At 33.7% G+C, this 60,948-nt stretch overlaps 3 protein-coding genes across 11 annotated transcripts; all 3 read left to right on the top strand.

Moving 5' to 3' along the window:
• The first annotated feature begins 900 nt into the window (after positions 1–900).
• Positions 901–16,895, top strand: LOC130951867 (uncharacterized). Of its 9 annotated transcripts, XR_009074130.1 has the most exons (17): positions 901–1,422; positions 1,499–1,621; positions 1,725–1,866; positions 1,941–2,209; positions 2,515–2,573; positions 2,706–2,800; positions 3,117–3,219; positions 3,319–3,413; positions 3,491–3,553; positions 3,841–3,916; positions 3,986–4,094; positions 4,353–4,465; positions 4,552–4,610; positions 5,091–5,202; positions 6,768–6,913; positions 7,294–7,570; positions 7,694–8,291. XR_009074130.1 is itself a non-coding variant. In XM_057880616.1 (16 exons), exons 1-15 carry the CDS (start codon positions 1,032–1,034, stop codon positions 6,900–6,902), a joined length of 1,944 nt encoding a protein of 647 aa, XP_057736599.1. In that variant the 5' UTR covers positions 901–1,031; the 3' UTR covers positions 6,903–6,913; positions 16,820–16,895. The 9 variants fall into 9 exon arrangements, 8 of the variants coding, with proteins under 8 accessions (XP_057736599.1, XP_057736600.1, XP_057736601.1 ...); XM_057880616.1 differs by lacking the exons at positions 7,294–7,570; positions 7,694–8,291 and adding an exon at positions 16,820–16,895; XM_057880617.1 differs by lacking the exons at positions 7,294–7,570; positions 7,694–8,291 and adding an exon at positions 11,472–12,015.
• An 8,471-nt stretch (positions 16,896–25,366) lies between these two features.
• On the top strand, positions 25,367–35,151 carry LOC130951071 (uncharacterized). Its single transcript, XM_057879683.1, has 23 exons — positions 25,367–25,569; positions 25,668–25,820; positions 25,934–26,093; positions 26,199–26,517; positions 26,697–26,834; positions 26,910–27,099; positions 27,218–27,348; positions 27,880–28,092; positions 28,505–28,671; positions 29,087–29,165; positions 29,509–30,033; positions 30,117–30,487; positions 30,660–30,737; positions 30,822–30,926; positions 31,202–31,369; positions 31,527–31,595; positions 31,694–31,921; positions 32,182–32,292; positions 32,578–32,688; positions 32,974–33,084; positions 33,296–33,406; positions 33,961–34,077; positions 34,679–35,151. The coding sequence occupies exons 1-23, from the start codon at positions 25,467–25,469 to the stop codon at positions 34,839–34,841; spliced, it is 3,921 nt and encodes a 1,306-aa protein (XP_057735666.1). The 5' UTR covers positions 25,367–25,466; the 3' UTR covers positions 34,842–35,151.
• Positions 35,152–45,847: 10,696 nt separating this feature from the next.
• On the top strand, positions 45,848–50,328 carry LOC130951072 (plastidial pyruvate kinase 2-like). The gene is made up of 12 exons (XM_057879684.1): positions 45,848–46,336; positions 46,546–46,833; positions 46,941–47,106; positions 47,725–47,859; positions 48,075–48,185; positions 48,292–48,380; positions 48,566–48,628; positions 48,746–48,921; positions 49,033–49,135; positions 49,254–49,402; positions 49,742–49,850; positions 50,157–50,328. The coding sequence occupies exons 1-12, from the start codon at positions 46,097–46,099 to the stop codon at positions 50,262–50,264; spliced, it is 1,737 nt and encodes a 578-aa protein (XP_057735667.1). The 5' UTR covers positions 45,848–46,096; the 3' UTR covers positions 50,265–50,328.
• Positions 50,329–60,948: the final 10,620 nt, after the last annotated feature.

Genomic DNA, 60,948 nt, shown 5'->3' with positions numbered 1-60,948 from the left:
CATCCAACTCATTCACTTCTCAAATCCATAACATTCCTACCAAACAGTTATTTTTTTTTATTGCAACCCATATAATTAATCCCTAAGTTAAAAAAGAAAAAGAACTTTCATAAGCAAAAAAGGGTGTTCAAATTAGGGTTGAAGCAAATCTTGACAACTATCAAGAAAGAGAGAAAAAAATCAAGACTTGAAGTCAAAAAGCAAAATCAAATCTAATTTGATTCAGAGGCAAATTAGAGAAGCCAAGTTTTCATCTTTATACTTCCATTCTAATTTATTGAAGCTACATTCCTCCTACATGCACCATTTGGATAATATTAAAAAAAAAAGAAGTTGTGTATCTCTATTGTGAATCAAATGTCACAATTAAAATTTGGAATCAAAAAATGGATCAATGATTTAGATTATTGAAGTAACTAGATAAAAATTTAAGCCAACTTTAATTATTGATGTTGTCCAATCTCTTTTATGCACTTTAGTTCTAAATTTTGCAAAAGAAAAATAACTCAAAGGTGTTCAACTAAAATGTTATTTTTTTGGTGTCCTATTAAAAATGTTATTTAAGATTGACAAAGAAAATGTATATATATTTAGAATTAGAAGCAAGAATATACATAATTTTAAGTAGAAGAAAAAAATATTTATAATGACAAAAATTATTTATAAGAGTGTAACTTTAATATAGAAATGTTAATTATAATTTAATAATTATACCTTTAATTTTTTTAGTTTAATTTTTTAATTTAATAATTTAATAATATATTTTATTTTATATTTTTAAACATTAATAATTAATTTAATAACAAAAAATAATAAATTGGGAAGATTTTCCAGCATTCTCCGTTTTGATATTTTGATTATTTTCAATGGAATGGTCATCTAACTTTTATTTGAATCCGACTCGCGACATATCCCCGGCGAGGGAGTAGCGACCACCGCGAAGCCGAAAATCAGTAAAGTGGGAAACAGCCAACAAACGCTCCAAAAGAGCGCCGCATTCTGCCAGTCCCCAAGCCACGCTCTCTCTGCTAATGGAGAACATGCAGTACGCGGAGGAGCTGGTTCGGGAGTTCCTCGTCTTCCGAGGCTTCACCAACACTCTCCAATCCTACGACTCTGAGCTCCGAACCGATCTTGGAAAGGGCTTCCACGTCGATAAGATCCTCGACCTCATCTTCTCCCTCTACGTTCCCAAATTCCAAGCCGATAGGCTTGTTGCCCTCCTCTCCTTCTTTAAGCACTACCTCTCCTCTTCTTCCGAAACCGCACTCCTTTCTACGCTCTCCAAAATCCAAACTTCTCTTCTCCGCTTCTACGTCGTTCACGCCTTGCAAGCCAATCGCAGGGACAGAGTCATCGACTTCTTCGCTGTCCATGGCAGTGACCTCTTGCAACGCTCACAGGATTGGACTCGCTGGTTCGGTGCGTTTTGCTGTCGACGTTGTTTTTCTCTAATCAGTTGTGAGTGTAATTGTGATTTTGAATTGCAATGATGCAGCGATTCCTTATGTTAAGAATCCGAACCAGGATCCTGAATTTCGGGTTTATTTCTCCAAGGAGTGGTATGAGGCCTTGCATCTTTCTGTCAGAAACTTCTTTAGCGAGATATTCAATGGAACTCATATCCTTCACAATTACTCCTCTAAGTATTATAAATAACTCTGATTTTTATGTTTTCGATGTAATTTTTAATGTAGTTAATAGTTATCCTTAATAAAAATCACGGCTACCTGCACTGCTGAAGATCAGTTCAGAGATGAATGCCACCAACGTACTCAAAAGAGATATCCTAAATCTGAATATTAAATTGGCGGAGCTTCAGGCTTTGCTTGATGAGAAAGAGGCGAAGTTATCACACTATAGGAGGTAAGCATGTTCAATTCTCTCGAGACTCTAATGAGATATAAATATTTGGTTTTTCTAATTAGTTGTGATTGAAGTATGGAAGGAAGCATTAGTTCATTGAGCAATTTGCGGGAGGAAAGTTCTCAGATGTCAAGAGGTTTTCCAGAGGTTTCCCCAACTGCTGTTCCACGAGCAGTTCAAACAGAAATTAACCAAGATTCAGTTGTGAATGGAGCTGCAAATATTCAGTCTGAGTATGTCAATTCCAAGTCAGGTGATAATTCAACTGGGGTATTGAATGATCGTGTTGGAAATGGTGGATCAGGCGATACCATGCAAACAGTTCATGAAAGTCCAAGTATAGGTATATGCTCTTCAAGACTGCTTCCATATTGTTAAGTGATGTTGATTATTCACTTGATCTAAGCTCTTTAATTTAGTTGATTACTAATTTCTACTGATACACTTTTTTTGAATTAACATGATACTGAGACTAAAATAGCAATTATCAGGCTAAGAAACTAGCCAAACAGAAAAGAGAAGAAATAAAAAAGCACTTGGTCTTTAGGCTAAGATAGCAATTATTAAATGATTGAGTAACCGTTGATTGTTTATTTCAAATTAAAAATAATAAAGAATAAAAAAAATTAACAGTTACTTCTGTGGCAGAAATTAGTGGAGAAGTTTGTGGTGAAGAAGATTTTCCTGATGTCAAAGTAGAGCACCAGGTAAATTTGCAAATAATTCTCTATTTATGTCTTCTCCCCTCCCCTTTCCTGCTCCTCCTCTTTTATCCATTTCGCATATGCAATTTCAATTCCATTATCATTGTAAATATTTAATTGCTGTGGTGTTTTTAGGAGACGTTCTTGGGGCATACTAGTCCAATCAGCCGATGTTGCTTCTCTGCTTCCGGGAACAATATCGCTAGTGCTTCACTAGATGGAACTGTTAGGTAAGCTTGACTGGTAATGAAGACAAACATATCAAGATTATTACTTGGAAAAATGGAGCAGTCTTAATGTAATTTTCAGTTTTGATTGTATCCATTTGCCATTGTGTATTTTGAACAGTAGCATCACCAATATCAAATATAGCAAAAAGAAACAATGCCATGATATGACCCACCCGCAATAGATTTTTGTTTCCAAATAGCACTTTATTATGTTTTCCTTCACCAATATTTTTCCTTAACCATATCTGCTACTCAATATTTATGATAACTCTCTCAAGCAACTTGGCCTTTGTTTGTTTCACATGTTTTAATAAAGAATATGGACATATGATTCATCAACTCCGGTGTCTAGAAATGCAACCATATATTGTGGCACGGAAATTTTGTCTCTTGACTGGGAATGTAAATCTGACCGCTTGGTATGTGAATTGACTTCTCATTGTGATGGAAATTATTCTATTGTATTGATCATATGAGATTTCAAATCAAAATAATTAAGTTGTTTCTCTTGAAAAAAGCTGTTAATAGGTACATCAGATGGGTGTATTAAGGCATGGAATGTAGATGCAAAGAGAGTTGTTTGTGATCTCAATACAACTCAAGCATTTCCAAGGTATTTACTGAAAATAAAATTTTATGGTATCTGTGCATTGCTTTTACGCTCTCTCTGACACATATGTGGTTTTGCAGTGTCTTGGACATAAAGTGCAGTCCCGTGGAACCTATTTTTGTATCTGCAGCAGCATCTGGAGGGTATTTATCAAATTTTATATCATTTTTTTGTTGATACATTGATTTTTTTGTTTGGTCATTTGATTTTCTGTTTTAACAGTATTTTACTCCAATTTAGTTTTGATATGTACATTTACTTTCTGATTTTTGGACATAAGCATGAAAGTATAGTTATATACCATTGGGTGAGCTATCCTGCCTTTCATCATATTTTCAATGCCCATCTTTTATGTAGTTTATTTTTTCTTATTATTACAATGTTGCATACTTTTTAGCATGGGAGTTTGAGTATCATAATGTCTGTGTAGTGCTGGTTCCAATTATTTTGACAACCTGGGTTTTGCTTCTCTCACTGTGTGGAACATGAAGACGTGGAAACCCATGGTATGTGCTTCTCTGTGTAGAATATTTGTGTAAATTTTTTGGCAATGATTAATTTTGGATCTCATAAAGACAGTCCTTCCTCTTGGAGAAGATCCACCAGCTATTACTTCTCTATGCTTTAATCACAATGGAAAGATTTTAGCTGCTTCTGCTGTTGATGGAATGATCCACATGTTTGGTATCCTTTATTTAGTCATCTGGCTACTTTGCAGCGTTGATGTATTTTTGTGCTTTGTATATGAAATGAAATATTTTTGTATTTGTTGCATCTAGAAAGTTATTATATTTATCCTTGATAGAGTTGCCAATACAGTAAAGTTCATTTGTCTGGTAAAAAAAATGCTGCCAATATTTGTCCTTTTTTAAAAGGTGAGAATTATACTTTATGTATTAACTGGGGTCCCATGGGTGCCACTTCATCCTTAATTAGCCAAAGACATGTCTGCTGGCCTACAAATTACTGGCTGGCCTGCACATGATTCTTCTATCAGTTCTATTCTTTTTGGACCGGATGAGACTAGCATTTTTAGCCTGGGCTCTGACAGGAAGGCAAGTACTATAATGTAACATTTTGCCATGTATGCAGCTTCTGACATGGATTTTACACTTCGTACTAATTGGTGCTTTGTTTTCAGATTTTTGAGTGGAGTTTGCAAAATCAAGGTCAAATTCTATGGTCAAGAGACTGCAGTAGGTATGTTTCTTTTTTGACACCTGATGCTTGGCTGCAGGTGTGAAATCCCATTGTCAAGTGCACTTGGTTGCTCTTTATAGCTTATGAAATCAAATATACAGTTTATCAGAGTTATCGTTAGTATTTTTTTATTTGAGGCAATTTCAAGTGTTGTTCTTGAAGGAATTTGTAAGAACTATTACCCATTACCTAAAGCTGACTTTATGCCTTTATGGAGTAAATTTTCTAAATAGTATCAATGTAAAAACATTTTGCCTAGGTTAATAGTATGAAATTATCTGTAGCTCAATCCAAATTTTGAGGGGTGTGTTGTGGCACTGCTGTAGTTTTGTTACTTCCTTTTTCTATTTTGGATATTTTAGTTCATTTATGCCATGCCATGCCATGTGAGGGATTTTCTTGTATCTCCATTGCTTCTGTCTTCGCATATGGATATGTTCAAAGAATTGATTTGCAGCATTTTATGTTTTTATTTAACAGGTTCTCTTACCCTCTGAAAGGTCCACAATATTGCAGACATGAGATGGCATTAGATGCAAGTGGGAGAAGACTCTTGGTAACGTCTAGTTCAGTTAGAGCCCCCATATACCAGGTTTACGTTTCCTGAATTCTTCTCATACTCTGATTAGAGATTCAGTTTGAAGGGACTACTATTTACTTGTGGCCTCATATTTCTGATTATCTTAGTTATCTAACATGTTAGGATGTGTTTGGCAAACGCGTCTCTTGAAAGTTTCACTTTTATGTTTGGCAACTTTTATGCTTCTGAACACAGAAGTGATTCTGCCTTTAAAGCGCACGTTCAGGAGAAGCTAAAATTTGTGGAAAATTTATTTCTTTTTTACTAATACTATCCTTCATTTTCTCCTATAAACAAGATACTAGTAACTATTACCTTCACAGTAGTTCCTTGTAGTTCTTCCTACTTCTTCATGGTTCTTAGTTTTAATTTTTTTTCATCAAAATGGTTCAAATTTATTTCAATCACTAGCAAAGTAAATATTTTAATTTTTTTTTATTTTTAGTACTCACTTTCGTATTTTAATTTTTATATTTTTTATTGTATTTTGTATTTATAAAAAATATTTTTATATTATTTATATAGTGTTCTAATTTCTCATGTTATGTTTTATATGAATTTTTTTTATCATTTACTATACTATTTTTTATATGTATATTTTTTATGAAATCTTTTTTTATTTTTGTTTGGCTTTGTTCATATAATTTTTTATTTATTTTATTGTATTTCTTTTATTCATATGACAAATGTTGTTTTTTTATAGTGCTCTGATTTTTAAATATTTTATTAATTTTTAAGATATTTTTATTATTTTTTGTTCATATAAATTCTTTTTTTTTATCCTTTATTGCATTGTATTTACGTTGTGTATGAAATTTTTTATTTTTTTATTTGATTTTATTCCTATGAATTTTATTTACCTTTTATTGTATTTTTTTGTTCATATGATATATGTTGTTGGTTGTATGAAATTTTTATTATTTTTTATCTGTATCATTTTTTTTATTCTTTAATGTACTCTATTTTTGTTTTGTATTAATTTTTTTTATTTTTTATTCTGATTTTGTAAAATTTGTAATTGTAATTATTATATACTACATTTATTATCAAAATTTTATAATATAAATTATGATCCTATAAAAAAATAAATAAATAAAAAACTAATTATAAATAACAATAGAGTCATAGATAATGAAAAATAGTTGATACAACAAAGAAAATGGATTATAGTCCAAAATAATACTAAATTTTATAGAATATTTTCTTTTTGTTTGATATTATAAAATTTATAGTACTCTTTTTCATATTTTTATTTTTTATTGTATTTATTTTATTTATATGATAAATAATTTTATATTATTTTTGTTAGCGTTTTGATTTTGCATGTATATAAAAAAATTTATTTAAATTGATGTCTCTTTTGGTAATTTTTCATCTAAAAGTGATTTTGAATAGTATAATCCAAACAATATTTATTTTACTATAATCAATTTTGATATAAAGATTGCCAAACATAAATTACATTAACACATACTTACTTTCATTAAAATGAATTTTTTCAAAATTAATTTTACCCAAACGCCCGGTTGCAAACTGTAATCTAAACACACACTTAATGTCTCATCCTCTCATGTCAGGTTCAAGGTCATTTAAATGGTTGGAGAACACTTCCTCATGGTGCTCCTATTACTGCTGTGGATTGGCATCCTACCTCGCCCATTTTCCTGACTGGATCAGCTGATAACTCTGTCCGAGTGACATCTTTATCATAGCGTCACACGTTGTAAGTCGATTTTTTTCATCTTTCTCTGGGCAACATTTAAGTTGGAATGATTGGATTTTTATGTTGTAATCTGTCTGTTATTTTATATTTTTCCATTTAACGAATTAAAGATGATTTGTTGGCATTTGTATGCAATTTACTTTTGTGTATATTTATACTTTTGTTTTTTTCTCCATCCTTTTTACTTTTTACCATGTGTATGTATTATATTTTAACTTTTAAGTATTAGAATCTTCAGTTTAATTTTCATATCTTTTTATTTTATTTTATTTATTTAGTAAATTGAGCTTTATATTAGTGTGTTTACTATTTAGGATTTTTATCTTTAACCTAATGCAAGAGATATAAATATCTCCTAAATTATTGTAGCCATCTTACAGAGATGTTAGAGGACTGAAAAATTTTTTTAGTTTCGTGATAAAATCATGATGTGGACAAAAGAGGTTGGGTGAACCCTTCTCGCTTCTCTGACAAAGGAATTGAAAGAGGTTTGGTGTTATTGATGATGCTGGTTGTAATTGCTTGAGCGATGGTGGTTGATTGTTGATTACATGGACTGATTTGGCTAAGGAAAGTGAAAAAGAAGAGAGCTAAAGAAAACTGAAAGAAGCGCAATGTGCAATATGTAATGGGTATTGTTTGTTGTGTATATTTAAGGTACTAGTATTTATATTGCAAGCTAAGTAAGGAAACTGCTAGTATTTATGGAGTTTGAATGAACTTAGTTTTATAGAATTGATTTTGGGTAAAAGTAAATTTGTGTCAACATGATTTTGTTAGGTAATTGTTTTGGCCCGGTCCAATATGTATCAGAGGTTCACCAAGCGGACCCACAACCCGACTATATGATGAGACGCCCATCACATGATACGATCTCCTATGCGACGATCTAGACAACTGGTAGAAGTTTCTAAGGGGATGGGCCTAAGTGAGAGGGTCCACCCGATGAATGGGGATAAAGAATCCTCTGATACGTCACTATAACCCCAATCCTGCCGCCTTATCATACAAACGCTTACTTTGACATCGGAGTGTCCTTGCAAGTGGCCCACCGACGACTACTGGCAACATACCTCACCTCAATTCTCGCGCTCGGGTTTCGATCCTCACCTCCACCGATCCAACGAACTACCGAACAATGGCGCTGTTTATGGGGACCTAACGCGAGTTGATGATGGAGGCTTTTCGCCCAGTGGACGAGCTAGAAGAAAGGGGGTGGGGGACTGCCAGAGGCGTCGCCTCATGAGTAGGATGAGCACGGGAACCTCTCGGAGTCGCCGACCACCCTTTTTGACAATTACTGCTCCCACGAGCAATTCATCTCGAAACAGTGGATGACGGCCCAACTGTTCGGGTTAAGTTGCGAAAGTGCAACCTCACATCTGTTCTAAAGGGCAATGATAAAGGGGGAGAAGGGGGAGAAGGAAGCCGAACACCTAAGGTGGTGAACATGTGTTTATACACCCACATCTAGTCCAGGACACAAGGAGCGTCAAGATTAAGTTGGCAAATGCGTTTTCGGGGGCCCGGCACTAGGAGCTCGTAATTCGCCTCCTTGGCGCCACCGCCACACAATGCTACTGAATTGCAAAGCTATTGTAATTCCTCCGCGGTTACCCTGGAGGATGTGCTCGTGACGTCGGTAGTGCACCACACGTAGCGATTCACAGGAGGTCGTTGCGCCATACCTATAGTGGGGGGCACCATTTAAGTTAATTCGTGAGGTTGGAAGCAACTTCTAAGCCAAAACTAAGTTGTTTTATGATAAGCAATTGTTATTCTATACTACACCGTTCTAACCTAAACCATGAAAAGACACCTATGGCACCTCCCTAAAAGCTATCTAGCAAGCACCAATTCGATCTAAAAAGCAACAACACAAAGGAAACTAAGACAACAATGGCAAAGAGTAAGCAAAATGGCACAGATAAATGGTCACTTACCAACAATTGCGACGTAGAAAGGTGCTGAAAGTTGGAAATTGCATGACTCTCGTGACAGTAGCAAGAAATCAACAAGCAATGAGGGTAATGGCAGTTGCAGAAGGGAGGAAAAATGGGTGAGTACTGGTAAGCAGTTATGAAAAAAGAAGAGAGAAGGAAAATGATAATAGAAAACGAGGGTGGAAAACATAACTAAAGAATAAGCACGAAAGGCCAGGGATAGACTAAACCTTTCCATGTGCTTTCAAATCACATTTAAACACATTTAATGCCCCGGGCACGATAATTGAAGTGATGTCCTTGAATAGTGCTTGGTGGCAACCCCCACACGCGAGGAAAGCACTAGAGGCCTGAGCTCTTGCCGACAAAGCCATGTTAGGCAAAAACCACCTCTCACGAGGACACGGGTAGTTGAATGTGTCAGTCATGAGGCTCACGACTTGACGCATTGGAGACACTGTTCTGGCCTAATCCGATAAGTATCGGAGGTCCATCAAGCGGACCCACAATTCGGTCGTACGACGATATGTCCATCACGTGACACAATCTCCTGTGGGAGGATCTAGATAGCTGGCAGAAGCTTCTATGAGGCTGGGCCCAAATGATAGAGTCCACTCGACGAATAGGGATAAAAGAGAGGGACCTACCCCATCCGCTGACCCACCGACAACTACTGACAACACACCTCACCTCAATTCTCGCGTTCGGGTTCTGATTCTCACCTCCACTGATCCAACAAACTACCAAACAATAACTATATACAAAATTGATTTTGATAGAATGAATATTGTTTGAATAAGGTTAGTTAAAATCACTTTTAAATAGATAATTATTAAAAAGGACATGACATTGAATTATAGTATTATCTTTTTAAATATGTTTAAACTTTTTGATATTTTTTTTAGTATATTTTTTATATAGTATTTTTTCTAATATTCTTAATACTCTTTTCTAGTATTCTATAATTTTTCACTATTATTTTTTATGGTTAATTTTTTGTTTAATTTGCTCTACTTAATAAAAACAACAATTCATATTATAAAAAATAACAATAATGGACACAATATACAAGGACATCAATTATAAAATGGGTAAAGGACAAATAGGTCCCCGCACTTTTAAATCGTGGACTTTTAACTCTCTCAGGATTGGAAAATACAAAACGACCATTAACCAATCAAAATGCCGTACAAACGGGTCCTTCCGTTCAATTTGGTCCCCAACACGTAACGGATTCTGTTTACTTAGCGCTTATGTAGCGTGGAAATGTGCACGTCTCTTCAGGATGGTGTGAACGGGGCTGACGTGGTCATGTGGAGAAAGTAATGGGACATTGTAGTCCTTGGGCACTCGGACGACGTCGTTTCTGTTGTGTGCCCTATGTCTTCAAATGGAACCCTGTCGCCATAGCCGTTGTGATTTCTGTGAAAGGTTGGGGGGAGGGTGGTACTGCGTAGTGTTAAATGGCCAGCAATGGAGCTTCATCCAGCGCAAGACGCGTTCCACTACCGTCGACCGTGAAATGCGTGGAAGCTACAGAGGAGAAAGACGACATTGCTCCGATGTGTAAATGTGGAGTGTACGTCATATTGTACAAATCGAGGACGACGACGAATCCCAATAAATTGTTCTTTGGATGTCCATTTTTTAAGGTAAGTTGGTGGTTTTATTTGATTGATTTTGATTATACGGGCGTGAGAAGAACTTATTTTGATTATAAGTTGGTGATTTTTTGTTTTGCCATGATGAACATGCAGCTGAAAAATCTCAGTCACTACAAGTTCTTCTTATGGCTGGATGACCATGTTTCAACAGTAAGAGTTCTGGACAAGTTTATGACTGAGAACGAGGTTGATGATTTGAAAGTGTATCTTGTGAAGAAGGTAGTGGAACAGAGACTCACTGATTTGGATAAGAAGCTGTTGCATCTAGAGAGGAAGAAAAATGTTAATTTGTATTTGCTTATTGTTGTTGTGGTTAGTGTAATTTTGGGTTCTTTTGTTGCCAAACTTGGCTGAAAAGTGGAAAAACAGTTTAAATTATGCTTTTGGAACACAAGTGTTGTATTAAATTATCCTTTGATGAATGATGATGTGTTGTTGCGGTAACATCTTGTAGTTGGGTGGATATATGTAATATCATGTTGATGGGATTAGAATGAAAAAGACATTAAATAGTATAGATCATTTAACATTGAACCAAAGTATAAGTTCGAAGGATTATAATCCTAACAAAACATGATATGCAGTCTCATAACAGCTTACAACCTTAGCATTATAGTTTTGCCAAAAAAGATACTACAATGCATAACAAATGAAAACAATTTTGATCCAAATTTTACATCAGATTCATGAAATATCAACATCATTTTTTGGAATTGTTGACTCCTGGGGTAGGGATGAAGTGAAACATCTTTTTAGTTCCACTGCTTGCTGCAGCCAGAGTCTCATCAGATGGTCCTTCAACTGCTTCCATACTTGGCTGTTGTAATTTCTGAATCTGTTGTTTGCCATCACCCTTCCTTCTAATTGGTTGTTTCGGTCTGAATGTTTTATTAGATAACCTTGCTGAAACTGTGGCTGGAGGTTTGAATGGAACTTGACCTTGTCTTGCAGGGACTGTAGTAGTGGTCACAGATGCAACTTGTGGAGCTGGGCCACATCTAAAGTTGTGAAAGTGGTAGAATGGTTCTGGTTGGTTGAAGTAGATGAGTTATGCTCCTCACCCTGACATAAAGAAAGACAATAAAGCCATGAGACAAATTTTAAAAATACAAATAGGTCCTGTAACACTTTTAAAATGGACAACTAAATTCTTAAACATTTTATCGGGGGGACATAAAGATCCTTCGTCTAATCAAGTACCTCTGCCTCAGGTGCTGATTGTGACAGTGGTATAACCACAAGAGAAATGTTGTCTTGGGCCTTCTTCTTTGCTTTTCTGGTCTTAGGTTTCTAATTTGGGTTGTGTGGCGCACCCTTGCAAGTCTTATAATTGTGTCCTGTTTGACCACACTTGCTGCAAGTCACATAGAAACTTCTCCTCAGTTTTTCACCTTCGATAACAGTTTCTGCTGGGTCTTTCTGCCTGTTATGTACCTTAGGTGTAGCAGGCCTAGTCTGATCAGAGCGTATCCAGAACTCTTCACTAGTAACAGGTTGTATAAAGTGCTCGTAAGTCTTCTTCAGTGATTCCATGCATAACCATGGATGCACATAATCTTCTATGTTGTCATGCCTTTTTCCGATTGCTGCAACTGCATAAGTGCACGACATCCCTTTCCCAGAAAATCCAATAAGTTAAGGATAACAATTAGACATATACAACTTAGACATATACAAATTAAGGATAACAATTGGACATATGCAAGTAAGGAAACAGCAGTAGCAGGCAGACAAATCCAACAAGAAACAACTAGCAAAATATAATTACAGCAGCAGGCAAGCAAATTCAACAAGAGACATGTAGAGACATATAATTACACACTGACAGTTAATTGCCATCAGTTACATGTACATGTATGTTTAATCAGGTCCACATCCAACTTAGATCCCTTGTATATGACCTCAAATCGCTTACGCTCGTTATCACCAATCCACTCCGCAGTCCATTTGTTACTTGGCTTAACAAGCCGCTTCAACCTTTTCTCCTGAACCGGTGCAAGCTTTTCGTGATGGTAATCTATCAGTCTCTTGTGCTGAACCATACGTCTCATGAGGTAGCAGCGCACTTCTTCGCACATTGTGAGTATAGGCTTGCACCTGTACTTGGTGATATTGGAGTTGAAAGACTCGCACATATTGTTAGTCAGGTTGTCCACTTTTGGACCATGACTGAAGTAGGCCCTTACCCATGTTTCCGGTTCAAATTTCATCAGGTATGACCAGGCATCCTGATTAACTTTCTTCATCCTCTCCATTGTTGTCTTGAACTCAACCACAGTTATGCATTTTGCACAATCCCACACAATTTCTCTGATATATAAGTCCTTAAAGTGGTTGATGAAATTCTTCCACATGTGCATGACACAATTGCGCACATGTGCATTCGGCATTATCTCTTTCAATGCATGCATCAGTCCCTAAAACAGAATGGTTCAATAAGGACTTTCATCATTTTGCATGATATGTACTTAAATTAGGTAGAGAAATTGACTTACTAACTTTTTGCTGGTCGGACATAAAATTCCAACCATGTTGTTGCACATCTCTAATGTCCTATTGTAATAGGGTCAGAAACCACTTCCATGACTCTTTCGATTCAGACCTTGCCATAACAAATGCAATCACATAAAATTGGTTATTAGCATCCTGTGCCACAGCAGACAGCAATTGGCCCCCGTGATAGGTCTTGAGGAATGCTCCATCCAAGTGAATCAACGGCCTGCATCCACTCTTAAATCCCCTCTTGCAGGCATCGAAACATATATACATTTTGTCGAATGTTGGGGGTGCTTGTGGCTGGGGAATAACGTCCAATAAGGCAGTAGACATTGAATTACTTATATGTATCTCCATTAGATAGTCTCTAAGCTTCCCGTACTGTTCTATCTCGTTTCCCATGATCCTGTTTTTGGCTTCCCTCACAGATCTGTAAACTATTTTAGGGTGTAGTACTAGATCAAACTCTTCTTTTAAAAAATCAATGGCCTCATGTGTGTTCATATGGGGATGGGTGGTCATCCTTTTCTCCACTTTTTTACTGATCCAGTGTTGGTCAGCCGCATTGCTTCCCAGATCTCTTGTGCATGTATGTTCACTCCTATAGGTTTTCACTTGGAAACACTGCAGCTGTTTATTGTATGATAGATGAGCAATCTAGGGACAATCCTCATCCTTGCAGCCAACTCTAACCCTTTCCTTATCATTTTTAATCCAGACCAACTCCCTCCCCTCAGCAATAAATGAATCCTTCACAACTTTCTTGAACCTCTCTATTGTAGCAAATCTTGTGCCTAGCTCAAACCTGCCTTCTCCAAAGCCATAGTGTTCATCAAACTCAGGCCAGTGTGGTTTCTTCCCTTCATCCTCTGATGAGACAGGGGTATACAGCTCTTCAAACTCGTACTCAAACACGATGTCTTCATCATCAATGTCTACATCACTAACATAATCTGCAACGGCTGGCCTCATGCTGGGCTCCCTAGCAGGCCTAGATCTGTTGGGCTGTTTAGCAGGTTCAGTAGACCTTGAGGAACCTTCACCAGCTAGGCCCACCCTTCTTGCTTTAAATCCCTGCCTTTTAAACTCATGTGTTGCTTATTTTTTTGGCTTCTCATTGGGATAAACCCTTTCCTCGACGATGGAGACACTTGTTTCCTCTTTCCTTTGGCAGCTCTAACCCTTCTGCCCTCATCATCTTCACCAATATCATTTTCACTTTCATAACCAGCTGGTGGTGGTTTATATGGCTCATCTTCATCACTATCAGTGCTATCATCGTCGGTAGACGAGCCATCCAAATTCTCCAAGTCATTCAGATCGACTTCTTCCTCAAACTCATCATTTTTCTCAAAATCATCATCTGCGATCTCAGGTTGGTCAACAGGATGGTAAAAAAAATAAAAAACTCTTTAGTATCTTTGTTTCTCAACTTAGCCTGTCGCATTTGGTTGATCCCTACATCCCTCCTCAGTACATGCAACCCTGACTCCATATCTTTGCCTTTTGGATCATACCAGTAAGCTTCCTTATAGGATTGATATCTCAGTCCTTTGAACATCATGACCAAATCGCCGAAATTGACAAAACCCAAGTTCATCGGAGAAAACTTCTCAACTTGACCATGCAGATACACTAACTCACCGGTAGGTGTCCATGAAAAGTTACCCCTATGATGGAACACGGGAACACCAAATACATCAATCATATGCAAAATTTTTCAATCCACAACAAAACACGAAACCACCCCTTATTATCTAAATCTCCAAAATCTCTCTAAACAACACATGGCAAATGATTAATCCCACAACTAATTACCTATGACAATCACTTACAATCCCTATTAGTCCCATCCTACAACATTGATAGCAAATAACGTACATAAGCAGAATGATTTTGAACATCAATGTACTTACCACTATCTACGGCAGACGCAGGTATGACCACGGAGCTTCAATATGGAACTCCTTCACGGAACAGCAACGACGACGAGACGGAGACGAAGCGTTGTATTTTTTGGAGGGAAAAGGTTAGTAGTGCTAGGGCTTCTTGTAATTGTTTGTCACTGATATGGGCAGCATTGGCATATCTCATAAGTCACAGTCACCACTGCAAAATATTAACCAGAAACGACGTCGTCCGAGTGCCCAAGGACTACAATGTCCCATTACTTTCCCACATGACCACGTCAACCCCGTTCACACCATCCTGAAAACACGTGCACATTTTCACGCCACATAGGCGCTAGGTAAACAGAATTCATTACGTGTTGGGGACCAAATTGAATGGAAGGACCCGTTTGTACGGCGTTTTGATTGATCAGGGGTCGTTTTATATTTTCCAATCCTGAGAAAGTTAAAAGTCCACGATTTAAAAGTTTAGAGACTTATTTGTCCTTTATCTTTATAAAATTATACACCCAGCTCAAGATCTCTTCATCCTTATGCTATGGAATCTTAACAAAAAGGATATGGAAGTTTTTTGAAATTTATGGCGTCATTTGATTGGGTTCATATAGAAGTGATCAAATGACTAGATTTTATAAAAATTACAATAATATTACAAAGCAAAACAAAAAAATCATAATTTTTTTTATAATACTCTCATTATTCTTTTAATTAATATTATTTAGTATTATAATTTTTTATTACTTATAAAAAAGAAAAGAGAATAAAAGATAGAATTAATAAAAAAGAAATAAAATTTTCTCAACTAATAGTCTAAGGAGCTAACGCAACGCATAAGTTAAAATTTTTAGATTGAAACGTTAAAGAAACTTGGCTCAGGATTCGGTGGTCCAGGAACCTTTGGACCATTTAGTGGTCCAAGTAGAAAACATGTTTTTAGAGTTTTTTTATCAATTGTTATGTAGTTCTTGAACTAATTTTAATTACAAATTAACTTCATATATTTTATTTAATTATAAAAATAGTTTTTTATTTTATAAATTATTATTTTATCAATTATCTATTATATTTATTAACAATCAAATACAAAAATAACAACCAATTATATCCTCCATTCATCCTAATAATTTCAATTGATTAAAAAATTAACCTTGATCTCGTTATGTTCGTCCATGGCTTCCAAATCGTGTTTCCTTGAAATTCAATCGATTGGTTTTTCAAAACAATCGATTGAATGATAACTCAATCGATTGGTTTACACTATATCACAAAACAATCGATTGAAAGTTGTAAGGTAGAATGGTAAAAAGCTTAAACCAATCGATTGTTTATACTTTCCAATCGAATGAATGCCTCAAAACAATCGATTGTTGTTGTTACTCAATCGATTGAGTTCACGAAAACAACATGGATTTGCCAAATACAATCGATTGGAAAGTGATGACATTGAAGTTTTAGCCAAATTCAATCGATTGGTAATGTAATCCAATCGATTGGAAGGTGATGAAGTTGAATGTTTTGCCAATTTCAATCGATTGGTAATGGTACCCAATCGATTGAAATGTGATCTGCGGCTATTTCAATCTTGTTATCTTTTTAGAAATTATCTTATTATTCATCTATCTTATCTTTAAAATTCTATCTTCAATTTTTTCTGTTTTATTTTTATGTAGATAAACTAATCTTATCTTTTCCTTAATATTAACACTATAAATTGGTGAATAATCCATCACTAATTATTCAATCCCACCATTGAAATCGTGTATCATTTTCTTTGATTATAAAAAATTTAATTGTTTTTCTTTGGAACATCCATCTACTCAATATCCAATTTTTTTTAATTTTCATCCGTCTATTTAATATTCATTATTTCTTCATCGTTAATCACCGTTGCAGCAATCAGCAAAGGTCCAATCAAGTTTTTCATTGTAGTGTTCAAAAAATAAACCATCGTTTTGATTACAACATCGAGGTCAGTGAATAGAATCTCTAATTTTGCAATTATTCTGTTCGATACTTTATTCGTGAAATTGATTGTGTAAGAAAAAAAATTTAAAAATATCTTTTATTAATGCATAGAAATTGAGAAATACTAAAAAGTAAATAGATGTTATTATTTTTTATTATTAATTAATTAGCTAGCAATCAGCGACGAACCTAGAGGGGGTGAGTAGTGGCCCGGACACCCCAAAATTTTAAGAAACTATACTTATCTATAACAATTTATATTAGGAATACAGAGAGTTAGGTGTCGATTATTTTTTTCCTATTTTACCCCTATTTTATCCCATGACAGAATGATGTAACTGCTCGTTAAGATATTCTTATTGGATGTAAATTATTGTTACAAATATTTTTATTAATATATGTTTTGAAGGAATAAAAATAGAATAGTTCAATAAGGATTAATTTTTTAAAAAAATAAATTTACACTAATAATTTTTCTCTTCAAATTATTAACGTACTTTTCTAATATACTCTAAGTACCTACACAATATATAATATCAATTAGCGTTCAAATTTAGGTTCCAATATTGTTATTAACGAGAGAGGTTTATTAATTTTTTAAAAAAAATACATACAATAAGTTTTGTATCAATATATCATGATTCATTTTAAAAATAATATTTATTCATCTAGGTTATAGAGTGTCTTGAAAAATCATATTTAAATAAGTATTTTATTTTTTAACTATTTTATATTTTTAGATTAAAAACTTTGTATTTTTTTTTATTCAAGTTTTATTTTTAAATTTTATTTTAATTGTCTTATTCAAAACTATTAATATGAAATTTTATTTTGTAGGATAAATAAAAAAATGAGATTTTTTTAATAAATTAAATTATTGACAGACTTACTTATTATAAAAGAAGTTAAGTATATTTCTTGATTATAAGAATACATATAATTCACTTTTGATTGTAATCACAAGAAATATAAATTTATCCAATTTTTTAAAATTTACATTAATTATTAAAATTATAACATAATGAATGTACTCCTATACACATTTTTTCTTATTTTTGTGCTTTATTTTAATTTTGTTAAACAAAAAAGTTTAAATATTATTTACTTTTAATTTTTAACTTTTACCACAAATAGAAATATATGACTTTGTGTGTATTAAATAATTTTTTTCATTGGACATTTTTAAGATGTCATGTATATTTACAGACACTGAGATGAATGAGCAATACCAGGAAGACGATGACTTTAACCAACAAGAAGAGCTAGTAAGTGACAAAGATATGATGGATGAACAGAATGAATTCGAACAAGATTTCAGAGATGAATTTACCGAGGGAGCATTTTTTTCTGAATCTGATATGTCAGATTATATCCTTGAAGCCGCTTATGCGGTTGACTCCGTGCAAGACATTACATCTTTGAAATTTAGTGAGAATGTTGCAGAGGAAATTGGCAAATACCACTTTTCTACTTTGCATCTTGCATTTGATTTTTATATGAAGTACTCAAAGTCGAAGGGCTTTAGTGCAAGGAAGAGCAAGACCTTCAAGAATAGTAGTGGCGAGATTTACAGACAAATGTTTGTATGCCATAGGCAAGGATTCAGGATGGAGAAATATTACACGATGGAAAAAAGGAAGAAAGAGCCTAGATTGGAAACAAGAACTGGATGTGAAGCCCGAATGGATGTCAAATCTTGCATTGTTGGCGAAGGAGGGGGTGGTGGTGGGGGTGTCTGTGTTTGTGCTTGCACCTGGTCTTGTGGTTGTCCTTGAGCCTGAGGTTGTTGGGCATCCGGATCTCTTCCCATCTGTCTTAGAGTGCTGTCACCAATCTTGGCTACATTAGTCAAGACAACACTTTTCTCTTCAGTCAAGTCAATTTCAAGCCATTTGAAAATCTTGGTCCAATGGCAAGCATATCCTAAACCAACACTTGATTTTCCTTTCTTCATGTCAAGCATATGATGAACCATAAAATAAGGCCAGTTTATCTCCTTTCCAGTCACCATAGCCCAAAGCACTAAAATATCTTCGTTAAACAAGATTCCATGATTATGTTTTCTTGGAATCAACATGTATGAAAACAAATACATCAATATACGCTGCTCAATCCCCAACCTACTGCAACTTATATTACCTCTAGCATCCATGTGTGGATTCTCATATTGTAAACTCTGCAAACCAACTAATCTGTTGTATTCTCCCCATTCTTCATCTGCCACAATACCTCCAGTAAATTTTGCCCCATGATAACCTAGACTCCATTGTTCAGCTAGTTCTTGCAAAGTAACTCTATAATGCTGTTTTCCTAAATCAAACTCAATCAGCGGCATTACCTCACCCTCTTCATCAGGTTCAGGAACAACATAATTTAAAGTACTATAAACAGCCCTAACCAAGTGCGGGTAATAATCATCCCTAGTTTGTACAAAATCAATTAAGTGCTGTGTTTGCAATGCATTCAACACCAAATTAAAACGTCTATCCTGAAGGAACTCGGCTGTAATGTACCTGGGAGGAATAATTGCCCTGGACTCGAACTTCTCCACATAGTTGTTCAATGCCCTGCGAGACGGCAACCACCTTGCCATGTAATGGGATGAAGCAATTAGTCTGGCGGGGGCAGAGCTTTCTCCCTCAACCCTGGCTCTTTTGGTGTTCTTAGTTCTGGCCATTATGGGGATACTGGTTTTGTGGATTTTGTAGGGATTTTGATGAGGGTTGGAATTATGTATGTGGTTGGGAGTGGATGTGGGTGAGAATGGAGAAGAAGAAGACACAAGCTTTCTGGATTTTAGAGAGAGGAGAGAGGTGCAGAAATAGGGTTCGAACGTTTAAAAGGGGGAGTGGGTGTGAATACTGAGGGTTATCTGCTTGAATACATAGCACGTTTCAAATTTCAATCGATTGGATTACATTACCAATCGATTGAATTTGGCAAAAAGTTCAATGTCATCACTTTTTAATCGATTGGATTGCATTACCAATCGATTGAATTTGGAAAAAATTCAAAGTCATCACATTTCAATCGATTGGGTACCATTACCAATCGATTGAAATTGGCAAAACATTCAACTTCATCACCTTCCAATCGATTGGATTACATTACCAATCGATTGAATTTGGCTAAAACTTCAATGTCATCACTTTCCAATCGATTGTATTTGGCAAATCCATGTTGTTTTCGTGAACTCAATCGATTGAGTAACAACAACAATCGATTGTTTTGAGGCATTCATTCGATTGGAAAGTATAAACAATCGATTGGTTTAAGCTTTTTACCATTCTACCTTACAACTTTCAATCGATTGTTTTGTGATATAGTGTAAACCAATCGATTGAGTTATCATTCAATCGATTGTTTTGAAAAACCAATTGATTGAATTTCAAGGAAACACGATTTGGAAGCCATGGACGAACATAACGAGATCAAGGTTAATTTTTTAATCAATTGGAATTATTAGGATGAATGGAGGATATAATTGGTTGTTATTTTTGTATTTGATTGTTAATAAATATAATAGATAATTGATAAAATAATAATTTATAAAATAAAAAACTATTTTTATAATTAAATAAAATATATAGGGTTAATTTATAATTAAAATTAGTTCAAGGACTACATAGCAATTGATAAAAAAACTCTAAAAACATGTTTTCTATTTGGACCACTAAGTGGTCCAAAGGTTCCTGGACCACCGAATCCTGTGCCAAAAAACTTGAACATATTTACTATGGTTCAAGTATTCAATGAGAAAATTTTGTTGAGAACACGTAACTTTTTTTTAGTTTGCAGATTTTTTGTTGAATAGTAAAAGTAAAATATCACACTTTTAGTTGTAAAAGTAAAACACAAATTTTGATTGCATAACACATAAATTATTTGAATTGGGAAAGATGTTTTAATTGAATGACACAAGAATAACATATAAGTTTTAGTTGAGAAACACATAAATTCAATAACTTTAAAATAAATAACACATAGATTGTTTTGAATTGTGGGTATTTTTTTAGTTGAATAATAAAAGAATATTTTCAATACTAATTTTAGTTTAATTTTATTTTGGATTTCATTCAATGTTATATAAGTATTTATGGGATCATATATTATAAAAATTGATTTGATATTTCAATTTAACATTACAATGTTCATCTTTAATACTAGTTTTAATTTTAATTTTATTTTGAGTCTTACAAGATGACATATGAACATTTGTAGAATCATATGTCATAAATAGTGATTTGAAATTAAAAATTATTTTTCTCTAACATTTAGTCTTAATTTAGTTAAAATTTTATATTATTTTTAAGAGTATATATCAATTTTGGTCCTCACAGAATTTTGGACCAGACACTTTAGTTCCCGACTAAAATTAATTACTTGATTGGTCCATAACAATTAACTCCGTCAGTCACTTAGGTCCTTTATTCCGTCAACTCTAATGGAGGACAAAATGATCATTGACGGCTTGACAACTCTAAGTCTCTAACAGAAGACAAAATGGTCCATAGCAACCTCTGTGCAAAAACAACACTGTTCTCTCTCAATTTCCATCATATGTCGCATAACCCTAACAGTCTAACATTGCAACTTCAAGCTACATGTGCACATTCTGCAACTTCAATGTTCATAAGAAGAAAAATTCTCAACTTATTTTAAACCAATTCATAGTCAGGAAACTAATGACTATATCTCCCAAGTACTTATCGTCTTCGATGGATCCCATGAATCTAGACAGCAAGTCCGATTTGTTAAGACTCGTCGTTGTCGTCGCCATCTCCCTCCTCTTATGCCTTATTATTTCCATGACCACATTATCCACCACTCCGATCGCTTCCTTTATCTTCTTCTCCAAATTAATGTTTAGTAATCGCTTCAGTTTCCATATGAGCGGTGACGGTGACATTGCTTGCTATACTAATAGTTTGGATGCAAGGTTGAAGCTGTCTACCAGCTTGGACCTGGAGAGAGAATGAATGAAGCACTTGGGGTCCATTCTAAATGAGAATTTACATATGATGTCGAAGGATAATCTTCTCGTGATGCCCTAGTGTCCAACTATCTAGTGTGTGTTTGGATTGACGTTGGCTAAATTAGAGTTTGAATGAAAGTGATTTTGTAAAATTGATTTTGGATAGAAGTGAGTTTGTGCCAATATGATTTATGTTTGGCAAGTTTTACTGAAATTGATTTTGATAAAATAAATATTGTTTGGATAGTATTAGGTAAAATCATTTTTAAATAAATAATTAATTAATTACTAAAAAATATAATATTAAATTATAATATTATTTTTTAAGTATATTTAATCTTTTTGATATTTTTTAGTATTTCTTTATATAGTATTTTTGTATAGTACTCTATGTTAATATATTATAATTTTTTACTATTATAATAAAAATTAATATTTATTTATAAAATTAAAAAATAACATAAAAATGAACAAATTTATAAGTATTTATAATATATAAAATAACATATTTTAGTATTTTTTTAAGTATTCTTAATGATCTTATTTTTATTATTATTTTTAAGTTTTAATTTTTTATTAGTTATATTTTTATTATTATTTATAATTAATTTTTTATTTAATTTATCATTTCTAATAGGAACAATAATACATATTATAAAAAATTAGAATAATAAACAATGCACAAAAATTAGAAGACAATTAATACTCTTAGTATACGTTTGTTTAGAAAAAATTATGGAGAAAACCAATAATGATTAGTAACAAACTTAAATGTACATTGAGTGAATGCAGAAGCTATAATTTCTTGCTTCAAGAACAGACTTTTAGGATGCAAAATTATGTTTGCGTTCAGAGAAAAAAGTTGCCAAACATTAAAAAACAGCGTTCAAAGCACTTAAACGCACTTTTATCATCTCTAACGTGTTTGCCAAAAACACTTCTATATTGTTTAGCAAATAGTGGAGAAAGACGTGCTCTTAAGGTAGTTGTAGAACTTATCTTGAAGATGTGGTAGAAGATGTTGGAGTTGGAAATGATGCTGTTATCGAGGAGGATGTGGAGGTGTATGCTTTTGGTGGGCGAAGTGGGGGAGGAGGTGGATATACTAGTCACATATATTTAGAAAGTGTATAGTTTATGACATGTTGAGATTGGTATGACACGCGTGGCAGTTACACCATGGCTTGATCTTGGAGTTGAAGAGGAGGAAGGAGAAAATGAAGAAGAAATCTGTGAAGGTGAATGAGAGTATTAATGTTAAGGCTATATGAGATATGATGGAAATTGGGGTAGCACGGTGTCATTTCTGAACGGAGAGGTTCAAAGATTATTTTGTCCTCTGTTAGAGTTGTCAAGGCTGTTAGAATTAACTGAACAAAGAACCTAAGTGTCTGACGGAGTTAATTGTTAGAGACTAATTGAGTAATTAATTTTTGTTAGGGACTAAAGTGTTTGGTCTAAAATTTGTTAGAACAAAAATAAGTATGTACTCTTTTTCTTAAAAAATAAGAATTTCATTAAAAAGTACAAAAAATTTAATTAAAAAATATGAAAAACTTATTTTAAAATGTACAAATTTTTAAATATAGTAAGAAGAAGAAAACGGTACAAGAAGGAGCCATAGGAATTAATTTTGTTTTTAGTTTTTTAGTTCTAAAAGTGTTTATTTTAAAAGAAATATAATAAAAAAAATTTTATTATAAGAAAAGTCATTTTTTTATTTTTTATAAATTTTTAGATAATTTTTTAAAAAATTACAATTTAATTTTAAAAATTATACCAAATATTAATATTATTACTTTTCATAATCAAAAGCTAAAAATTTTTTTTTTTTTTAATGCGTATGTATAATATAACATGTCTAAAATTAGCATGTGAGCAATGGGTAAATAAAGATAAAAACATTAAAGAAATATGATAACATTATATATTTTTCTAAACATTAATTTAGCAATATACACTTAGATATCCATTTTTCATCTTTAACTATATGTGTAAATAAAATCGCTTTTGATAGAATTATAAAAGAATAAAGTTTATTTATTGTCAGTCGGAACTTGAAACAAAATTTTGGGGGACCATGATAAAAAATAATTGTCAAAAAGCTTTTGATATAAACCATATTTAAGATAAGCTCGTCTAATTTCATTCCTCTGATTTGGATAATATTGCCAAATTTAAAGCCGTTTTTCAATGTCTCGTTCCAAACAATTAAGGTCAAACTCATCAGATGTAACTTTTAAACTTTTGAAGGTTGTATCTTACTTTCTTCGTGATTCATTAAAGTAGAAGAACTATCTACATGTGTTGATATTGTAAAAGTTATATGTTCTCCTTCTTAAATATTAGCCTTCCTCTTAAAAAATCATCAATTCTTTGAATTTTTATTATTATTTTATATAAAAATTGGAATATATATCCTATAAAATATGTAAAGTAGAAGTTAGAAGGACAAATATTAAAATTTATAATATTTATTGAATTTTTTTATCAATTTATACAAATACAATAATATTAATACTTATTGAATATTCTATTATTTTTTATCATATAAAAAATTAAATTAAATAAATAGTAAAATATAAAATAATATTAAATTAAATAAATAAAAATATCTAATTTTTTATATTTGAACTTAAAGGTAGAGAAAGTGTTGCTTATTGAACTTATTGGTTACTTTAAGTCATAGTAAAGTATTACTAATTTTTTTATAAAAAGTTTGGGGGGGCCATGGCCCCCTTTGTCTGAACTAAGCTCCACCACTATTTATTGTCTTTAATATTTTCAAAAAATTTTACAAATATTCATACGTTTTTTTTTCTAATAATTTTCTTTCTATAAAGTTCAATTCTACTATCAATTTTAAGTTTTGACAATGAACAATTAATCAACCTTTTTTCTTGAAAATAGTATGCCTTAACCTTTAAAATAAAGTTCAATTTTGATAACGTACAGAATTTTACGTAATCATTCAGTCAGATTTGACTGAATTATGTGTTTACATAATTTTTTAATGGGTAAATTTAAAAATTAATTATTTTTTATGATGACAATACATGATTAATTTTTGTGGGAAATTATTTTATATTAATATGGTATAAAAATTAAATTTTTAAAAATATTTTAAAAGATGTTCAAAAATATTAATTAAAAAAATTTACTCTCAAATTATATTATAAAAAAATATTCAAGAGTTATTAGAATTTATTATTTTTTATTATTATTTTTAATTATTAATTTAATTTTTTTAATCTAATAATTTAATAATATATTTTTAATTCACACTTTTAAATTTATTTACTACTAACTAAAAATAATAAATTTTAGTGGTTTCTAGTATTTTTCTATTATAAATATATCGTTTTCTTTACCAAATTATGAATATTATTTATTATTTATTTGACAAATCAACAAAGGTTAAACGGCGTCGTTTCTAGTGCGCGCCCTCAAAAGCGCGGGAAAACTTTCCGCCTCTTCAATTCAGCTCACGCACACTCAGATCTCCAAATAACCCACTCTGCAACCTTCAACCTAAAAATTCCGCAGAATCTTATTCTGATTCCAACAATACCCTAGTCCTGAGCAACATCAGCAAACACCATGGATATGGAAGGATTATCCCTAATCTGCGCCTCCCTAGGCACCGTCGAGGAGGATGACCAAGGCAACCGTATAGGCTACGTCAAGGGAGAATACTGCCTCGGTATTAATTTCACCCATTTGCCATTTTTGTTCTCTAAATTCAATTCGGTGAAGGTTTCTCGGTTCCTAATGGGTCAATTATCGGTACCGACTTTCCAGATAACCTGAAAGACTTGCTGAGGTTTCTGCGGCGCGACGACCCACAAACCCGTGACGCGTTCAAGCAGGTGTGCAAATGGAACAAGGTTTCCAAGGATTTGATTCCGATCATTGAGTACTACCAGGAGGATCGAAATTTGCTTTTGAATGCAGGTTTAGCTTTGTTTTTATTTATTTGAATTTGCATGAATGATGCTGATTGTTGTGGGTTTGATTGATTTTTGGTTGTTGATGGCCTTTTCTATATATATATATATTTATTTCAGTGAAGGTTTTGGTGTTCCTTACAATGCCAATAGAACCAGGTTCCACGGATATTCAGCAGCAGCTTGAGTATCTGTGGGGATTGAAGTCTGCACTGACGAGTAGTGATGTAGTTGCTGTGGTAGTGTCATTTCTAGAAAGACCACTCGAGAATTTGGAACAGTAAGCTTTATATTGTAACTATTGTTGAAAATCATTAGAAGGGAAGGAATTGGGAACCTGTAGTTTGTGTTGGCATATCTCTTATTTATTTGTTCTGTTTTACAGTGATGCATTCACTGAGGATGATTGGAAATTGGTACAGCTACTGCTAACATTATTTAGAAATATCCTGGCTGTACAGGAAATCCCATTGCAACAGAGTTCAGCGGGATTTGCTACTGAGTTCTTATCAGTGAGAGATAAGTTTCTGGAACTGTTGTTCCGTGAAAATGTAATGGATATACTATTGGTTATATCTCAATATGTCGGTGGCTCCAGCGTTTATCTCCAGCAGGATAACTTGCTTCTACTGGAAATTTTCCATTACATATTCTTCGGTCAGGATCCAGTGTTGATTGTTAAGACACATTTACATGGTGCAAAGGTTTTCCCTCTCAACTTAGCGCATCAAGTTACTAATTTACATTATTCTTTCTAGAATGTATTTCAACAATACGATGAACTAGTTTCTTTGGATACGTAATAATTTCATCTTGGTATCTGCTACCCCTCTAGCGGTTTTGTTTCTTATCTTTAAGTGTTATGTTTTGTCTTGTTTCTCAGGTGGATGAAAACTCCCAAGCTTCTCTTAGCAGTCTCCAGTCCATTATGGAGGAGGAAAAGAAGAAAAAAACTATTTGTAGTCTCAACAATTTTAGTAGGCATTCTCAATTTAGTGGGACATTTTCAAGGCTTACCATGGTATTACATTTTGTCTCTTCTGTTTAGCGTTCATTATAGTAAACTTCAATGATACCAGTTTGCTCTTTTCGGTAGGATGGTTCTAAGGCAGTACTTAAAGGAAATCCTAATTCTTCTCTTAATGTAATGCTTAAATCAAAAAACATCACGCGAGCACATGCCAAAAAAATTGCATGGGACCATCCAAGGTTTCCTCCAACAAAGGATAAGATATTGGAGTTGCTTCAAGCATTTATTAGTCAGTTCCTTTCTGGGGGATACAATGGTATAACTTTTACGATTTCTTATTTTTATTTTTAGTTACAAGTATATTATTCTGTAGTTTTTCAATTGCAAACCAGAAAGTAAGAAACTAATCGCATTGTAAGTTTAACCCGTGCCAGTTTTGATGCGGTCTATTCGTGAGGATATTGAAAAGGAGCATCCTGCAATTCAAAAAAGTGACGTTGTTGTTTTCTTTCAAGTGGCTGAATTTGTCACTTCATTTCAGTTTCACAAGTATTCAGCTTCTAAGGTGAGAATAGTTAGTTGAGATCTCATATCTCTTGGCACATTTTCTCCCTTCCTCTATTAATCTAGAGATGTTAAATCCATATTTTCATGATATTCATGGTTCTAACCAGGAATGATTTCTGATTCATCTGAACTTTGGAACTTGATGTAGATTCTCCACACATAAGTTCCTGATATTTTTACTCAAGTATGCAACTGTATTGGTTTCATTTAGCTAAATATAGAAATAACTCTTTATTCACCTGATGAATGATAAATTTATAACAGAAGAATTTTGGCTGAATGATTGGAAACCAATAAAATATCATTACAATTATAAAGTAAATTGCAACATCATTTGTGCTTATGCGGTGTGAGCCTATGAAGATCACTTCTGCCTTGATTTATAATAGTACTACCTTTCCTTTGTGAAAGGATATGATCACAAACTTTGGGTTTAAATAATAGGCCCTTATTACTTTGATATCTATTTTGGGTTGGTTATTTGAAATATTTTAATATTTTTTCATACATGTTATCTCTTCTTTAATAGAGTAAGGAGGGAGGGGATACATTTGAGACATTGGGCGACAAAGATGTTTATTCCTCAGATTTCAATGGTCAAATATGTGGTCCAATTGCAGCATCCTTGAATGAGGCAATGTTTCAATTAGTGATCTCAAAGTGGCGCCAAGCCTATGAAGGTTTGAAGGAAACAAATGACTACAAGTTCCTATCTGCAGCTGGTTCGCTTTTGAAAAACATGGTAATGTTCGCTGCAAAATTCTAATATTTTAAGCTATTTACTTTTGATTTCAAAGATGTATGTACCCTTGCACAGTGATGTGGAAATTGACAACTTTTGGCATTTCATTCTTTTACATCTGTACTCTTATTTTAAATTATGATGCCTAGGTTATGATAAATATACCTCAGATTCTTCACTTTTGCAAACACTGTTGCGTGGAAATTACCATCTCATTTCAACTCCGTTTTCTTCACATTCCTCATTTCAGTCAAAATCTTGTCCTTTTCTCAAGTCCATAATCATTGTCTTACTCTTATACTAAGGATACATATTTAGGAAAACCATGTCAATTAGGGAATAGTAGCAAGAACTTCACCTTTGCTCATAATCTCACTATAGGCTGCCTAATTATCATTTCTTGATTTTGCAGATTCGCATGCTTGATTTGGTACTTAAATTATTTCCAGAAGACTCCAAGGAGCCACAAACAGCTCGCATCCTTCTTTACAAGTTATTTTATGATCAGACTGAGGAAGGGATGACTCGGTTCCTCTTGAATTTGATCAAAACTTTTGACAACCACAAACAACCCAAAAGGTTTAACCTCTTAATCTAAAAAGGGATTGCATTTTTCATGTGTTAAATTCATACTTTGGCAGCATTCAGGTGTAGAATAATTATCTATCCGAAGTACATTTCTTGATCCTTTACAATGTGTACTAGTTAATATTCTATATATCTATTTGTAAAAGTTGTGGGGCAATGCTCTATGCTGCTAGCCTGTAGTATGATTGCAATCAGAAGGGTGTTTATTTATAATCCAAACATTTTCTCCTTTTTTAGTCAACTCAACTAATTGATACTGTTCAATTTCAATCTGTTATGTGTACAACCAAAGGTATCCAACTATGGTCATGACTAATGATAATAGTGATTTTAATGCATATTTTGTATCTATGTTTGTGTATCATTTTTTGTTGTTGCAGTTCTTACTATTGTTGTTTCTTGTCAGTGATCTTGCAGATCTGGTGGAAATCATTCACAAGGTTGTAAAGCTAATGGATAATCTCCAATCTCGGGGAGCATTGAGGGTAAGCTGAGATTATTTATATATTTGTTTTGAACTGTTGAGTGTTGATTAAAATCTGACTTAAGTGTGCTTTCAAGCTAGCAACCAAAAATTTAAATCATTACAAACATTTAAAAATTGAAATGTGTACATAATTAATCAGGCCAAAATTTAACAATCATATAGATTACTCTAAAAGTGGGTACTTTAATTTACTGAATGAAAAGTGATATTAAAATGGACCATAAAGTCAAATACCGTACAAGTCAAATTCTCCACTATCATTTGTGTTTTTATCTTGCTTATTATCTGATAATTTTGCAACTCTTAATCCTTTTCTTTATTTTGTACGTTACTAATTCAAGGTGTCTAAAAAGTCAAAGAAAATAAGAAAGAAGAAACTTCCTGAAGTAATAGAATCAGCAGACAAACAAATTGAAGAGCATTCTAGCATGCAAAATGAGGATGGCATCTGTATTGGTAATGAATCAGCTGAAAGTCAGCCGCAAAAGGACAACCCATCAAATGCAAATCCCCCTGGTGAAGAAGGCATTGTTGTCCCTGATGATAGTGAACATGAAAATGTTGTTGAGGAGTTTGGGAACTTGGATAGTCTGGAGCCAACAGAAAACAAGAATCCCAAGCATGCTAATGAGGACGAGTTGGATGAAAACGTTGATTCTTCTGATGAAGAGCAATTAAATACAATTTGTGAAGTCGATTTCAAGGTCTCAACACTGGTCGCTACTTTTGCAAATCACAATATTATTCAGAAATTATGCTGGCTGCTGAAGTTTTATAAGAGCAATTCTCTTGCGACAAATCATTACATAATAAGCATGTTGCGAAGAATTAGCGATGACCTTGAACTCCATGCAATGTTCTACCAGGTTTAAGTCCAAAAGGCATTCCAGCTTCAATGATATTTAGTTGTTTATGAATGTGAATAACGTTTGTTAATATACTATTGCAGTTGTCGCTGCTCACAACTTTTTATGACATCCTGGCTGAACAAAAATCATGCCCCTGCAATGAATATGCAGATATAGTTGATTTCCTGAATAGTTTGGTGAGAAAAATGCTAAAGAAAATGAAAAAGCAACCACTACTGTTTGTTGAAATCCTTTTTTGGAAGACCCGACGGGAATGCCACTACATCAATGCTGAATACTTACTGGATGAGCTTGGTCATTTGAGGAAAGAAAGTAGAAACTGGGGTAGTACTCAAGGAGATGGAGAAGTTGGTTCATCCGCTGCAAAAGTATGGACTCGTAGAAGTATAGCTGATGCACTTGGTGACGATGAAGCTGATGTTCTGATCACTCATGAGTTCGGATATCAAAAGTAGGATAAAATTCCCAAGCTCTGCTTTTGACAAGCTTTAGTTAGATTGAGATAACCAATTTTAGAATGTACCAATTATTATTGACTTAGATTTAACTGAAGATAAGTTTCTTTAATTTTCAATTTGTTTTATTTATTTCATAATCTGCTCCTTTTCTTCTTTTTTCTCCAGCAACGAAGAAATGCTTGACGATGTTATTGAAGGCTTTGTTTCTACCTTTGGCAGTAAGGATGGCAAGGATGATAATAGGTGCATTTACAACTCATCATCATAGTTGATCTGTGATTATGAGATTTCCTTGTTTCTAATACTTTGTTTATTGGGCCAAAACAGTGAGGGGAAAATGTTGGAAGATGAATCTCAAATAGCTCCAAGGAGAAAGAAAAAACTTATTCTTGATGGTGAATTGGAAGAACAAATCAAAGAGCTCTTTCAGAAGTAGGTTTAAACCTATCAAATTCTATTGTCTAAACTTTGAAGCATTTCAGAAGTAGGTTTAAACCTATCAAATTTTATTGTCTAAACTTTGAAGCGTGCTTCAAATCATGCCTTGACTATAGGCAATTTAGCCTTTTTCATATGACACCACTGCCTCAAACTTCAAGGAGTTAGCATGATAAATTGTTTTCATAGCTTTCAAAAATTTGTTTCTCTTGCCTATAATGATGGTCTTCATTGCCATTGCTGACTTTAACTTGCTACTGATATTTTAGATTTAAAGATGATCCACAATGCAGTTGTCGTATTGCCGAAGCGCTAGATCAACATGGAAAAATCTCAGCGGCTCAAATTTTCAATAAGTTGAAAAAATTAGGACTAAAAGTTAGGCCTAAGAAAAAGATGCGCAATTCTGATGAACCCTCTTCAACCAGGCCTAATGTGTGAGTGTATTTGTTAACTCTTGCTTTGGATTTTTCCCTTGAAATTCATGTTAGCTGGATATGGAAAAATATTTTTCTCATCCATTCCTAGTTCAAGAAATATTTTTATTTTCAACTTTTTTTCTTTTGAATTTGTTTTCAACTCTATATTTTACAGCCAGAAAAGAAAAAGAGTCCATGCTTTTAGTGAAGATCAAGAAGCTCAAATCAGAGTTTTATATGAACAGTGAGTGCACTTGGTTGCTTGTTGGAAGATTACATTTGAACTATCCTATCTCTGCTTTTGATTTTGCTCATGGGATTTGGACTTTCTTATTGTTGCAGATTTAAAGATCACAGAAGATGTAGTTTCATGATAGCCAATTCACTGGATTTGGCTGGTAAATTCACACCTGCTCAAGTCTCTCGAAAACTTAAACAGCTTGGCTTGTCTTTTCCTCAGAAGAAGAGCTCTGGAGGAGAAATGCTTGAAAATGGTGCAGATCTTGTGGATGGTTCAAAAGATAGAATGGAGGAATCTGATGATGAGAAATTGATATCATTGATCCCAAGGTAATGTGCTGATCTTCTTTCTCTACATCGTTGGTATAATAATGCTATATAGTTGCAATATTGTATTCACCAACTGTCATGCGAAACATCCAAGCATTCTGTATATACAGTTTTAGCACAAAATTTTCTCAAGGTTTGTGCGTAATATTAAATATATGCTTAAGCTCAACTACAGCACTTTGTCAAATACAACTTTGTTGTGCTGCCCTGCTGAATGAGTCTCTTCTATCTTCAATTTCTAACTATTTATTTAATTCCAGGAAAAAAATGAAGAATGTCAAAGTATCAATTGAGCAACTACATGAACAGACTAGCAAGGATAGTTTGTCAAAAGATGATTCCGATGATGAAATGCTCATCTCTGTTCGAAAGTAAATGTCTTTTTTGCTTAACTTTTATTTGGATGGGGAGTTTACTGATCATTGATAAATGATAGAAGCATACATGTTTGTATCAGATATCTAGTTTTAGCTGTTCATTCTTCTGGGACATGCCTCTATGTGCTCTGACTTGAAAATAGGATTGGCTTGTTTGTGCGTAATATTAAATATATGCTTAAGCTCAACTACAGCACTTTGTCAAATACAACTTTGTTGTGCTGCCCTGCTGAATGAGTCTCTTCTATCTTCAATTTCTAACTATTTATTTAATTCCAGGAAAAAAATGAAGAATGTCAAAGTATCAATTGAGCAACTACATGAACAGACTAGCAAGGATAGTTTGTCAAAAGATGATTCCGATGATGAAATGCTCAGCTCTGTTCGAAAGTAAATGTCTTTTTTGCTCAACTTTTATTTGGATGGGGAGTTTACTGATCATTGATAAATGATAGAAGCATACATGTTTGTATCAGATATCTAGTTTTAGCTGTTCATTCTTCTGGGACATGCCTCTATGTGCTCTGACTTGAAAATAGGATTGGCTTGTTTGTGCGTAATATTAAATATATGCTTAAGCTCAACTACAGCACTTTGTCAAATACAACTTTGTTGTGCTGCCCTGCTGAATGAGTCTCTTCTATCTTCAATTTCTAACTATTTATTTAATTCCAGGAAAAAAATGAAGAATGTCAAAGTATCAATTGAGCAACTACATGAACAGACTAGCAAGGATAGTTTGTCAAAAGATGATTCCGATGATGAAATGCTCAGCTCTGTTCGAAAGTAAATGTCTTTTTTGCTTAACTTTTATTTGGATGGGGAGTTTACTGATCATTGATAAATGATAGAAGCATACATGTTTGTATCAGATATCTAGTTTTAGCTGTTCATTCTTCTGGGACATGCCTCTATGTGCTCTGACTTGAAAATAGGATTGGCTTGTCTTGCATGTCTAAAGCTTATTCTGTTCTGAATTAATGACTTTTTTGTTTAGGAAAAAAATGAAGATTGGCCAGGAATCAAATGTTGAGTTTCAAGAAAATACCAGTGAAGATACATTGTCAAGAGACGATCTTGATAATGAAATGCGCAGCAATGTTCTCAAGTATCTCTCTCTCTCTCTCTCTCTCTCTCTCTCTCTCCAAAAAAAAAACATGGGAATAGGGAATTAAAGTAATCATGTGCTGCTGCCTATGTCCCACTTTTCTTCATTGGGCCATAATAATATTGCTCAGAATTTACCTTTTTTTGTCAATGTTTCTATGGATGATAGATGCATCTGATACATTTAGCTTTCTGGAGTTGCACCATGGTTGATTGGTGCACCTGCCATGTTTGAATCATCATCTTTAATTGATAGTATACATATATTCCTTACTCTTACATATCAATTTCAAACTGTAGCTTTGATGTAAATAGTATCTCTTAAAAAGTGGCAAAGCCTTTCTGAACTTGTGTTCAATGGACACGATCGTTTTTTGGGTTGACATCCAAGGTAGGATTTCCTTCTAAGATCGAAAAATGCATATTCAATGACTCTAATCACTTGTGATTTGATTTGGGTTTCATGAGTGAACAGAACCATGTATTTCAACTTGCATTTCGGATTTGTTTTTCCTTGTAATTTCTTCTTTTACATTTGTTAAATTTCTGATGTAGGAAAACTAGAAGATCCCTGCTTGCATCAAAGCGCGATGACCTTGAATCTATCCAAATTGAGGAGAGAACAATGGACAGCGATTCTTCTCATGGCGGCTGTAAAGATCTTTCGGAAAGGTATGTCATCTAAGTGCAATATTATTTGTCAATTTAGCAATTGCATACTGTTATCAGTTTTGATTATTTAGGCTGACCATGAATTTATTAGTAAAGGTTCATAGATATTTTGTCTACTTAGCACAACTTGTTCGCTTTTACTGAAACAAAACTTATTTCCTATTCATCAGTTTGCCTGGCTGCTACAGTAGTATTAGTATTACTGGTTTTGTGTTTAATTGTAATGGGATAAGGTAGGTTGAGTTCGAATTGAAGATGAAAAAGGCTGATGTGATATATTCATTCATTATATTCACAGATGACATAATTCTATATCGAGTTTAGCTAAGATGTATTAAGGGTACAAGTTAAGGTTATCAATTAGGAAAATTTATATTAAAAAATATAAAATTTAAATTTTCAATGCATTTATTATTTATTTATTAAAGTAAAAGTTTAAAAATTTATGCTAATAGTAGTCTTAATTTGTGCCTTTAGAACACAAATTAGATAAATCCTAATCATTCTACATTATCTATAGCAAATGTGAAATTAATATGCAGTTTGTGAGAAATTTTATAGGTTAAACTGATTTAGTGGTTGAATTGAATGGAATTGGCAGTGGAGAGCGGGTAGATTTAATAAACTCGGACAAAGTAGAATATCATCAAGTGGATCCTGAATTGGTGGATTCGGAGGATGAAGTTGTTGTTGGTGCACCTCCTGATAATACTGTATCCAGAAGGATGCTGAGAATGGTGATTGATCATGAGGATGACGACTAAGGACAATCACTGCTTCTTGCAGGTTAATTAATGTATATAATATTATTAATGAAAGGCCATTTTATTGCTCATATGTATTTAGACGTGCGTGATTAGCTCGAGCAGGGGAAAGCATCTTGAAGTTCTTAGGAAAGTAGTTTGTTTTATTTGTGGTAAAGTACATTAGCACAGTAGAATATACGGTAGATCAGGCAATCTTTCTTAACTGAAATATGTATTGGGAAACTGAGACTTGCTGCATGCCATTATGTGCTTTGCTTTAGTTTACATTCAACCTAATCAATTTGACAATTTGTATTGTTGGCTCCCACTCACCCAGAAACAATTTTAATTTTAAACCCTAAAGCTTAGTTTTGTAAAGTTTTTTGAAGAGGAGAAAACAAGCATCTCATTTTATGTTTGGTAAATTAAAAACTCATGAGCTTATGTTTATAGCTCATGTGCTTATGACTTGTGCTTACGATTTTGGTCCCTATAGTTTAAGTCGAAAATTTTTTACATCTCTAACCTTTTTTTTATACAAAATCATTCCTAATTTTAAATTAAATGACAGATACTCCTCTCTTCTCACCACCACCCCTCCCCCCTACCCACTACCACTCATCACCATCTGAATCACCCCCATCCAGAACTCAGAATTGAGAAAATCATCATAAAAAATCAGAATCCACTACCATTCCCATCCACTACTACTTTATCACCATCTGGATCACTCCACCTAAAACTCAAAATTATCATCATCAAAATTCAGAACCCACCACCACCACCTTCCACCCACTATTATCCCATCACCATCTACATCACCCCACTCAGTACTCAGAAAATATCATCATCGTCATCATCATCAAAATTCAGAACCTAAAACTTAGAACTCAGAAAAATAAGAACCCAGACCTCAGACAAACAAAAAAATCATCATCATCATCAAAACTCAGAACCATTAACAAAACTCAGAATTAAAATTCTTCCTCTTTCATTAACGAAATTCAGATGCAATTACAATAATAAAAAATTTCTAAATTCATCAATTACAAGAACCAAAATTTCATAAATCTAATTACTAGGAACAGTCAACAAAACTCAGATAAATCAGATGAATTGTTTGTGACCCCCTTTGATAGAGCTGAAGGTTCTAATCCCTCTGGAAACCCTTGTTGGGCGAGGGCCAGACGCGTCGCGGCAAGGCTAGGGCGCAAGTCACAGTGCTGCAAGGGCGAGGTGCAGCGAGACGAGGGCGAGAGCGGCGGCAAGGTGACGACAACGACAACGGCGAGGGCGAGGGCGACGGCGAGGCTTCCTTCTATCCGCTTCTCTCCTTCTCTCCCTCTGAGTTTTTGCTTCTCTCTCTAACTTTCTGCTTCTCTCTCTAGAGATGGAGATAATGATATTGAAGTGAGGGTATAATTGTTTGAAGGACGATTTTAAAATTATGTTGAAACTTTAGAGACAATTTTGTATGCAAAAAAATGTTGAGAATGAAAAAAGTTTTCAGACAAAACCATAAGGACTAAAATCGTACTTAACTCTAATAATAAATGTCTAAAACTATTCTTATTAATTATTAGCATTAAAAAAAGTAATTATTTTTTATTATATATATATATATATATATATATATATATATATATATATATTATGATCTTTTTTCACTTTTAAAAACTATTTTACCAAACACAATTATGGTGTTTATGTTTATCGAAATTCATTTTTAGTTTGTTTTTACCAAAGGCAGCTACTGCAATTTTTAAAAAGATAACTTTCGTAAGCTATTTTCAAAAAAGAAATTTTATCAAACTAAGTGTTTGTTTGGGCGTTATTAAGTTAATAAAAAAGGATTTTTTTTTTAATGAAATTTTTTTATTTTTTAAGGTATTTGGTAAATTTTTATTAATAAAAATAAAAATACTAAAAAAATAAAAATATTTTTTTTAATAAGTTATAATTTACATCTTTTTTTAAATATTTTTTTAAAATAAAAAATATTTTTTACGTAATAAATAAATAAAATTTTTTTATATGATTATATTTAAATAGAATTGATAAATAAAAAAATTATATAAAATATACAAACATAAAATTATTTTTATTTTTTTATATTTTTTTTAAAAAATAATTTAAAAATATCTTTTTTGTAAAAGTCACCCAAACAAGTTTGAAGGCTAAGCATGTAATAGGTAGGAGTTGGAGTGCCGAACACATGGAACCATATTAGTTTGATTGTGGTGAAATAAATAAAAATATACTAAATATAAAATAAAAATGTATAAATAGAAGATTCTAGTATTAATATAATTAGCTTAATAACAATAATTCATATATGTATTTACTAATTATATGTTGTAATGTATATGTATATATATAAAGAGAGAGAAGTATTCAATAAAGTTGGAATGTAAAGAGAGAGAGAATTGATTTGTTTTATTGCTATGTGTATGTTAAGTGAGGATTTGCCCTCAATTTATAGATACAAAAGTTCAAACATTCAAAACTTCATTTAATTTCATTTTGGTTTGGGAGCTTCATTTCTCATAGGAAAAATCACCATCCCATATATTGAATAGGCATCCACGTCCTTTGAACTTATCACAACACTCCTCATTTAATGACCATTTAGGATTATGCCTCATTAAAACTTTACTAAAGAAAAACCCAATGGAAAAAAAATTTTAGTGAAGGAAAAAGAGTACACAATCTTTTGTGATGTGAACTGCCTTATTAAAAACCTTGTTAAGAAAAATCTAATGGGAAAAAACTTGACAAAGGAAAAAAGAGTACAGTCTCCCTCTCTTGCCGACATCATTGAATGTCTCGAAATCGGCGCATCCCAATCTCATGTACCAATCTTTCAAAGGAGGATTTTGGGAGTGACTTTGTAAATAAATCTGTCAGATTATCACTTGAGCGGATCTGTTGGATATCAATTGTCCATTGATTTTGAAAATCATGAGTGAAAAAGAATTTGAAAGAAATATGTTTTGTTCTCTCACCTTTGATATATCTGCCTTTAAGTTGAGCAATACATGCTGTATTATCTTCAAACATGACAGTTGGAGCTATCTTATGATCAATCAGTCCACATGATGACAGAATATATTGGATCAAACTTCGGAGCCAAAAAGCACTCGCGACTTGCTTCATGAATCGCTAGTATTTCGGCATGATTAGAGGATGTTGCAGCAATCGTCTGTTTCATGAACCTCCATGATATAGCTGTTCCACCATATGTAAGCAGGTATCCTGTTTGAGATCTCCCTTTATGTGGATTAGACAAGTAGCCAGCATCTGCATAGCCAACTAGTTGTGACTTGGATCCATAGGGATAAAACAATCCCGCATCAACCGTTCGATGAAGATATCGAAAGATTTGTTTGATTCCACTCCAATGTCTTCTGGTTGGAGAGGAACTATACCTTGCTAGTAAGTTCACAGCAAATGATATATCGGGTCGTGTATTATTAGCAAGATACATTAGCGCTCTAATGGCACTAAGATATGGTACTTCTGGACCAAGGATATCTTCATTTTCTTCTTTAAGACGAAATTGATCATTCTCCACATCCAAAGATCTTACGATCATTGGGGTGCTCAAGGGATGTGACTTATGCATATATAATCTTTTCAAGATCTTTTCTTTGTATGTTGTTTGATGAATAAAGATCCCACTTTTTATATGCTCGATCTGCAGGTCGAGACAAAATTTAGTCCTTCCAAGATCTTTCATCTTAAACTCTTCTTGTAGAGTTTTTATAATTGTTGGAATCTCTTCAGGAGTCCCAATGATATTTAAATCATCAATGTACACAGCAATTATAATGAACCTAGATGCAGATTTCTTTATGAAAACACATGGACAGATATCATCATTCTTGAATCCGTTTTTGGCCAGATACTCAGTAAGACGATTATACCACATTCGTCCAGATTGCTTTAGACCATATAAAGATCTTTGCAATTTAACTGAGTATAACCCTTGCGAATATTCATTGGATGGTTTGGATATCTTTAGTCCTTCAGGGAATTTCATATAGATATCCTGATCTAATGAGCCGTATAAATATGCTATTACCACATCCATTAAATGCATATGCAGTTTATGATATGCAGATAAACTGACCAAATAACGCAATGTTATCGCATCCACTACAGGGGAATACGTTTATTCATAATCTATACCGGGCCTCTGTGAAAAATCTTGTGCTACAAGTCGAGCTTTATAGCGTACAACATCATTTTTCTCATTTTGTTTTCTCACAAATACCTATCGGTATCCAAAAGGTTTTACATCTTCTAGTGTACGGACTACAGGTCCAAAGACTTCACGTTTTGCAAGTGAGTCTAACTCGGCCTTCATGACTTCTTTCCATTTTGGCCAATCATTCCTTTGTCGACATTCTTCGACTGATCTTGGCTCAAGATCCTTACTTTCATGCATGATATTTAGTGCCACGTTATATGCAAATATTTCATTGACAATTGTCTTATTTCGATCCCATTTCTCTCCTGTAAAGACATAATTTATCGAGATCTCGTCATTTTCACAATTTTCAAGTACCTGAACGTCTTCTGGCGTTAAAAATATATTAGAATTTTGGATAACTGCAGGTGTCTCTACTATGTCTTTTTCAACAGGAATAGTATTTACCTCTTTTCTCTTTCGAAGATTTTTGTCTTTGGAACCGACAGGCCTGCCACGCTTCTGGCGTGTATTTGCTTCGGTGGCAATTCGTCCAAATGGGACATCAATTTGAATTGAGGCATTTTCTGCTAGTATATACGACTTGGTTATCCTCTTTGTATCGAAAAATGCATCAGGCAATTCATTTGCTATTCTTTGCAAATGTATAATCTTTTGAACTTTTAGTTCACATTGCCCTGATCGAGGATCTAAATGCATCAAGGATGATGCATTCCAATTAAGTTCCTTTTTAGGAAACTTATTCTCTCCCCCTAATGTTGGAAATTTTGATTCATCAAAATGACAATCCGCAAACCGGGCTTTAAATACATCTCCAGTTTGTATCTCAAGATACCTCACTATAGAGGGAGAATCATATCCAACATATATCCTCAATTTTCTTTGGGGTCCCATTTTAGTGCGATTAGGTGGTGCAATGGAAACATATATTGCACACCCGAATATTCTTAAATAGGAAACATTTAGCTGCTGGCCAAATGCTAATTGCATAGGAGAGAACTGATGGTAACTCGTTGGCCTCAAACGAATAAGTGCTGCAGCATATAAAATAGCATGCCCCAAACCGAGGTTGGGAGATTTGTTCTCATAAGTCAGGGTTTAGCAATTAATTGGAGGCGTTTAGTAAGTGATTCTGCTAACCCATTTTGTGTGTGAATATAAACTACTGGATGTTCAACACTTATTCCATTAGCCATACAATAAGCATCAAATGCTTGGGAAGTAAATTCACCAGCATTATCAAGACGAATTTTTTGATTAAATTTTCTGGAAATTATGCTTTTAATCGAATAATTTGAGCCAGTAATCTCGCAAATGCCAGGTTGCGAGAAGATAATAAGCACACATCGGACCATCTCAAAGATGCGTCTATTAGGACCATAAAATATCTAAAAGATCCACATGGTAGATGAATAGGTCCACATATATCACCTTGAATCCTTTCTAGGAATTCAGGGGACTCAAATCCAATCTTTACTGGTGATGACCTTAAAATTAACTTTCCCTAAAAACATGCAGCACAACAAAATTCACTAGATTTAAAAATCTTCTGGTTCTTTAGTGAATATCCATGGGAGTTTTCAATAATTCTCCTCATCATGGTTGTTCCCGGATGACCCAATCTATCATGCCAAGTTATGAATTCATTTGGGATAGTAAACTTTTGGTTTATAATGGCATGTGATTCAATTGCACTAATCTTGGTATAATACAACCCAGATGAAAGTGAGGGTAACTTTTCTAATATAACATTTTTATTTAAATCATGAGTTGTGATACATAAATACTCATGATTTTTCTCATTTATTGTTTCAATATGATATCTATTTCGACGAATATCTTTGAAACTCAACAAATTCCTCAGAGACTTGGTAGATAATAGTGTATTTTTTATTATAAATTTTGTTCCTCAAAGAAACAAAATTATAACTCTTTCGGAGCTTTCTATCACATTGCCTGAGCCAATAATGATATTAACACATTCTTTTTTTGGCACAAGATGGGTGAAATATATATCACTTTTGAGAATGATGTGCGAACTTACACTATCCGCAAGGCAAATATCTTCACTATATGTCCTTGCTATTCTCTTCAAAGACAAATAATAATAAAATGAGTAGTAATACATGCACAGTCAAATTGAATTCTTGATTAGAATTATTTTTCTAAGAAACACTGTACATAATGTCATATACTGAAATTTTATTTTAAAACTTGACACATTTAATGATTTCAAAATTCATGAACATTAATATTTTATTATTTATATACATCATATTTGAAACTCAAATACATAAAAAATAAAACTTAACAATAAGTTTCATACATGATTTATTTACATGAATACTTAACAATCTTATATATTAAACAATTCCATCACTGATAAAATGACCAATATTTTCTTCAGGATCTTCAAAGAAATCAGATACATCATAATGAGTGGTGAAATTTTCAGTATCATTTGAAACGAAATTTGTTTCCTTTCTTTTGTCGTCTTTTTTCAAAGATGCTTGATAAAGATCGACTAGGTGCCTTGGGGTACGACAGGTACGTGACCAATGGCCCTTTCCACCACAACGGAAACACTTATCCTCTGTTGATTTATTTTGCCCAGAGCTTCTTTCTTTATCCCACTTTTGGTGAGATCCTCTCTTGTGAACATAATTTCTTTTCCTTCTATAATTTTTCTTATTATTAAAACCTTGCCATTTACCTCTTCTGGGATAATTTGCCGCATTTACTTCAGAAAATGGGGCGGTGCCAACTGGGCACGCTTCATGTTTCTTTAAAAGCAACTTATTGTTGCGTTCAATAAAAAGAAGGCAAGAAATTAACTCAGAATATTTTTTAAACCTTTTTTCTCGATACTGTTGCTGCAGGAGCACATTCGAGGCATGGAAGGTTGAGAAAGTTTTCTCCAACATATCATGATCAGTTATCTTTTCTCCACATAATTTCATTCGTGAGGTGATTTGAAACATTGCAGAATTATATTCATTTATGGATTTAAAATCCTGCAGACACAAGTGCGTCCATTCATATCGGACTTGAGGAAGTATCACCGTTTTTTTTATGATTGTACCTTTCTTCAAGGTCTTTCCATAGATCTGCAGGATCTTTTAATGTGAGATATTCATTTTTCAATTCTTTGTCAAGATGTCGACGAAGAAAAATCATGGCTTTGGCTTTATCCTTTTGGGATGCATTATTTTCAGCCTTAATGCTATCTCCAAGATTCATTGAATCAAGATGGATTTCAGCATCTAATATCCATGATAAATAACTGTTTCCAGATATATCAAGAGCATTGAATTCAAGATGAGAGAGTTTCGACATAATAAAAATTTGTTACCTGAGTCTTCCTAAAATTTTGATTAGAGTCTTGTGCTGATCGATAACGTGTTGTGAAATAAATAAAGATATCCTAAATATAAAATAAAGATATATAAATAGAAGACTCTAGTATTAATATAATTAGTTTAATAACAATAATTCATATGTATTTACTAATTATATGTTGTAATATATATGTATATATATATAAAGAGAGAGAAATATTCAGTAAAATTAGAATGTAAAGAGAGAGAGAATTGATTTATTTTATTGCTATATGTATGTTACGTGAGGATTTTTTTTTCTATTTATAGATATAAAAGTTCAAATATTTAAAACTTTATTTAATTTCATTTTAGCTTGAGAGCTTCATTTCTTATAGAAAAAATTAGTTGCCCATATATTAAATGGACATCTATATTCTTTGAATTTATCACAACATTAATCAATATATATCACAATAATAAGAGATAAGTAATAATGCATCAACGGTGGATTATTCAAGTTATGAATTGTATATATTTATTTCATTTATGTTTTTTTTATATACTATAGGATTTTATTACAAATTTTTTAACAATAAAAATATGATTAAAAATTTAGTGATCGGCAAACAAAACAATTAGACGTCAGTCTAATTAAGGAAATTGCAAAAATGGTGCCTTAGGTTATTAGGTATTCTGCCTGTCTACCAGGATTTAGCAAGAGTTATCCTAATTTTCAAGAGGTCATGTGAAATAATTAATGACTTTTTTAAATAATATGAATAATAAATTTTAAATTTAATTATTATTAGATATTAATTATTTATACTACTAATTAAATTTGAGATTAATTTATTTTTTAATTTATTATCCACATTGTTCAGTAATATTATTATCTACTTATATTTTTTCATTTTTAAATTATAACTGTGTGATTGATTGAATTGTGATAGTCTATTCGAGATATAATGAAAATTAAATAATGCGAATGAAAATTTTGAATAATACACAAGATTGGATGAAAAATTTAATAATGTTTTTAAATTATTATTTTATTTATTTATTTAAGAGAATAATGTATTTATCTTTTCAATTGGTTAATCAAGTTTTTTAATAAAATTTTAAGGTAAAAAAATGTCTAATGAGTAGAGAAAGAACACATTGGTACCTATCTATAAGAATATGAGGGATATACAAAATTGTAGAAACTATAGAAGGATCAAACTCATGAGCCATACCATGAAGTTATAAAAATATGTGATAGAACGGAGGTTGAGAAAAGAGACACAAGTAACAGATAACCAATTTAGATTTATGTCAGGCAGATCTACCACCGAAGCGATATACCTGTTAAGAAGGATGATGGAGAGGTATTGTAGTAATAAAAGAGATCTACATATGGTGTTTAGTGATTTGGAAAAAGCGTACGATATGGTGTCAAGGGAGGTCTTATGGAAAGTTTTAGAAAAGAGGAGAATGGAGATCACATATATTCGTGCAATTAAAGACATGTATGATGGGGCCACAACTAGTGAGAAGACTCAAGGTGATGGGATAGAAGAATTTTCTATTGGTATAGGATTACACCAGGAATTATCCTTAAGTCCATACCTTTTCATATTAGTCTTGAAAGTACTCACGGAGCACATCTAAGAGCCTGTGCCATGGTGTATGCTTTTTGCCGATGATATCGTTCTTATGAGAGAGTCAAGGAAAGACCTAAATAAGAAGTTGGACTTATGGAGAGAAGCTCTAGTAGTGTACGGTCTGCGCATAAGTCGTAGCAAGACGGAATATATGGAATGTAAATTCGGTCTGAGAAGGAAAAATCCTAATATAAAGGTGAAGATTGGAGAAAACATCTTACGAAAAGTTAAAAGTTTTAAGATCTTGGGTGTATCATACAGGATAATGGAAAGATTGAATAGGATGTAAATCATAGGATCCAAGCAAGTTGGTCAAAATGGTGGAGTGCATCTGGTTTTATATGCGATAAAAAAGTGCCTTTAAAACATAAAGGTAAATTCTATTGCACTGCTATAAGACTGGCTATACTTTATGGTATGGAGTGTTGGGCGGCCAAAAGGGAGCACGAACATAAGCTAAGTGTGGCAATGATGAAGATGTTGAGATGGATGAGTGGTCATATGCGATTGGATAAAATAAGAAACGAAGATATAAGGGAGAGAGTTGGAGTAGCAGCACCCATTGTGGAAAAGATGGTAGAATCGCTTCACAGGTGGTTTGGACATGTGAGAAGAAGACTGATAGAACACTCAGTCAAGAGGATGAATGAGATGGAAGATGAATAAGGGGTGAAAGGCAGAGGAAGATCTAAGAAGACCATCCATGAGGTGGTCAAACGAGATCTACATGTAAATGATTTCTCTGTAGACATGATATATGACAGAGTTCAATGACGTCGCTTGATTCATGTAGCCGACCCCACCTAGTGGGACAAAGTTTTGTTGTTGTTGTAGTATTATTTTTTAGTTATTTTATTTAAAATTATATTATGTTGTAACATGATAATTTTAATAATCATATATATTATAATATATATTTATATCTTTAGTAATTATTCAAAATTATTTGCCAATGAGTTATAAACTTATAACTCAAATGATATAATCTCTCCATATTTACCTAAGAGGTTGCGGGTTCGAGTATTCTTATATTTGGTAAAAAAAAAAATTATTCAAAACTATTTATAAAAAAATATAATATATGTTGAATAATAAAAATTTATTTAGATATCATTGTTCGAAAAAACTTTTTTAAGTGAAAAAGATTATTTTTATTTTGTAGTGCATTTGGTAAATTTTAATAGTAAAAATAAAAATACTGAAAGATAAAAAAATAATTTTCATAAACTACAGTTTATAATTTTTAAAAATATATTTTTACTTAAAAAATATTCACATAATAAAAAATAAATTTTTTATATTATTATATCTAAACATAATTGTTAAATAAAAAATATTTTTACTTAAGATATTCAAACATAAAATTATGTTTATTTTTTAAAATATATTTTAAAAAAAATTACTTAAAAAAATATTTTTTTAGAAGTTTACTTAAATAAATTCTAAAAATATACAGATTAAATATATTAAAAAATAAATTTAAAATATTATAACAAAAATATAAATTAAATAAAAATTTATTGTATATTGTTTGAAAATCTAAACTAGTATACTATAATAGGTTGCAGAAATTAGAATACTCAACTTTCTTTTAAATAATATTGTTAAATGCGATTGTTTATTATATAACATTTTTTGATCGCATATTTTTTTAAGTACATAATGATAAATCACACTTTAATAACACATTAATGGAAAAAAGAGGGAAAAAAATTTTCCGAAAAAGAAAGTGATAATAAACGAAGTTGTTTAATTTCCAAACCTAAAACGGCGTCGCAGTTTTGCAGGCAATGCATCCAACAACTTTGGGACAACATGGTAGCGCAATTCATTTGTTCGATACAAACGAAGTGTCTGCGTTGCCGTTGGGTGTGTCTCTCCCTCCTATACTTGTCTCAGAACCTCCGCCGAATATAACGGCGATTTCTACAAGCCTTCACACTTTCAGCACCCTTCCTTCTTATTCATTTCTCTATTCTTCACACAACCCCCCCCCCCCCCTCCTCCTCCTTTTCCTTCTTCTCTTTTCCCCAACACATACACACACAAAAGAAAAACAAAAAAGTTCTCTCTCTCTCTCTCTCTCTCTGCAGCACAATGTCTCAGGTAGTAGCCACTCGATCCATTAACATCACCTTCTCACGCCCCAGTTCCGGATCTGCACCTCACAGGCCGCAAACTTTCTTAAAGCCTCCAACTTTTGCTTCCAAAGTGTTCCAGCCACAAGGGAACAATGACGAGTCCTTCAAAGCTTCCTTCACAACCTGCCACGTCATCGACGCTAGGAAACCTACACCTACGGAAGTTGTGCCCGTCTCACCCGAGGATGACCAAAAGGTTCGTACTTTCTGCCGCTTTATGCAAATCCTTGTTTGTGTTGCTTGCTTGGTAAGAAAACTAAGAATGGGCAAGTGAGGGAATTGATGTTTTTTGAAGGATCCAGAGATGCTAGAAATGGAAGATAGTGGCATAGTGCTGTTGGTTTTGGGGATTGCTAAAATTTGTAGTTGTAACCCTTTCTTTTTATGGTATTTGGTGACCATTAGATTGAGGAAGAGTTGCAGCACTTGCGTGGCTTACAACAGCTTGGTGACACTGCTGTCGGAATGTGGTCAAAGCCTACGTTTAGGAGAAAGACTAAGATTGTTTGCACCATTGGGCCTTCTACGGATACAAGGGAAATGATTTGGAAGCTGGCTGAGGCTGGGATGAATGTTGCGCGTTTGAATATGTCTCATGGTGACCATGCTTCTCATCAGAAAGTTATCGATTTGGTAAAGGACTATAATGCACAATCCAAGGATAATGTAATTGCAATAATGCTCGACACCAAGGTAAGGTATCTTCACTGTTAAGTGGTTCTAACAACGCTAATTTTCTGATGCTAATTTTCTGTATGTGTTAGCTGCTTATTCTGTTTTTTTTTTTTTTTTTTTGGCAGGGTCCTGAGGTTAGGAGTGGGGACCTGCCACAACCAATTACATTAGAACCTGGACAAGAGTTCACTTTCACTATCCGGAGGGGTGTCGGAACCACAGATTGTGTTAGCGTTAACTATGATGATTTTGTTAATGATGTAGCAGTTGGGGACATGCTTCTTGTTGATGGTATGGAATCAACTTGCAGTAAAATGTTAAAGTTAGCCAAAACTTAGTGTTACTCAACCATCAGAGCTATTGATTTCTTTTCTCGAGGGGATTTTTTTTACTACTTTATGTATTTATCTTGGTACTGCATTCGGGTAGTCTCCTGGTCTTACAAATATGTCACAACTCGTCTGTGAGTTTTTTGTTTAATGGTCGTGCATCGATAAATTTTTTGCTTTAATCAGTAGGTGCTGTTTTAAGGAAGAAACAACTGCTTTTAATGAGTGAATGCAATCCAGCATGTTTAAGGAGAGTCACAAGCTTCTGAGGTCCATAGATCATTAATTATAATTTGTTGTCATGTGTTTCAGTCAGCCTGCAAATAAACAAAAAGATGTATTTTTTATTTCTCCGAAAAAATATGGTATACTACTGGCAATAGTTGGCAAAATGCATTTAAAGATTTGGCATTCTTATTGTTGAGTGATAACTTCATTTGTGTAATCTATTTGGATCTCAAAAAGAGACAGTGAGTCTAAAATGATAAAGGCTATGGCAATACTAAGCCTTTGTTGTATGCTATAATTGCTAGTGCTGCCTTTGATGAACTTGTATTCTAACTCTTCATATATCATGTAGGTGGTATGATGTCATTGATGGTAAAGTCTAAGACCGAGGATTCTGTAAAATGTGAAGTAGTTGATGGAGGAGAGCTTAAATCGAGGAGACATTTGAATGTTAGAGGAAAAAGCGCAACATTGCCTTCAATCACTGGTTAGATTTTTACTATTCCTATTCTCTATAATTTGCACTTAGTATGATAGTGTCTGTTCCTTTCTTCATGTCATTGTGCATGCAATGCATGCTTATGCTTCTACTTATGCTTATGCGTGTCAGCATGTGCCTGTGTGCTGATGTTGGCTGTATATTGTGTTTCTGGTCATTTTCCATGGATGTAAAAATGTAAAATTCATATTGACTTGCTGCAGAGAAGGACTGGGATGACATTAAATTTGGAGTGGACAACCAAGTTGACTTCTATGCCGTTTCCTTTGTTAAGGATGCACAAGTAGTTCATGAACTGAAGAACTATCTGAAAAGTAAATATCTAAAATACTTCTCAAATATAGAAATGATTAATCCTGTTTGTTACTTATTTTCTCTTTATAATTAGAAGTATGATTAATTCCACATTCAATGCTGTAGGCTGTGGTGCCGATATACATGTCATTGTAAAAATTGAAAGTGCAGACTCCGTTCCGAACCTGCATTCAATAATTACAGCATCTGATGGGGTGCTGATCTAATCCCTGCACTATTTCATGTTTGATGCCTAATTCTGGACTAATGAATTTATTTAATATTGTGAAATCAGTCATCCTGAATTTTTAATGTATATGCTTAGTATGGAATTAAATTTTTGGACTAATTCCGTATTAATTGTTGATTTTGACCTATCTGCTTTCACAATCCTGTTTAGGCTATGGTTGCAAGAGGAGATCTTGGGGCTGAGCTACCTATTGAGGAAGTTCCACTTTTGCAGGTAAAATCCTACTTAAAATAACTGATATTCAATGGTTAACATAATATTGGGCGGTATCATCCTCCATACCAGACATGAAGATGTTCATGGTAACACTCAATATGCCTGCTAATGTAGGAGGAGATAATCAGAATATGCCGTAGCATGGGAAAGGCTGTGATTGTTGCAACAAATATGCTGGAAAGCATGATTGTTCACCCAACCCCAACCAGAGCAGAGGTATCAGATATTGCAATTGCTGTTCGAGAAGGTTCTGATGGAATAATGCTTTCTGGTGAAACTGCTCATGGAAAGTAAGTAAATAACTTTCCCTGCTCGAATTATTATCTGATGAAATAATAAATTTAAATCAAGAACATGCATTGAACGTTGTGACAATAGTGATTAAATTTATTGTAATGCAGGTTCCCACTAAAAGCTGTGAAAGTAATGCACACAGTAGCATTACGGACAGAAGCCACTATACCAGGTAGTCAGATGCCACCTAATATTGGTCAAGTATTCAAGGTTTGAACTTTAGACTTGATTCATTTTGTTGCTACTCTCTCTCTCTCTCTCTCTCTCTCTCTCTCCCCCTTACAATCAATGCTGACATGTGCGGTTTATTTATATTGGCTTTATGCAGAACCACATGAGCGAGATGTTTGCATACCATGCAACCATGATGTCCAACACCCTTGGAACCTCAACTGTTGTCTTTACTAGATCAGGCTTCATGGCTATTCTTCTAAGCCACTATCGACCAACTGGCACCATATTTGCTTTTACAGACCAGTGAGTTATTTTTCTCCCGTTTATCTTATTGATGAGAAATATGATAGTTGTCTAAGGAAGAAAAAAGGAATAGATGCAGGCTGATCGTGAAAATAAAACTATTCAGTAGCCAGTGATGAATGCCTCTTCTGAAATGCACTGGGTCACATTGTACATATATTTTACCATAACATTTGGGTTGAAGTTCTTGTTTTTTTCTGTTTCTTTCTCTTTTTTCTTCTGATTCATTTAATTGAAGGAACTTGCAAGTTGCAAGCACTCAGTTGAAAGTCATTTTGTATTTCTCTGCCTTAATCATAAACTAGGCAGCTTTATTATGTACCTTATTTTGCTGCTCAGGAAGCGGATACAGCAGCGGCTGGCTTTGTATCAAGGAGTTTGTCCTATATACATGGAATTCTCTGATGATGCTGAAGAGACATTCAAAAGAGCCTTGGATTTGTTGCAGGTAACTAATACTTGAATGATATCTTCAGCAATTCAGATGTTATCTTATGTGTACTGTACTTCTGTTCACATTTTAAAAAATGACTGGTTGTTAGGGTCCAAACTTGTTTCAACCAATGTAGTCACTTAAATACGAACATACTGCTATTAGTCTATAAGCAAATGCTTTATGTTGCACTCACTAATGGAAGCGTCAACTTTTGCCATTAAAAATTAACTATTTGACTGGCCCCTTACTGTTAAAAAGTAACTTTTTCCCCTAATGTTTTAAGTTTATTATCAGACATGTATTTGTTTGTATATGCAGAGGCAAGGAATGGTGAAGGAAGGAGAAGAAGTAGCACTTGTACAAAGTGGAAGACAGCCCATATGGAGGTTCCAATCCACTCACAACATCCAGGTCAGAACAGTGTAAAAAAAAAAACACAGAAAGGTGGAGATAGACTAGCAAGAAAATAACCTTTAAGCTTTCGAGGAGACACTGCTTCAGCATTTGTAGGAAACATTTACGGCTTAGAAAAAAGTATATTTCATTATTCCCTCTTTGGTAGGGATGATGTCAATCTGCTTTGATTTGTTTGGTTGTTACTTGGTTTGCTCTGTTAGGTCTTTTCTTTTTGTCGTTTACTTTATCATTGTTAATGTTAGCACGTTATGTCTGCACTTTTTAATTGTTTTAAAATTTATCGTGGAAGGATCATGCTTTTATTGAAATTTTGATAAGAAAATGGAATGAGAAACGCTTCCAAACTTGAAGCAATTACTTGATCGTTGAGCTATTAATAGCCCTTATAATATATTGTTAAGCTGGTCGAAAGGAATGTAAAGGTTCCTTCAACAGCGCTATTTTCAGCTATTTTTTGAGCCACAGAAAATTGTTAAATTGCCAACAATTCAAACAGAAGCTTGTTCAGACTAATATTTTAAATACTTATTAGTTGGATTGCTAACTGAAGGTATAATCATGATCTTGTTATTAAATTGGAATGCTATTTGGAAAACAAATTTTACCCCATGCCTTGTTATTTAACTGGATTTTGCTTTTCTGAAAATCGATTTGAATTGGCCGGTTAAACCAATTGAATCGAAGGAAAGAACGGTTTGGACAGATGTTTAAATCAAAGATTGAAAGATCAACGTTAGACTGTCGAACTGGTTGGAAATCGGTCGGTCGAACCGAACCGAGACTTGATTGGTTTTTTTAATTTTGCAAAAAACGCCATCGTTTTGGATGTTGGGATGCCCTAGCCAAAAGCCAATTACCCAACCCAGCAACTTTAGCTCCACACCTCCGTCCAGCTCCTGTCGTCGTCGCCGAAACGAGTTTCGAAACCACCGTCGTCATCGTGCAGCTCTGTTCCACCATCGTGCAGCTATTGTTTCAACTTTGAAAGCACCGTCGCGCAGCTTTGTTCCATCTTCGCCGGGCTCGCCTCATGCCTCCGTGGCGCAGCTCTGTTCCATCGTCGCCAACGCTATCTCTGTTCCACCTGTCATCCCTTTGGTCGTGCCCTTGTCCCCCTCTTGCTTAGGATCTGCTCTGCTTTGTTCTAGGGCTTCTAGCTTCTAGGTATTTTTTTTAATAATAATTGTTGAATAATTATTGTTAGTTAATCTGTGAACTTGTTATGGGTTGAATAATTATTGAATAAGTGTTAATTAATCTGTGAATCTTATTGTTTTTACTGTGAATTACTCCATTGTTAATGATTCTGATAATTCATTTGCAGAAGGCAGGCCACAAAATTTTTTAAAAAATAATATATATATATATATATATATATATATATATATATATATATATGTTGCCCCTTATATATTATGTTTACCCAAAATAAAATATAAATGATTTTCTTCTATTTTATGCTAATTTTTTTTTGTTAAACTTAACCTATAATAATAATAATTATATTATTAAATTTGAGTTAGTATAATAAAAAAATAAATAAATAAACTCAAAAAATAATGATAATTAATTTCATTATATTAGTTAATTAGTTGATAATTAAATTAAAACTTAGTTTTTTAATTAAATACAACTTAACTTATTAGTAATTTGTTAAAAAATTATTTAAGATAAAAAATATATTATCTATATATTAATATACTGTATTAATATTTATTATTAAAATAGTCTTAATTATAGTAATTACTTTGGTTAAAAAATTTATTTATACTATAAAGATTATAATAAATAGACCTAACAATTAAATACTTAAATATGAGATAATAAAAAAAATAATTTTTTAAGAATATATATAGAAAAATAAAATTACCATATTAAAAATAAAAAAAGCTATTATAAATTATTATTTTTATTATTTTGAATATTATACTGTGGGTGTGAAATTATCTTTTTATTATTTTAAATACTATAATAAGTGATTGCGCGCATATTTTTAGTTTTTATCAATATGTATAGATAATTATAATTTAAAATTTTAAATATATCTAAACCAATTTGGGTTGGTCGAGTGATCAGCTTAGTGATCGTCCGCTTAAGCAAGTGTTAGGAGTTCGAATTCCATCTTGTACGTGTATAACTTATGGGCCAATTGCAGACTCTTAAATGAAATTCAAATTCATAATGGAATAATCCTTAACTTGTTGGATGTTGTAGGAAGCAAAAAAAAAAAAAAATCTATACCTAAATTTTATTATATTTTTGCCCCCACTACAAAATTTTTCTGGGTCCGTCACTGGCAGAAGGTGATGGGGTCTTCAGGCTTGAATCATTTGAAATCGTTGTTGTGCTCTGTTGACCGTTGTAGTGTATTTTTGTGTTCAATTAAAATTTTTCTTTGAGAACTTAGCTTTGCCATGCTTGATAAATTGTGTCAATTATGCATTTCTTGAAATTGGTATGCCTCTGTAGATTCTAAATAGTCTGTTTCATATTTCTGATTTTGATAATTTGAGTAGTTTATGAAGCACAGTTCACTGTTATTGCAAATGATTTGGGACTGCTTTTGAGGAGTGTATGAAGCAGATTACTTGCTGTGTTTGGACTTGTGTATTAATTAAATTGGTTAATATAACAAAAGCCGGCTAAGTATATAATAGTATGAGAATCTAGCCACGGCTAGGGGTGAGCACGGGTCGGTTTGGTTCGGGTTCAAGGTAAAATTAGAACCGAACCGATTAAAAAGTAATTGGTTCGGTTTGGTTCAGATTTGCATTTTTTAATGCTTGTACCCGAACCAAACCAAACTGATTAAGAATGGGTTGGTTCGGTTCGGGTAGCGGGTACCCGATGACTTTGAAATTAAAAAAAAAATTATGTTAAAAATTAAAAATTCAACAAATACAATAAACATGTAACATCAACAAAAATAATGCAAACATATTAAACACCAAAGACATTAAAAACTAAACTCATCAAAATCCAAACATATTAATAGTGAATAATCTTGTCTAATGAAAATATAAAAGTGCAATAGAAATATTAGAAGTTAAATACAAAAGTCTAGTGAATAATCTTTAAAAAAAGCTAAAACCAAAACACAATAAAATCTAAACATTAGAAGCTCAATACAAAAGTGCAATAGAAATATTTGTTTTTCAAAGTCTTCACTCCATAATTCTTCACTCCATCAACCAAGCATATTCAAGAGAGGAGTTGTGACCTTCAAAAAATCAGCATATAATTAGCTAATGTCAACATATAAAATTGATTAATTAAAAGAAATTCAACAAATAACAGTAAATAAAAATGTTAACCTCAAATTGTTGTAAACAACATCAACTCCAATGGCTTGATTAGATATTGTTAAAGCTGAGAGCTCTACATTAACAGTAATTAAATTATTATTAGAGACTCAACAATAACAACAATTACATAATAATTTAAAGAAATACAATTTAAAAATAGTTACCTAATTCAAGTTTTTCTTGGTCCTCAAGTTCTTGCTTTAAGTCATACATCTTCTCTTGAGTCTTCAACCAATTTTGTGAGCAAATTAGAGACTCAACAGTAGAAGGACTTAATGAGCTTCTAAATTGGTCAAGCACACGACCACTAGTACTAAATGCCGACTCAGAAGACATGGTAGAGATGGGAATAGCCAACAAATCCCTAGCCATGTGAGCAAGAGCATAATACTTCATTGATTTCAATTTCCACCAACGCAAAATGTCAAAACCGGGAATGTTATCCTCCACATCATCTTCCATGTATCTTTCCAATTCATTCCTTTTGACCTCACCTTGCTTTTTTTTAACCCTCAATCTAAACTCATCTTCAAAGCCATCTTCCTCCTCATTTGCATTTTCACCACCAACTCCATGATCATGAGAGGCAATGCTAGAATTAAAACTACCAGAAGAACTACCATCCGAAAGGGGATACATCATGGAGTAATACTCAAACAACTTATGAATGATATCCTTCAATTTTTTCAACATATCTTTGGCTTGATTCAACCCATACACCCGATTAAGACAAAATTCAACATACTCATACTTGTAACGAGGATCAAGAAAAACAGCCACAAAGAGAAAGTAATTTATGCCATCACCCTCCCAATATTTGTCTAGTTTCACTTTCATTTGTGTCGCCATCTTTTGCAAACCAACATCATTACTCTTTCTCCACTTATTCAAAGTTTTTTGAATGTCACACAGCTTATTGAAAAAATTATTACATGTAACATTCAAAGAACCAGAAAAAGTAAGAGTTGCATCATAAAATATTTTCAAGAACTTTACAAATACACGTGCCCTTTTCCAATCATTAGCATCAGGTGGTCCGCCTTCAGACTCAAGCGCCAACAAATAAAATGAGTCTTGATAACTAAGCCGACTAAAAGCCGATTCAAACTTCTTAGCAGCCTCTAGCATCAAATAGGTAGAGTTCCACCTAGTAGGCACATCTAACACTACACTAGCCTTACAAGTTATATTAGCCTCTTGAACACACCTTTTAAAAGCTTGCATCCTAGCAGGAGATGACCTAACAAACTTGCATGCAATTCTGATTTTAGTTATTGAGCTATCAATCTCTTTCATACCATCACCGACAATTAGATTTAATATGTGAGCACAACATCTCATATGCATGAACTCCCCATTTAACAATGTTGACCCATTCCAATCTCCCATGCCTCTAAGTAAATATGAAATTGCAACACCATTAGCACTAGCATTGTCAACAGTTACACAACATATTCTTCTAATACCCCACTCTTGCAAGCACTGTTCTAAGGCTCTCCCTATAGTCTCACCCTTATGATCAGTAATAAGACCAAAATTCAAATTTTTTTTTGTGCAATGTCCAAGACTCATCAATATAATGCGCAGTCACACACATATAATTCAAATTCTGAATTGAGGTCCAAGTATCAGTAGTTAGGGAAACCAGTTGGCGATTTTCAGATAACAAATTTCTCAACTTCTCTTTCTCATATCTAAACAAAGCCATACAGTCTCTAGCAATTGTCCAACGGGAGGGAACCTTAAACCTAGGTTGTGTTTTACTCATAAAGTGTCTAAAGCCTTGAGCCTCAACAAATTTAAAAGGAAGTTCATCAACAATTATCATATTTGCAAGAGCAAGACGAGTTTCCTCTTGATTAAAATCAACAAGCTTCATAGTAACTGCATTAGGGTCATCCTCAAATTGGCTCCCAAGTGCAATAGTTTTCTGCCCCTTTTCAACTTGCTTTTGAGGGTTTTTAGTACAAATCCTTAAATGTTTATGCAAGTTTGTTGTACCATGACTAGAACTATTGCATGCATATTTTTTTTTACAATAGTTACAGCAGGCTTCATTAGGAGAAGTTTTAGAAAAGTGAGCCCAAACACTACTAGGTGCCCTACTGGGTTTACGTTTTACCTCTTTTGGAGGCTCGCCAGTAGTTCCAGCAGCTTCGGTCTGTGTTTCCGATGAAGGATTTGAGGCAGGCAACGGTGGGAGAGCTGGACTTTGTGATGTTCCACCAGAAAGACCATCGTCAATAGCAGCGGGAATGGCTGCACTTGGAGAAGAAGTACTTCCAACAACCGTATCACTTTTTGGGTCAGTTTTCCCCATTTTTGAATCTGTAAAATACATAAATTAATTCATTAATTAGTACTTGATTCGAATAAAAGGAAAAAAGTCAAAATCCAGTATACTGTATATTAGTGCAAGTGTGCAACTATTATGAACGTGATAAGTGATTTAATTTGTGTTATATTATATGTGGGAATTGAATGTGACAGTGACACCACTTACAAATTTAGTTCATTGGTTTCACAATATAAACATAATCAATATAATCAATATAAACATAATCAATATAATAAATTGAAAGTTCTACATTGTATGTTTGTGGCACTTAAAGTAAGTGCTGTGAACCAAAAAAATGAAAAAATCAGAAACATTATGATACTAAATACACAAGGTAAAGAAATATAGTATCTACTGTTGTTCCAAAAAATCAGAGAAAAAGGTATTTCAACACAAAATTCACCAACCAAATTTAGAAGCAAGAAATCATTAATGCAAGTGTGCAACTATTATGAACGTGATAAGTGATTTAATTTGTGTTATATTATATGTGGGAATTGAATGTGACAGTGACACCACTTACAAATTTAGTTCATTGGTTTCACAATATAAACATAATCAATATAATCAATATAAACATAATCAATATAATAAATTGAAAGTTATACATTGTATGTTTGTGGCACTTAAAGTAAGTGCTGTGAACCAAAAAAATGAAAAAATCAGAAACATTATGATACTGAATACACAAGGTAAAGAAATATAGTATCTACTGTTGTTCCAAAAAATCAGAGAAAAAGGTATTTCAACTCAAAATTCACCAACCAAATTTAGAAGCAAGGAACTTAGGGAGAAGAATAAGTTAAAATATATATATATATTAGGAATAATGTATTGTGATTCAGATCTGAACACTTACGAATCCGTGAAGTAGCTAATAGACTGGTGTAGATTCACTATATTTGCCTCCAACCAACCCAATCTCGTTTCTCTGAACAAATGACAGAGTTCAAAAAATTACCAACCACTCAAATTCAGAAGCACTTTTAACAGTGACAATCACGAACTAAAACCAAAGCAAATGAATTACCAAAAGCAAAGTACGAAACCCTAACATTACTTGAAAATGCACGCACACAAAGAACTAAGAATGTATAAATTCAAAAATTGAACACTCAATAAAACAATTAACACTAACATATAACATTCCCAAAAAATTAGACTAACCTGACTGAGTGACCCGAGAAGACGACGCTGGAGCCTGGAGGAAGTTGGCTGCTAGAGAGGGAACGGCTAACCGAAGAAATAGTTGGCTGCTAGAGAATGAACCGCAGACGAAGTTGGTTGGTGGTTGCTGCGTCCTGCTACCAGGAAGACGATGCGCTTGCCTCTGCAGCTTGTGGGATTTTTGGGTTTGTTTGAGGTGAGAGACTGAGTCATTGAGAGTGTAAGAGGGAGGGCACCGCTGATGACATAGTGTTAGGGTTACAGGTTTCAAAACTCACTAAAAGTCTAAAAGCTATATATATATATATTTTTTATTTTTTTTATTTAATTAATATATGTTCGGGTTCGCGGGTTGGTTTGGGTTCCGCACCACCAAAACCGATACCCGAACCAATCACTTACAAATACAATCGGTTTGGATCGGGTTGGACCCGATTACCCGTTGGTTCCAGAACCAATTTAATTGGTTCAGTTCGGGTTCGGACGGGTAATCCGGTACCCGCTACCCATGCTCACCCCTAGCCACGGCTCGCGGAGTTTAAGCCGGCTAGCTATATACAGACATACAGGAACCAGACAGTAAAATCAGCTTATACAAGTTTTTCTCTCTCAATACAAGCCTCTAGACAAAAGCAAAATACAAAAGATGAGAGATATATATTCAAAATAAAACAAAAGACTCCAAAAAGTATCATGATCCTCCGCTTCTGTCACCATCAATGCAACTCACCGAGGTGGGTTGCGACCTGCATCTGAAAAATAAAACAGAATATGTATGAGAACAGGAGGTTCTCAGTATGGTAATAGTGTCCAGTGATGTAAAATATAAGACCCCGGGACGCCAAAGGCAATCCTAGAACTTCATATCCATCACAGGATTCATCTTAAAGCATAACTAAAATATTAAAGCATAATCTTAAAACCATAACATAATAACAGGGTAATCTAACTTAAGGAATTTTCTAATCTAATAGTTCTCCGCTATCCCACAGCTTTCACCAACCTACCCTCCATGCGATCCCATCGCCACCGCTTTCCGAACCTCCTCAACACCAGACAAACACAAATAATGCAAGCAAGGAAAACATAGGTAGTATTCATATATATAGCAAGTAAATCAAGAAGCAAGTAGACATTTTATACAATTAGGTAAACCCAATTAGTCAAAGCAAGCAAGCACATAAGAGATGCATATGATGAATGCATGTCCTATTGGCTCGTGATATCACTTGTCGATCCGTGAATGCCAACCTGACACATCCTTCCGTATGTAGCCTTTTCTGCCACGCTAGGGATATAGTGCTCTGAACACTCATGCAGCAGCGACTCTGCTATGCCAAAGATATAGTGCCCTGCACACTCATGTAGTAGGGAGTCTACTACGCCAGGGATATAGGCCCCGCACACTTCATGTAGCAGAGAAGAAAGTAACAACAATAAATCATGTAGTAGAAAAATCTGCCATGCCAGGGATATAGGCCCTGCACACTCTCAACAACATCTACTCATGCAGCAGAGAAATCTGCTACATCAGGAAAATAGGCCCTGCACACTCTCAACAACATCTATTCATGCAGCAGAGAAATCTACTACGCCAGGGATATAAGCCCTACACACTCTCAACAATATCTACTCATGCAGTAGAGAAATCTGCTACGCCAGGGATATAGGCCATGCACACTCTCAACAACATCTACTCATGCAGCAGAGAAATCTGCTATGCCAGGGATATAAGCCCTGCACACTCTCAACATTCAACAAGTTCATCAACCTCAAATCATTACCAATCATCACCATTTCTCATCTCAAATCCCTTTCAATGATCAATTCTCAACATTTCAAGGATATAGTGCATGGCACTCTTTCCTTCAAGATCCATCAAGCTCGTAATAACCATAATCAATTCTTAATTCCATTCCGAACTTATTAGTTTATCATTTTCTCAATTCCAGTATCATTCTTCTTCCTCACTCCACCAAGCCCATCCTCAGTACACCAGAAATCTAAACCTCCGTTTGCTAACTTTTCAAAGTAAAACCCAAATTAAACCCCCTAGGACCTTTCCCATATTCTGATACCTAAAACTAAGCCAAAAGTCTTAAATAGGTGTCACAGAAGTTTATAAGCTTGTTGGGAATGTGAAATAGTTAAAAACAAGAGTTTAGTTGAAAAACAGGGCATGTGCGTATGACAGGGGTGTGCGAACGCACGCCCAAGAGATTTTTAAAACGTGTGTGTACACATAGGGGTGTGCGTACGCACAGATACCAAATTTTGCAATTCAGTTCACTCGCACAAGGCGTGCTAGCGCCCCCAACAGACTGACCTTCCCAACGTGTGCGTGTCTACAGGGCTGTGCATGCGCACAGGTTGTAAAACTTTATTGGTGATGTGCGCGCACAAGCTGTGCTGGCGCTCTAAATAGAAGCCATTCCCCTGTGTGTGTGTACACACAAGGCTATACGTGCGTACATGTTTAAATTTTCACAGGGATGTGCATGCGCAAAGGATGTGCCTGCGCACATTCCAGAAATCACAAAATTCTGTAACTTTGCAGAATTTCATATTTTAACACCAAACTTTGAATGATCATAACTCCCTGCACAAAAATCCAAAATTTACAAAATTTATATCGATTTGAAGAGTTTTCAATGAATTTTAATTCTAAATAAATTTTAACAAATTTTGAAAACTGAGGCATAAGTTATGATCAGACAAGGTTCACCAAAATTTCCTTTTTACCAAAGGTTTCACAAAGTTCAATTTCCACAATCCTCGACCAAAATCAAACCAAAGCCCCTTCCAAATTCCAATTTACATTATAACTCACCCCTTTAGGTCATATTTCACCATTCATACCAAATAATTTTTCACATAACATCATTCTCAACCATCAAACATTAAATATATAACACTCAATTCAAATCTCCACCAATACATTCACCCATCATTATTCTTTCACTATCAATCTTCATCATCAATTTTTATTCATGCTTTACATCATCAATCAACAATATACATTCATTCAATACAACATAAATCATATCTCAGTCTCATTATTTAACAACATTAATAATATCAAATTATCATGCATCATCAACCAACCAACATCAACGACTATATCAATCCAAACCTATCCTATGTGTCACTAGCCTAAGTGTTCATGAATATTATATATTACATAGAGAAAACCGAAACTGTACCTTGGCCGATTCCCAATATGCACAAACCACCACTTTTAGTGCAAACAAGCTTTCAAAAACCAAGCCAACTCCAACAAGCACCAAAACTCAAGCTAGCATCACATATATCACCAAAATCAAAACCTAGAAACCACAACATACAACACTACAAGGGTTTATGAGCAACTTTACCTTGTCCAAAGAGAATTGGGGCAATTTTCAATAATTACCCGCTACTAGAGATCACCTAAACAACTAAAACCACAAAATCTACTCAAAAATCATAACCCAAAAATGCAGAATTCTAGGGCTGGAAACTGGGGATTTAGATGTGCATTCTTACCAGATTTTCTTAGATAGAAAGGAAGAGCTCATCAAGAGCTTCGCGTGGCCACAAACGACTCGTCAATCGAAGCTCCGGATCAAAAGTTATGGAGCTTTGAAGGAGGAGGTGAATAGTAACATCACCTCTTCTCCTCTCTTCTCTTCAAACCGCGCCCCTCTCTCTCTCTTTGGGCTAGAAATGAGCTCAAAGTTCATTTAATGAGCTTATATATGTTGGGCCTTGGGTCTGGTTTGGGCCCGGTCCAATTTGTTAGCGTTTTTGGTCCGTTTGGCCCACTTTGGGCTAAAACCTTTAATATTAGTACCCGGTTTTTAATTCCAAATTACTTTTTACCCTTTCAAAATAATAAATCATT

Source organism: Arachis stenosperma, chromosome 9, assembly GCF_014773155.1.
Source record: "Arachis stenosperma cultivar V10309 chromosome 9, arast.V10309.gnm1.PFL2, whole genome shotgun sequence".
Classification (NCBI taxonomy): Eukaryota; Viridiplantae; Streptophyta; class Magnoliopsida; order Fabales; family Fabaceae; genus Arachis; species Arachis stenosperma.
The sequence above is the reverse complement of the archived record's forward strand: the minus strand, read 5'-3'. Positions and strand labels throughout refer to the sequence as shown.

What these genes read in the sequence shown, in the direction of transcription:
- LOC130951072 (XM_057879684.1), top strand. Translation starts at nt 46,097, where the DNA reads ATGTCTCAGGTAGTAGCCACTCGATCCATTAACATCACCTTCTCACGC. An exon ending in AACATTGCCTTCAATCACTG is followed by an intron (nt 47,860 to 48,074) that starts GTTAGATTTTTA and finishes GACTTGCTGCAG; the next exon opens with AGAAGGACTGGGATGACATT. An exon ending in GGTGAAACTGCTCATGGAAA is followed by an intron (nt 48,922 to 49,032) that starts GTAAGTAAATAA and finishes ATTGTAATGCAG; the next exon opens with GTTCCCACTAAAAGCTGTGA.
- LOC130951867 (XM_057880616.1), top strand. Translation starts at nt 1,032, where the DNA reads ATGGAGAACATGCAGTACGCGGAGGAGCTGGTTCGGGAGTTCCTCGTC. An exon ending in GGATTGGACTCGCTGGTTCG is followed by an intron (nt 1,423 to 1,498) that starts GTGCGTTTTGCT and finishes GCAATGATGCAG; the next exon opens with CGATTCCTTATGTTAAGAAT. An exon ending in GCCTGGGCTCTGACAGGAAG is followed by an intron (nt 4,466 to 4,551) that starts GCAAGTACTATA and finishes CTTTGTTTTCAG; the next exon opens with ATTTTTGAGTGGAGTTTGCA.
- LOC130951071 (XM_057879683.1), top strand. Translation starts at nt 25,467, where the DNA reads ATGGATATGGAAGGATTATCCCTAATCTGCGCCTCCCTAGGCACCGTC. An exon ending in ACAAGTATTCAGCTTCTAAG is followed by an intron (nt 27,349 to 27,879) that starts GTGAGAATAGTT and finishes CTTCTTTAATAG; the next exon opens with AGTAAGGAGGGAGGGGATAC. An exon ending in ATGCTCAGCTCTGTTCGAAA is followed by an intron (nt 32,689 to 32,973) that starts GTAAATGTCTTT and finishes ATTTAATTCCAG; the next exon opens with GAAAAAAATGAAGAATGTCA.